Source organism: Magnolia sinica, chromosome 11 (assembly GCF_029962835.1).
Source record: "Magnolia sinica isolate HGM2019 chromosome 11, MsV1, whole genome shotgun sequence".
In the NCBI taxonomy this organism is placed as follows: Eukaryota; Viridiplantae; Streptophyta; class Magnoliopsida; order Magnoliales; family Magnoliaceae; genus Magnolia; species Magnolia sinica.
In genome coordinates this window covers 28,698,470-28,770,558 of record NC_080583.1, presented here as the reverse complement: position 1 = coordinate 28,770,558, position 72,089 = coordinate 28,698,470, and the positions used below count along the sequence as shown (strand labels likewise).

Genomic DNA, 72,089 nt, shown 5'->3' with positions numbered 1-72,089 from the left:
AAAGGCATGGATTTGATGCTCAAGAATCACCAAGGCATGGGACAGATCTTAGGGGACCGAGATAGAAGAATTCACATGCCAAAGATCCGAGAAAATCAACTAATTAAAGTAAAAGGGGCCTGAAAATCATCCTAAATGCAAGATCACAGGGTTTCCACCAGCTGTTTGGCTCGAAACTTTATATCTGGCCTAAGGACCCTAAATTAACCATATATGTAAAATTTTAGCCATTGAATCTTTGTGCAAGTGTCCCAACTGACAGATTAGCAACAAAATCATTGATTTGAGGCCCACTTGATATCTGGATATGCTTCGATTTTGGTCTCAACCCCTTAAATTAGATGAGAAAGAGGATGGACATAATGAATTTATAGAAAACATCATGATGGGTCCCACTGTGGGTTGAGTGTGCACATACGCACGTGAGTGCGCAGCGGACCGAAACTAGGGGTCGTTTGACCTAACCCATCTCTTGTTTACACACAATGACCGGACGTGCGTCCGCTGTGGTGTTTAGTGGGCCACCTCCATCGTCCCGATGGATGATTTGAACCATCCATTCAAACCAGGAGGTGGGGTCGACTGTAGCCATGAAGTCTAAATGCCACCATGTACGCACACACATGAAGATCACCGTCAAACACAGGATGACTGGTAGCGTGATTTGATACAGTTGACCGCACTAAAACTAGATCAAAATCACCCATTTAAAATCAAAATCTCACCAGGAATCCAATGGATGGGGTGGATTTCTCCAAAAACATCACTGTGGGGCCCATCGAGCATCTCAGTGCAAACTGTGTAAGGGCTACGCACGTCCGTGAAAACCAGGAATTTTGAGACCTTGTGGGCCACGATCATCAATTTTTTCGATGATCTGAACCGTCCAGAAGAGAGAGAGGGTGGCCACAACCCTTCCCATGGTATTTGAATGAACGGCATGGATGAACCTTCCCGAAAACTCACACCAAACGCAAGACTTTTTGCGTTTCGCGGCTGTTTGTTGCGTAAATTCCACAGGCTCCATGCACTGCCTCTTCTGCCGACTCCAGCACCGACTCCTTGCTGCCTATAAAAGAAAAAGAGAAGAGAGAGAGAAAATCAATCCAAGATGTGGAGGAAAACATGAGCAAAAGAGAGAGAGAAGGTGTGGTCGGCCGATGATAAGAGTTTCTTCCCTTTCCTATTTTGTTTTTATGATTTTCCAAGAGATTGTTTGCCTAATCAAATCTATGATTGACTAAACCTCTTAGCTAGGGCTAAGAGGTGAAGCTTGTAGCATGATGGGATGCTTTCTACAATTTTGATTCATGTTTAAGTTAAATTGATTTTGATTCTAGTTTGATTATAGGGAATGCCTTTGGTTTTTAATGGTTTGTTGTGACTTAAATTACAATAGATCTGCAATAGCTTTGTGCATGTTCTTTTCATTATTGAGATTGTGATTTTAGGAAATCTTGTTGTACACCATTGTCCCCTGGGCATGGTTGGATGATGGAATTCTCCCTAACCCTCACAATTCTCTCAGATTGGATGTGGGTTGGTTAAATTCTGTTGTTTGCTTTGTCTTATGGGCATGGTTTTATGATGGAATCAATTCTAGTTCTCATAATTTTCTTCTATTGAGAACTAGATCAAAGGAAGTTCAAATGTGAATTTTAATGAATTATCTTCCAACTGGATGAAGATAGGACTCTAAATCCAGTTGTGTTCTTAAATCAAGCATAGATCTCCCTAATCTCTACAAGTGGATCCTTGAAAACCCTTGTTTCCTACCTTTAAATTTTACAAGTTTTAGTTTAAATAATTCATCATTATTCTCTTAAATTCTCATGATTTAAATACATCTTCTTTTACTTCTAGTTCTGGTTACTTTCAAAATACGTACAAGGTTCAGTCCCTGTGGATTCGACCTCAGTCTCATCGAATTTATTACTACATCGTGACCCTATACTTGGGATGGTGAACAAGTTTTTGGCACCATTGCCGGGGAAAGACGGTTGTGTTTTTCTGAGATTAACTAGTTTTATAATTAGGTTAAGATTAGGGTTTTCTAATTTTAGGTTTAGATTTTTGTAACGCCCTGAAATTCGGGGGTCGAGCATAACTCAGCTCCCGAGTATTAAAACATCACTTATGCAACATATTTAATGATGGATGTATGTTGTCTGTAAGAGTACATAAAACATGGAATAGATTAAGCCAAATTGCAAACATAATTCAGGGATAAGTGAAAGACGCAAGCGGAAGACTTAAAGAAACATATGTGTACATGTGCAAGTCCCTGAAATACGTATACATGCCAGGTCATACTTACAAGTGTTGTTCTCAAAATACAAGAATCAAAATGAAATTATCTATTCCAAAAGAAAATCCAGAATTCCCGCATATCAGGACATGACTCACATGAACTCGCCTGAGAACTGTATAAAAGAAAACGCGGCCTCATCATCCTCGAACTCCTGCTCTGCCTCAGGGGTCGCGTCATGATCTGCATCTAAGACAGAGTCTAGTTGGTGTGTACAATACCGCCCCAGAACGTGGGAGTGAGTGATCAACTCAGTAGAACAATACCGTAATAGTTAACATGATATTAAATCAATCAAGTAGTAATGATAAGGCAATATAATTAAACAAGTCTAAAGTACTCTTGTTAATGCAAGGATGTATGTATAAATGATGCATGCCCTCGCCTGCACTCCCTCAGCGTCTTCATCTTACGTTACGAATGACAACCTCCTGCAGTGCCAACGACTTCCACGCACTTGCAATGCGGTGCATAAACATGATTACCAAGTTGTTATTAGTCCTTTTCATACAGCAAGATTGGGAAGCTAAGGTACCTTCCTCATATCAATTTCCACACAGTGATCGATTCTAGGGTCGTCAATCCTAGGCCATCTCATACGATCATATGGTTCTAGGTCGCTGCAAAGGGCTTGTCACCAATTAATGCACGCCTATCATACCTTTGTTACTACTCTAAGGCTCGTCGCCTTAATGCAGTATCAAGGTATGCTCGAGGTCACTACAAAGGGCTCGTCGCCTTAATGCAGTATCAAGGTATGCTCGAGGTCACTACAAAGGGCTCGTCACCAATCAATGTAGGCCGATAGCACGAATATAATGTCCCATACCACCATAATCGGCTCACGAGTCTGGTGTGCTCACTGGTCACTACGGGGAGACTCGTCACCCCAGCGTAGGCCGACAGCTCGACCACGGTGTCCCATACCACCATGTCCGGCTCATGAGTCTTAGCGGATCAAGGTACAACGGTTAACGGGATTTCATCAGTAAGTTTGGTACCCTAGATTCAAACAATAGCGTCCATACATGGTGAACATATATCAGACAATCGGGTTACTTGACGAACTCGACTAGCACGAGCGCACGTTGGGTTGAACGACATAGAGTGCGCAAACACTCCATGTGGCCAAACCACTGTCGACAACTCTAATACGACTCGGGTTCGTCAAATCACGTCCTTCGTGGCGAAAGCAACCTCAGCCACGAACTCAAGGCCGATTACTGATTTCCTGGACTACTTCATAGTCCCAAACACATTCCATTATAATAGATATGCATATACAATTTAGAACAGTAATGGAACAACAATTTAAATCATGTAGTATGTGAGCATTTGAAGAATATCAACTTAACATGGATTTAAACATAAGTAATACTTGAAGTTAAACAACAAAGAATGTGACTTGCATGTAGGAAATCATACACACCAATAGGAGAGTTGAGAATCACTTCTCAACGCCTGCAAATAGGATAATATATTACACTTTAGACCATTCAGACATTTTTACAAACACTTCGACTACATAGTTCAACATACATGACGTATGTTGGAATACACGCATTTGGACAATTCCTTTTGCCAAGGAGTTGACACATACAATTAGCACAAGTACACGACAAATAATCATGACAAACACATGTTCATATTTTACACGTATACGATACTTCCTACATATACATAGAATACACAAATCTCAATATAACACATACATATCAGGAACGCAAAATAAACATAGCATTTGGCATGTGAAATTGTACCCACAACAAGAATAAACCATTAACTGACATTGAAAGCCTTGAAAACCATAACCTATACAAATATAGTCCGCACCTTAAACCAGAAAAAGCACACTGAACTGATTAAGACGATATGTCTTCGTCAACGGCGACTAGATAACCTAAGGCAAGAATAGAAATGAGCTACATCAACACATAGACTATTCTAAGCTCTAAACAGATTAGGGTTAGATTAACTTACCCAAGGATGAACTTAGAATCGCCGAAATAACGATTCAAAAGTGATGGTTTAAGGATGTAGAGTAACAGGAAAGAATCTTAAGATGATTCACCAACTTCTCTCTCACTTTCTCTCTCTTCTCCTCTCTCTTTCTTAGCTAGGGTTAGGAAATTCGTATGGAAAAGAGAGTGAGGGTTTTAAGGTCTTTATATAGGCCTAAAATAGATGAAAATAGCCCCAGGGCCAAGGTATACTTAGGTTATAACCAAATCAGGCCTCTCTCGATCCAACGGAGCACTTTCGATGGTCCTTTCTCCACGTGCGGTCGGACTTAAGCTCACTGACCATGGATCTAGGCCAGGATGAGTTTTCGTACCGATCGGATTTACAGATCAGTCGTGGTAGACTACACTCAATTCAACGGTCACCAAAACTCGATCAGGTCCACAAGCACTATGACATGCCTGGGCCATCTTCCCTGATCCGAGGGTGAAATTGCGTTAGAATCCAACGGTCAGATTGCTTAAAATCGTCGTGCAAGCGACACGGCTCATATTTCATAAAATCATATTTAATTTCTCACCGTTCTCACACTCTTCACTCCGAACTCAATCAAATCGACCCAGGACATCATCTGGACTTGATTTTTGAGGTGATGGTCAAGTCCAACATGGTGATCATAACTGTATAAGATCATCGCTATCGGACTTTCGACGCGCAGTCCAGGTCCGATCCAAAGCTTCTAAAAATTCCCAAGAGCAACTGGACTTAGCGTTGAATCCCAGATTTCAGAGTAACATAGCGCTAACGATTCTATAGGTTTTGAATCCTGCAGATCAAATTTAAAGTGATTGATGCTAATTTCACAAGCAATCGAGTTTAACGCTAAATAACCCACAAATAACTTCTAAGGAAAATAGAGGCAATACTCGGGTCTTAGCACAAAATTTTCTGGGTCATTACCATCTACCCCCCTTAAAGAAAAATTTCATCCTCGAAATTCGTACCTTCTCATATTCCTCAAGGATCTGAGGGTAGCTCTTTCTGACCTCAGCTTCAGTCTCCCAAGCAGCCTCTTCTTCACTATGATGCATCCATAGTACTTTTACAAGAGGGATGACCTTCCTATGCAATACCTGCTCCTTCTTGTCTAGGATACGCGTCGGTCGCGGTACATATGTGGCATCTTCGTTCAACTGCACCTGCTCCCAACTGATAATATGTGAAGGATCAGGAACGTACTTCTTCAGCATAGAAACATGAAATACGTTATGCACGCCGCAAGTGGTGTGGGCAAAGCAAGACGGTATGCTATCGCTCCCACTCGATCCAGAATTTGAAATGGACCAATAAATCTCGGCGTGAGCTTTCCCTTCTTACCGAACCGCAGAACTCCCTTCATACGAGAAACCTTAAGAAATACATGGTTTCTAACCTCAAACTCAAGCGGTCGCCGCCTCGTATCAGCGTAACTCTTCCGCCTGCTCTGGGCTGTCAGAAGTTGACGTCGAATAATGTCAACTTTCTCTGAAGTCGCCTGCACCAACTCCGGGCCAATCAAACTACGCTCGCCAACTTCTGCCAAGCAATGCGGTGCTCTGCACGGGCGACCATACAATGCCTCATAGGGAGCTATGCCGATACTCGCCTGAAAATTATCATTATACACAAACTCTGTATAAGGGAGACAATCATCCCAACTGTCCTTGAAATCCAAAACACAAGCTCGCAACATGGCTTTCAGAACCTGATTCACACGTTCCGTCTGCCTATCTGTCTGTGGATGAAACGCGGTGCTGAACTTCAATTTCACACCCATCGCTTCCTGGATATGAGTCCAAAAGATAGATATGAATCGCGTGTCTCTATCAGACACAATCTCCAAGGGAACTCCATGCAAATGTACAATCTCCTTGATGTACAACCTAGCCAACTCGTCTGCAGAGTTTGTGACTCTGATTGGTAAGAAATGAGCCGACTTCGTCAATCGGTCTACGATCACCCAAATAGAGTCATGTCCCTTCCTCGTTCTCGGTAGCCCTGAAATAAAATCCATAGAGATGAAGTCCCACTTCCATTTTGCTATGGGCATGGGCTAAAGTAGCCCAGGAGGTCGGCGATGCTCTGCCTTGACCTGCTGGCACGTGAGACAACGAGATACAAACTTAGCAATGTGAACTTTCATGTTGTCCCACCAATAAGATCTTCTCATATCTTGATACATCTTCGTGCTACCTGGATGCATCGCAAGCTTGGAATTATGGGCTGACTCGAGAACCTCCCGTCTCAAGTCAGGAATGTCTGGGACACATAGCCGGCCACGAAATCGTAGGCTCCCATCTGAACTAACACTCCACTCGGAGTTCTCATCTGTACCAACCCGCTCTCTCATCTTCGCCAAAAGCTCATCATCTACCTGAGCTGCAATGATCCTCTCGTCAATGAGGGGCTGTACACGAATGTGTGCGATAACCTCATACGGCCCTTCCACCGTAAGTTTCTGCTCAAAGTCTCGTACAAACTCCTACATGTCCCACTCTCTATCATTAGCGGAGCTGCAAACTCTATGGCCTTCTTGCGACTCAACGCGTTTGCCACAAGGTTCGCCTTGCCTGGGTGGTATGACACATCGAACTTAAAGTCTTTTAATGTTTCCATCCATCGGCGTTGCCTCATATTCAAGTCACGCTGCGTGAAGATGTACTTAAGGCTCTTGTGGTCGCAAAAGAGCTCGAACTCCTCTCCGTAGAGGTAATGTCTCCAGAGCTTTAATGCAAAAATGATGGCTGCCAACTCCAGGTCGTGTGTAGGGTAATTTTCTTCGTGTTTCCTCAACTGTCTCGAAGCATATGCAATCACCCTGTCCTTCTGCATAAGCACACAACCCAGACCAATGCGAGAGGCGTCAGTATATATCGTATACTTAACCCCTTGCTTTGGTAATACTAGCACAAGGGCGGACGTTAGCTTGTCATTCAGCTCTTGAAAAGCTATCTCCGCCCTCTCATTCTAAGCAAACTTCAAATCTTTCCGTGTCAACTGAGACAACGGTCTGGCTATCTTCGAGAAGTCTCGTATGAAGCGTCGATAATAGCCTGTTAGACCCAGAAAGCTCCTCACCTCAGTAACTGAACCAGGCTGCTTCCAGTCTTGAACTGCAGCTACCTTAGCAAGATCGACAGCTATCCCTTCCTTGGACACCACATGTCCTAGGAACTTGACTTCCTATTTTCAGAAATCGCATTTCTTGAACTGCGTAAAAAGCTGATTCTTCCTGAGAGTATCCAAGACTGCTCTTAAGTGCTCCTCATGCTCTTCCCGACTCGCAGAATATATCAAAATGTCATCGATAAAGACTGACGAATCGGAACAAGAATGGTCGAAATACCCTGTTCATCAGATCCATGAACACGGCCGGTGCGTTCGTAAGACCGAACGACATCACAAGGAACTCATAATGGCCAAAGCTAGTCCTGAAGGCGGTCTTCTGCACGTCCTCATTCTTGACGCGCAACTGATGATACCCTGACTGTAGATCAACCTTCGAGAAGTACCATGCCCCCTTCAACTGATCAAATAAATCATCGATCCTGGGCAAATGATACTTGTTCTTCACAGTCACCTGATTCAATCTGCGATAATCAATACATAATCACAAAGAACCATCCTTCTTCTTAACAAACAGGACAGGTGCTCCCCAAGGAGACACACTAGGCCGAATAAAACCCAAATTCAACAAGCCATCTATCTGCTTCCTCAATTCCTCCATTTCACTCGGAGGTATACGATAGGTGGGCAAAGAAATGGATGCCGCACCAGGCATGAGATCGATAGTAAAATCAATCTCGCGCTGAGGGGGTAATCTAGGAATCGACTCGAACACGTCTTCAAACTCCCGAACTACAGGTGTGCTTTCAAACGCCGATCCAGCAATACTCTCCAACAGAGAAGTATAATAACCAAGACAAAAAAGGTAATTGACCTGAACTGGAAAAGTAACTGTCTCGCCCTCAGGTCCATGGATTGTCACCGACCTAGCTTCACAATCAATCTCTGCTCGCATCTTCGTGAGCCATTCTATACCCATAATGACATCGTAATGGTAAAGAGGTGCGACAAAAAGGTCAACAAGAATCGATCCACTCCCTAGATCAATCAAACAATCCATACAACGCTTGTTCATAACAGAGGAGATCCTTGTAGCAGTAGTGAGCGTCACTCCCTTCATAGTAACAGTGCCCAAACTCAGGCGCCTAACTGCCGCATACGATATAAGAGAGGTAGTGGACCCTGTATCCACCAATAAAGAAATGAGAATACCTTCAATGTGAGCTGTAACCTCGAAGGATCTTGGTACCAAGTCAGCCATAGGCGCTTCAGCTGAGAGCGCTTGAACTCGAGCCTGCTGCTTGCGATTCGGCGGAGGATTCATGGGCCCCTGAGGTGGCCTGAAGCTAGGTATAGAAGGTCTGAAGGATGGATGAGCTGGCGCTGAACGAAGAGGTGGAGGTGATATAACCTCAGGCATCGAACGGCTGATCCTCTGCCGTGGAGTAAATCCACTATCCCGCATACGCGAAAAGTAAGTACGATCCGAATGCCCCATCTTCCCACAGTAAGAACAGCGAAAATCAGCTTGCACCTGCTGAGCGGGCGGTGCTGAACCCCTCGGAGGAGAATCTGCCCGTGGCCTCTTGCCGAGAAATGGTGCACTCTGAAAGTCAGGTCGTGGTCTGGGAACCATATGTGCTCGCATACGGGACGACTTGTCCCCGCCCTGCTCAGCTTACAGGGACATGCTCACCAACTCCGCATAGGAAGATATGCTAGCACAGCACATCTTCGATCGGATATCAGGCCTCAACCACTCAGAAAAACGTCACATCTGCATCGGCTGATCACCCAGAATCAAAGGGGCATAGCGACCCAGCTCAGTAAACCAGTTCTCATACTCCGTCACCGACATCCCTCCCTGACGGAGGTGAAGGAACTCACTTTCCTTCTCGTGTCGGTACGTAACCGGAAAATACTTCTCGTGGAAGCGTGCCTCAAACGCCTGCCACGACCACTCATACCCTTTTGCAATAGTGCGAAGAACACTGTCCCACCATAAACTAGCTTCCTTCTCAAACATGAAGGAGGCAAGCTCGACCTGCTCAACCTTAGAACAGTGCAGCGGTCTCAGCATCTTAGAGATGCGATCAATCCAGTACTCGGCCTCCTCGGGTCTATGAGAACCCACAAATGTGGGAGGTCGTAAGCGCTGGAATCGCTTAAATGTGCCGCTCGCACTAGCGCTCCTAGATAGGTGCATAGGTGAAGTAGGTGGAGTCACCCCCATCGACTAAGTAAAGATGCCAGCCATAGAAGACAAACTGCTGCTGTTGCTGCTGCTGCTACTGCTGAATCTGCTGCTGCTACATCAACAACATCATCTGCTCAAACCTATCAGGAGGCGGAGCAAACGAAGATGCATACGGCATCGACGCAGATGCACTGTTCGGCTCAGGAACCGAAGGCGTGACTGGAGGAGCCATAGGTGGAATCACAGGTGTCGGCCCAACACCAGTATGTGATGGGCTCGACTGTGGATCCGTCTGGCTATCGCCTAGGGGAGAAACCCCGGCAAGCGACTCGACCAAAGAGAGACGGGCCGAAGTCTTCGATCCCTTAGGAGGCATACCCTACATTCAAAAGAGGATGCACCCTGTGAGATCGAACATTCATATAATCCACCCACACAGCATTTACATCGCAACTCAAAGATGACAACATGCATTCCATTTAACAAAATTGTCACAATACAAGAAGTGCAGTATTACATGAATCGCGACAGAGAAAGCATGTGAACTAAAACATCTAAAGCTGCAAACAACAAACAACTTCCAACTACTATGCCAACAACGACTACACACAAAAAGAAACAACAAACAGAGCAAAGGACGACTACAACTCCAACTACTCGTTGAAATCAGGAGATAGAGGCAGGGCACCCTTATCCTGCAAACAACACAGGATAGACTTCAGAGTTCGAGTCACCTTCTTAAACTTATGCTTCACAAGGCCTCGAAGATCCATAATATCCTGGTGTAGAACAGCCTGACCCTCCTCAAGCCGAGCATACGGGCATACCTAGCAGCTTGATCTGCGCTCTGCTCTGGTGCCACAGGAGGAGAACTCTCACTCGTATCCTGGGCCTCTACCTCTTCCTCGTCCTGCTCTTCTTCTTCTTCAATCTCAGCTCCACCCTCACCATAACTCGCTTCCTCATCGCTCTCTGTCTCATCCTCACTTTCTGAGGCTTGTCGCCGACGAGGCCCAACGTCCATCTGATTTAGGGTCGTCTCATTAATGTAGCGAACAGGTACCGGCTTTTCTGCCCCAAGCCTATAGTCAAACTCATGTGCAAGCTTACAAATGAGTCGGCCAAATGGGAGTGATTTGGTCCTCCTATTCGAACGAGCGATAAGGATAATCTGACGCAAGATGTACGTTGGCACACATAGCTTCTCTCCTTGCCCCACTGATATAAAAAATCTACCATCAAGCGCGTACACTCACTGCGGTTACTCCACCTTGGATATACATTGAATGTGCACATGTGGTGAAGCAAGTGGAAGTCGTTCGTCATGTTGGTAGCTAGAAGGCTTCTATTAGGCTGCCATTCGACCAGACGACCACACAGGAGCCGCGTGCGGTGATCCTTTTCGCGCGCACTGCTCAAATTCTTCTCACTGGTATGCACCTCACCAAACGGCACATTCAGGAGTCGGGATATCAAAGCGACATTGACCATGGCCTCCCGATCTCTTTTACAAGGGATCTTGAACTGCAGAGGCTCCAGCGAAGGTTCTCGAATGATGGCATAAAAAGCTCGAATAGTGCTCGCATTGGCGCGATATTCGCCCTCAAACAAGGGACATCAACCGGCCCCTTCCAGGCGCTCCAATAAGAGAAACTCGCTAAATAGCTACGGATCTACATGAGCCTCAAAAAGGACCCTACGACCTTCATAGACTCCATGAGATAGCTCCGCCAACAAGGTTCTTCCAATGGGAGCTTGAGGATCAAGGTCCCGCTTGGTTTGAAACTCACGGGTGGCGGTCATGCTCACGACGGCACCTCTCGGCCTCCGTGCACGGGTTGGGCGGCTAGGCCCGGCTTCATCCACGGGCGCTCTCTTCTTCCTCATCAAAGAGAGAAAGGTAGAGATGAAAAATATAGCCGTAATAAACTCAAATAAGGCCATGAAAAATGAGAGAAAAGGGAGAAATGGGAAAAATGGTGAGGCTTCTACACACTTGAGATCCCAAAGAAGGATTTGAGAGCTCAAATGAGAGGGAAAAGGAGTGAAGACAGCAATGAAGATGAGGTTTTGAGATGGGTTGAATGGGTGTGCACGAAAATGGAAGAAGAAGGAGATTGGGGAGGGATTTTTGTGGAGTTTTGAGAGAGATTTCAAGAAAAAGAAAGCTTGGAGGGTGAGTTTATGAAGGAAATAGGGTTTAGAAGGGTTTAAAATCGAGCAACCATGGAGGTGTGGGCCACACAAGACCCCATATGCGTCGGCCCGAGCTTGCCCGCTGGGCGGCGAGGGCTCGCCGAACCGGCGAGGTCATCGCCGGTCTCTGGACAATCCGGTGATGACTCGCCATTTAGACGAGGTCCTCCTGGCCCGCTAAGTCTAAAATGATGTTGGTCCCCCCTGGGCCCCCCTGGAATTGCCCCGATCGGGCCCTTAGTCCGATTCGATGCATATCGGGCCACTCGGGTTAAAATCTGATACAAACATAGGTTTACAGACATTTTAAGAGCTGAGATGGGAAGATAAATCAACTAAACTCATCAATGGACGGTCTAGAAGAGATTTTGGGTCGCTGTGTGTGATTTGGAGTGCGCATAGACTCGATCTCGTCGATCGTTTTCAGTAAACTTTCGCCGATAGAAGCAATGGAAACACATACACAAATTCTACAATAAACTCGCACCCTCCTACATTAAGGTGGCGACAACGTGCGGTGTGTGACCATAACCCAGGTCTGGTTTAATCCAATTCATGCTCTGATACCAACTTGTAACGCCCTGAAATTCGGGGGTCGAGCATAACTCAGCTCCCGAGTTTCAAAACATCACTTATGCAACATATTTAATGATGGATGTATGTTGTCTGTAAGAGTACATAAAAATGGAATAGATTAAGCCAAACTGTAAATATAATTCAGGGATAAGTGAAAGACGCAAGCGGAAGACTTAAAGAAACATATGTGTACATATGCAAGTCCCTGAAATACGTATACATGCCAGGTCATACTTACAAATGTTGCTCTCAAAAATACAAGAATCAAAATGAAATTATCTATTCCAAAAGAAAACCCAGAATTCCCGCATATCAGGACATGGCTCACATGAACCCGCCTGAGAACTGCATAAAAGAAAATGTGGCCTCATCATCCTCGAACTCTTGCTCTGCCTCAGGGGTCGCGTCATGATCTGCATCTAAGACAGAGTCTGGTTGGTGTGTACAACACCGCCCCAAAATGTGGGAGTGAGTGATCAACTCAGTAGAACAATACCGTAAAAGTTAACATGATATCAAATCAATCAAGCAGTAATGATAAGGCAATATAATTAAACAAGTCTAAAGTACTCTTGTTAATGCAAGGATGTATATATAAATGATGCATGGCCTCGCCTGCACTCCCTCAGCGTCTTCATCTTACGTTACGCATGACAACCTCCCGCAGTGCCAATGACTTCCACGCACATGCAATGCGGTGCATGAACATGATTACCAAGTTGTTATTAGTCCTTTTCATACAGCAGGATTGGGAAGCTAAGGTACCTTCCTCATATCAATTTCCACACAATGATCCATTCTAGGGTCGTCAGTCCTAGGCCATCTCATACGATCATATGGTTCTAGGTCACTACAAAGGGCTTGTTACCAATCAATGCACGCCTATCATACCTTCGTTACTACTCTAAGGCTCGTCGCCTTGATGCAGTATCAAGGTATGCTCGAGGTCGCTACAAAGAGCTCATCACTAATCAATGTAGGCCGACAGCACGAATATAGTGTCTCATACCACCATAATCGGCTCACGAGTCTGGTGTGCTCACTGGTCACTACGGGGAGACTCGTCACCCCAGCGTAGGCCGACAGCTCGACCACGGTGTCCCATACCACCATGTCCGGCTCATGAGTCTTAGCGGATCAAGGTACAACGGTTAACGGGATTTCATCGGTAAGTATGGTACCCTAGATTCAAACAATAGCGTCTATACATGGTGAACATACATCGGACGATCGGGTTACTTGACGAACTCGACTAGCACGAGCGCAAGTTGGGTTGAATGACATAGAGTGCGCAAACACTCCATGTGGCCAAACTACTATCGACAACTGTAATACGACTCGGGTTCGTCAAATCACGTCCTTAGTGGCGAAAGCAACCTCAGCCACGAACTCAAGGCCGATTACCGATTTCCTGTACTACTTTATAGTCCCAAACACATTCCATTATAACAGATATGCATATACAATTTAGAACAGTAATGGAACAATAATTCAAATCATGTAGTATGTGAACATTTGAAGAATATCAACTTAACATGGATTTAAACATAAGTAATACTTGAAGTTAAACAACAAAGAATGTGACTTGCATGTAGGAAATCATACACACCAATAGGAGAGTTGAGAATCACTTCTCAACGCCCGTAAATAGGATAATATATTACACTTTAGACCATTCAGACATTTCTACAAACACTTCGACTACATAGTTCAACATACATGACGTATGTTGGAATACACGCATTGGGACAATTCCTTTTGCCAAGGAGTTGACACACATACAATTAGCATAAGTACACGAAAAATAATCATGACAAACACATGTTCATATTTTATACGTATACGATACTTCCTACATATACATAGAATACACAAATCTCAATATAACACATACATATCAGGAACGCAAAATAAACATAGCATTTGGCATGTGAAATTGCACCCACAACAAGAATAAACCATTAACTGACATTGAAAGCCTTGAAAACCATAACCTATATGAATATAGTCCGCACCTTAAACCAGAAAAAGCACACTGAACTGATTCAGACGATATGTCTTCGTTAATGGCGACTAGATAACCTAAGGCAAGAATAGAAATGAGCTACATCAACACATAGACTATTCTAAGCTCTAAACAGATTAGGGTTAGATTAACTTACCCAAGGATGAACTTAGAATCGCCGGAATAACGATTCAAAAGTGATGGTTTAAGGATGTAGAGTAACAGGAAAGAATCTTAAGATGATTCACCAACTTCTCTCTCACTTTCTCTCTCTTCTCCTCTCTCTTTCTTAGCTAGGGTTAGGAAATTCGTATGGAAAAGAGAGTGAGGGTTTTAAGGTCTTTATATAGGCCTAAAATAGATGAAAATAGCCCCAGCGCCAAGGTATACTTAGGTTATAACCAAATCAGGCCTCTCTCGATCCAACGGAGCACTTCCGGTGGTCCTTTCTCCATGTGCGGTTGGACTTAAGCTCACTAACCATGGATCTAGGTCAAGCTGAGTTTTTGTACCGATCAGATTTACAGATCAGCCGTGGTGGACCACACTCAATTCAACGGTCACCAAAACTCGATCAGGTCCACAAGCACTATGACATGCCTGGGCCATCTTCCCTAATCCGAGGGTGAAATTGGGTCAGAATCCAACTGTCAGATTGCTTAAAATCATCGTGCAAGCAACACGGCTCAGATTTCATAAAATCATATTTAATTTCTCACCGTTCTCACACTCTTCACTCCGGACTCAATAAAATCGACCTAGGACATCATCTGGACTTGATTTTTGAGGTGATGGTTAAGTCCAACATAGTGACCATAACTGTATAAGATCATCGCTATCGGACTTTCGACGCGCGGTCCAGGTCCGATCCAAAGCTTCTAAAAATTCCCAAGAGCAACTGGACTTAGCGTTGAATCCCAGATTTCAGAGTAACATAGCGCTAACGAGTCTACAGGTTTTGAGTCCTGCAGATCAGATTTAAAGTGATTGATGCTAATTTCACAAGCAATCGAGTTTAACGCTAAATAACCCACAAATAACTTCTAAGGAAAATAGAGGGAATACTCAGGTCTTAGCACAAAATTTTCCGGGTCATTACAATTTTTCTGTTTGATTTTTAAAAACTAACCTAACTTTCCTGTTTTGTAGGACCTTGATATAGATTTTCTAAATTGGTAATCTCTTTTTAATTTTTTTACTTTTTCTATTTTTAGGATTAGGGTTTTATTTTTAAAAACTTTCTAATTCTAAGATTTCTTTGATTTTTAGAAATTAACATACTTTCTAATTCTAGGTTTAGAACTTTCCTAATCAGTTTTTGAAAACTTTCTATTTTTGGTTTTTAGAAGTTTTTCCTTTTTAGAAACAAGTTTACTTTCTATTTTAGAAACTTTCTAATTTTAGAATTTCTATTTTTAAAAATTGACTTGTTTTGTTTTGTTTTGCAAGACCTTAACTTAGGAACTTCTAATTTGGTAACTTCTTTCCAACTCTTCATTCTTTCTAATTCTAGATTTCTATTCATTTCTTTCTTTTAGGTTTAGGTTAGAATTTGAGATTGATGGCTGCGGGTGTTTCATGCCCAAGTGAGTACGTGACAACACTCGACATCTCTTGACTGAAGGAGGATTGGTTGAGGGGTTAATTATCCATCATAAGACTAGACACCGCTCGAGATCCCTAGAGTTAATTGGGGTTATGGCCATAAATCAACTGGCCAATCAACCAGAGGGACAATGTCACGACCCGAACTAGGAAACCGGGCTCACAAAATTCCCGATCGCCGAATCCGGCGCCGACAGCCTCCGTAAAACCCCATTCTCGGATCCCGGCACCCATTCACCAGGTTCCGATCCTGGGATACTACAAGGAGGGTTTCAAATCATCAGTCTGATTCATAATGAGCATAACAAAAGCATAACCCACAAACAATAAGCACAAGAACACCACCACAAAATCCACTATGATCAAAAACTTTTTAGTACAATGCGACAAAAAGGGAAAAAAATACAATGTAGTGCAAAAGATAGAAACTCCAAAGCTCGTCTGCACGGTCCAACTACAGCAAGACTATGGCTGCGACTGCATCCTGGCGTCTCCTGCACGCATCAATCGTGCATAAGCTTATATAAAGCTTAGAGGGTGGTGTAAGTGTGTGCACAATATAAACGTGCTCAAAATGCAAAGTCAAAGTAATGCGGAATCATGGTGATGAGCACATGAATGCAATCAGCCGTACTAAGGCTATGCGGTGCAAGATATGAATGCTATCAGCCATAACACAACCATGTGATGTGAGATGCAACTCAAGCATGCCAAACCTCATCATATATCAGTACAGTTCTCATTCTGGATAATCACCGGGGTTCAATACACTCCAAATGGCACTGTCGCTCTCCTAGCCGCACAATCCAAGCGAGCGTAAGAAACCTCACTATCTGCCTGGCCAATATTCTGCCAATACCTATCCGGTACATCGATAGCGGACCCATTCGCGAGCCGGTCAAACTCAGCCTAGTATTGCCCCCTACCCTCGGGCGAGTAAGGCCACACTCCTTTCCAACTGACCAAGACACAGTGGGAGACGCGGCCTCCTGGTATTCGGCCCTCATGCGCTCATATATCCACTCGGTCTCGACGTTGGAATCATCCTCTAGTACCATCGGGTTTAGGAATTTTCACCCAGGGACATCTATGGTGCCCGTATGCTAGAACCAAATATTTTCGGTATCCAATCTCGCCATCCACGATGTGTCTGTGGAGGCTATGACCCTGATGTGGCTAGGGCATCCAGTAACTACAATCACACAAATGCAAGTGCATGAATCACACTATCAAACATGCAAGCAGTCCTGCGTGTACCATGCACTTATATGAGGCAACTCCGCCTATCAAGGAGCCCATAAACAGTCTGCTCGAAGGCATATGCTATGATCGGTCACTCCTCACATCAGGCATGCGTATGATGCGAATGATCATGAATCATGGACCTGTACTATACTAAACATGTATAAAGAGATGAGCTCAGATCAAAACGAAGATGGGCCTAGACGGCCTACACATTATAGGTATGGGCCTATTAATGGGCCTTAAGGAGAGTTATAATGCGGACATTTAACCAACATTATCCATTCAATGTGGACGTCAAACCAGCATTGCTCTCAAGGCGTGGCCCGTTACGAAATCAATACATATACCATGGTGGAATTACACTACATTGGGCCTTATGTATGCCCTATTGGGCCTTAACCCGTGGGCCTCCAATACATCAAATAGGCCTCATAATATGGGCCTAATATAAATCAAGGTGGGCCTCAACAAAGACCACCAATACATGAAGATGGGCCTCCACAATGGGCCTTAAATTATCTCCAAAACAGTTGGACAGTTGGATGAAACACATACATCATGATGGAGCCCACACTAATAGAGGGCGTGGTTTACAACACATACATAGGTGGGTTCTAAGTAGGACTCACCATAATGCTTATTCTCCACCCAGCCTAGGGCCCAATATAATGTTTATTTTCCACCCAACTTAGGGCCCAACAAATGTTTATTTTCCACCCAACTGTTCATAAAACCACGTGGACCAAGGTAGGGCCCACTGTAATATTTATTTGCTACCCAACCATTCAAAGGGTCACGTGGACCTGGGCTAGGGCCCACTGGACTAGGGCCCACTGCAATGTTTACTCTCCACCCAAGCTGTTTACATGGCCAGGGAGTCCACGGTGATGTTTATTTACGTCCAACCTTTTTAAAAGGTCATGTGGACGGTGGATGTGGGGCCCACCGAAGTGTGGTTCACGAATCCAGCCCATCCATTATGTGGGTCCCATCTGGCTAACGGTCCAGCTCAAGTTTCAGCAACATCCAAAACTCACGTAGGCCCCGCCAAATGATTTTATATGTTTTGGCATGTCTTCACATGATTTTAAATGATGTGGCCCACCGGAGTTCCATATACAGCTGAATTTTGGGGTGGACGGCTGAACTGTGGGGACCCTTCAAATGCACGGTTTGGATGGGAGAAACACATCAAGGTGGGCCCACAACTGGAGCCGTGAGCCCAGCCAGCCTGCCCGTCCGTTAGGACGCCCAGCGCCCAGCGCAGGCGCTGCCTGCGCCTATCGTCAGTGGCAGCAGTTGCTGCTGCTGATGTTTGTTGTTTTTTTTTTTTTTGAAAATTGTTTTTCTGTGGTTTTTCCCAGGTGGGGCCTGCTTCAGTAAGATCCACACCAGCCATGAGTCCCTGTGGCTCGATACAAACCCATAGAGTCCAATATTGTGCTGTTTCAAATTTACAGGAGTATCAAGGAGTAAATCAAAGGTAGGAAACTTGTTTCCTATGGTATGGCCCGCCAAGGAAGGGGATCAACTTCATTTTTCGGCTCAACGCCTAAAATGAGATGGGGAACAAAATGGACGGCTTGGATTTCATTTATACATCAAGGTGGGGCCTGCATGAGTGGCTCACCACGGACGGCATGCATAAACACATTGCTGTGGTGGGTCCCACGTAGATGTGGCCCACCAACATATATGCATATAATATATATATATTATATTATATATATTATATAAAATATAACATATATACATATATTTATATATATATATATATATATATATAAATACATTGGGTCCATCCAAATAATGGATGGTGTGGATCATCACCTGCAATAGAGTCGGCCACACCGTCTGATGTAGATGGACGGGGTAGATGTAGCACATACTGGTGGGATCCACACCATTACAAAGAAAGAGAGAAAGAGAGAGATAAAGAGAGATATACGGTGAGATAGAGGAATCCCGCCACTATGGGCCCTCTTGATTAAATCACATACATCCAAATGGGTCCCACCAACAAGTGGGCCCTAAAATTTAAAATAATGACAAATCACCCACCTTATCTTCCTTCTTCTTGGTCCCTTAGACTCCAATGCTCCTTAGCTTCAACTTTGATGGAGGTTGATGGACTTTTGATGGTGGGGATAAGAGATGAGAGGGTGTAGATGGAGGATGGAAGGTGGGCCTCACTTGAAGTTGAGAGAGTGTGTTGGATGTGTGAAATTTCTCATGGGATTTGGATATTTGTTAGAGAATGAGAGAGAGAGATAGAAATAATGGGTGTAAGGATGGATGGAGTGGTGTTGTAAGGATGGGAGATAGATGGGTATGGATGAGTGTTGAAATTTTGTAAAAGAAGTATGGCCTTAGTTGAAAATGAGGTAAAAGAGGAATGGTGAGGTGGAAAGATGGTGGACTTTTGGAAAAAGAGGGAATGGGTGTAGTACTTGATGTATGGGATGCATTAATGGTTGATTGATGGAACTAATTGTGTAGAGATTCCCTCGAAATCCGCAACGCGCGGTGTTTCTTCAGAATAAACGCAGATCGGCATCTTCTTGCCTGGGTATCGGTTCGGTGCGCAAGTCATGGCGTTGGAACCGCGGCGACGACGCGGTCGCTATGATACAACTTTCGGATCAAGCCGACGTCGGTGCGCGGGACCTGGCTTAGGATCGTGCGCAAACACCGAATACGGTGCGAAGGTTGCCGGAATTTGACCGGAAGGACCGCGGAAGCTAACGGAACAGTACGAATTAGGACACGGGTCTTACAGCTCTCCCCTCCAAATAAAAATTTCGTCCTCGAAATTTAAACAATCATCACAAAACATAAATTATAATAGGAGAGGAAGCAAGGCATCGCTATATAAATATCAGAGACAACATATAATATACAACATACAATCAATTATCAAAGAGATGAGGATAGCGCTCTCGAATCTCAGCCTCGCGCTCCCAAGATGCCTCATCTACAGAATGGTGACCCCACTGAACCTTCACAAAGGGGATGACCTTGGTCCGGAGGACCTGCTCCTTCCGATCAAGGATACGTACTGGCTGCTCGATGTAAGAAGCGTCCTCACGAACCTCTAACAGCTGCCAATCGATAACAGGAACTATGTCTGACCCACACTTCCTCAACATAGAGACGTGAAAAATGTTGTGGACGCCAGACAAATGAGATGGTAAGGCAAGTCGATAGGCCACAGCGCCAATGCGCTCAGTGATCTCGAAAGGTCCCATGAATCTCGGGGCAAGCTTACCCTTTGCTCCAAATTTAACTATGCCATTCATGGGCGAGACCTTGAGATACACATGGTCCCCTACATCAAACTCCAAGGGACGACACAGGCGATCAGCAACACTCTTCTGCCGGCTCTGAGCTGTGCGCATCCTCTGCCTAATGATATCAATAACCTCTGATGTCTCCTGCACAAGCTCGGGACCTAGGAGACGCCGCTCTCCAACCTCGGTCCAACAACTCGGAGATCTGCACGGTCTGCCATATAATGCCTCAAAAGGAGCCATGCCAATGGTCGCCTGATAGCTGTTGTTGTATGCGAACTCAGCCAATCGCAGATGCTCATCCCAGCTACCACCGAAGTCAATCACGCAGGCCCGAAGCATATCCTCAAGGATCTGGTTGACCCTTTTGGTCTGACCATCGGTCTGCGGATGATACGCGGTACTGAGCTGCAAATCAGTGCCCATAGCTCTCTGAAAGCTCCTCCAGAACTAAGACGTGAACCTCGGGTCTCGGTCAGAAACGATCGAGACTGGTACGCCATGTAGTCTCACAATCTCCTCAAGGAATAACCTCGCAAGCCAGTCCAAAGGCCAAGTCGCACGAATCGCAAGAAAATGTGCCGACTTCGTCAGACGATTGACGACAACCCAGATGGCGTCATGACCGCGCTGAGTCCTCGACAAATCCATAATAAAATCTGTGGATACGTGCTTCCACTTCCACATCGGGACGCTCAACGGCTGCAATAAACCAGGGGGTCTCTGATGATCAGCCTTGACTTGCTGGCATGTGTCACACTCGGCCACAAAACTGGCGATCTGGTGCTTCATCCCCGCCCAAAAATATTGTCGCCTCATATCACGGTACATCTTCGTCGAGCCAGGGTAGATAGAAAATAGCGATCGATGTGCCTCGGTCATAAGATCTCTACGCAACTCAGGAATATCCGGGACACACAATCGGCCTCTGAAGCGAAGTCCACCATCAGCACCAATCTGCCAATCTGTCTGACTCTCAGATGCTGCCTCTGTTTGGTAATCCTGTAACGACTCATCTGTCTGCTGAGCCTCGATCACCCTTGCGACAAGAGAGGGTTGAATCGACAGGCTCGATAACTGAACAATAGAAGACTGCAGACCAAAATCAAAGTCGTACTCTGCTATATCCTCGAGCAACTTCCACTTCTGAATCATCATATGTGCCACCAGGCCTCGTGGCTGACAGCTAAGGGCATCCGCCACCACATTCGCCTTGCCTGGGTGGTACTGGAGGTCAAAATCATAGTCCTTGAAGAATTCATCTGGCGTCTCTGTCTCATGTTCAGCTCAGACTGAGAAAATAGATACTTCAAGCTCTTATGGTCAGAGAAGAGCTCGAACCTAACCCCATAGAGATAGTGTCTCCACACCTTCAGTGCGAAGACGACTGCTTCCAGCTCTAAGTCATGCGTGGGGTAGTTCAGCTCATGAACCTTGAGCTGACGAGACGCAAATGCTACAGGTCTGCCGTGCTGCATCAGGACAACACCCAATCCAATACGCGAAGCATCAGTAAATACCACGAATCCATCACTCCCAGAGGGAAGAGTGAGGACAGGAGCGGATGTCAGGAGGTCCTTCAGCTCCATAAATGCTCGCTCACAGGCATCACTCCAAATAAACTCTGCGCCCTTCCGAGTCAACCTGGTCAACGGGGCTGCAATATGGGAGAAGCCCTCAATGAAACGCCGATAATATCCCGCTAAACCAAGGAAACTACGGATCTCGGACGCAGTCGTGGGCTGACCCCACTGACGCACTGCCTCAACCTTCTAGGGGTCCACTGCGACACCCTCCCTCGTCACCACGTGACCGAGGAATCTCACCTTCTCCTGCCAGAACTCACACTTCTCCAGCTTCGCATATAGCTGGTGGGCATGAAGGGTCTGCAAGGCGATCTCGAGATGCAGCATATGGTCCTCACGGGTCCTCGAATATATCAGAATGTCATCGATGAAGACCACAACAAACTGATCGAGATATGGACGAAAGACCTCGTTCATCAACTGCATGAAGACCGCAGGTGCATTGGTCAGTCCAAAGGACATGACTTGAAACTCAAAATGACCATAACGCGTCCTGAAAGCTGTCTTCGGGATGTCCTCCTCTCGGACACGAATTTGATGATAACCAGAACGCAGGTCAATCTTTGAAAAGAACTGTGCACCCTGCAGCTGATCAAATAAATCGTCTATCCTTGGGAGCGGGTACTTGTTCTTAATCGTGACCCGGTTGAGCTCGCGGTAATCCACGCAGAGCCTCAACGAGCCATCCTTCTTCCTGACGAAGAGTACTGGCGCTCCCCAAGGTAAACTACTCGGACGAATAAATGTCAACTCACGCAACTCGTCCAACTGACACTGCAGCTCACGCAACTCCATCGGTGCCATACGGTACGGGGCCTTTGAGATAGGCGCGGTACCAGGCACAAGGTCTATCTGGAACTCAATATGACGGCGGGGAGGCAATCCTGGAATCTCCTGAAACACGTCGGGGAAGTCACAGACAACCGGCCACTGATCAATACAAATGGCAACAGGCTCCTCGACTGCGCAGGACATCAAGCAAGATAACGACTCTCCCCTGGGCTCGGCGATGAACTGGAACTGCGGCAAGCCTGGTATGCAGAATGTGACTGTCCACGCAGAACAGTCCAAGATAGCGTGGTACTCGGCAAGCCAATCCATGCCCAAGATAACGTCAAAATCTATCATCGGCAGCACAAACAAGTCAGCGGGCAAAAAGATATCATCAACAAGAACCGGACAAGATGGACAGAAACGGCCCAATACTGTGGTCCTCCCTAAGGGCGTCGATACGGTCAATCCCTCACTAGTAGACTCTGTCGGTAATCCAGTCGATCGGCAGAAATCCTCAGACATGAATGAGTGAGAAGTGCCAGAATCAAACAATACTCGGGCGATGCATGAAGAGACGGGAAGTATACCCTCGACGACTCCTCCAGATGACTGCGGGTCCTGCTGAGCCGCGTAGAACCTAGCCTGAGCTGGCTGGGGAGGTGCCTGTCCCCTCTGAGGTCCCTGGTGCTGCTGCTGCCTCTGCGGCGGCCTATACTGCTGCCTCTGCTGCTGCTAGGGTCTCGGCGGCTGAGGTGGCTGTGGTCGCTGTTGATGGGGTCGCTCTGTACTGGAGGCTGCTGCTGAGGTCGCTGCTGTGCTGGAGGTTGCTGTGGTGCTCTCGACGGATGTAGGTGAGGCTGCTGTGATCCTCTCGACTGCTGCAGATGAGGGCGAGGGCACTCAGACAGGCGGTGCCCTGTCCCACCACATCCAAAACAAGTCCCTGTAAATGGCTGCTGGGGTGGCGCTGGAGGTGCTGCTGGGGCTGCTGGTGCTCTAGCAGGTGGGTGGCTCCTATACCTCTGTGGTCGTCGCTGCTGCTGGGAGCTACCGGAGGGGGTCTGCTCTTCTGTCCCCTCCTCTGATCTCTGTCGGCCTGCGTGTCAGCCCACTCAGTCTCGTAGATCTGAGCCCTCCGCACTACTGCCTGAAAGGTCGGAAGCTCGTGCCCAATCACACGGCCTCGAAGACCGTAACGTAAGCCGCTCTCGAAACGGCGGGCCTTCCGCCCCTCATCATCAACCATATATGGCGCAAACCTCGATAGCGCCACGAAACGAGCCGCGTACTGAGCCACGGTCATGTCTCCCTGCACCAGAGTCTCGAACTCTAGTGCTCTCTGACGTCGAATATGGTCAGGAAAATACTGCTCCTCGAATCGATCTATAAAATCATCCCATGTCCAGACGTAGTCAGGTCCTGCGACGCGGGTAACCGAGGTCCACCAGTGCTCGGCCTCGCCCTGAAAAAGAAACACTGCCAACCGAACTCGCTGCTCGGTCGTACATGACATGGTATCAAAAATCTTCTCCACATCGGAGCGCCACCTCTCAGCTGCTGTTGGATCTGGCTCACCCTGGAATCGTGGAGGATCAAACTGTCGGAACTCTCGAAGTAGGGCACTCGCGCGCTCCTGCTCTGCCTGGGCCGGTGAAACAACCGGGTGTCTGCTCTGCCCCTGAAGTGCGGCCGTCACAGCCTGCAGCATCTGCTGTAACTGAGAAGCACTCACGGATACGGTCGGATCCGCACCGGTCTCTGGTGGAGGAGCAGCATCCTCAGGATGGGCGGTATGAATCTCTGGTAGAGGAGCGACATCCTCAGGCTAGGCAGTAGGAATCTCTGGTGGTGGAGCAGGGATCGTAGGTGGTAGTGCGGGAGCCGCAGGTGGTGGAGCCGGAGTCTCAGGTGGTGGTGCGGGAGTCGATCGGGTCACTCTCCTGCGCGCCATGTCCTACAGGAAAGAGCGAAGGCGCCTATCAACTTTGAAAACTCTCGAAGGCACGCTCGTTAAGGGTCGGTAATAAAAGATCGCTAGGCTATCCGAACTTAGGACTTAATCATTCATAGCAGACATGTAATGTTGTTCTTAGTTATTCCCGAGTTATGCTCAGATACCAACTTCTGTCATGCCCCAAACTCAGAAATCGGGCTCATAAAATTTTCAATCTCCGAATCCGGCGCCGACAGCCTCCGTAAAACCCCATTCTCGGATCCCGGAACCCATTCACCAGGTTCCGATCCTGGGATACTACAAGGAGGGTTTCAAATCATCAGTCTGATTCATAATGAGCATAACAACAGCATAACCCACAAACAATAAGCACAAGAACACCACCACAAAATCCACTATGATCAAAAACTTTTTAGTACAATGCGACAAAAAGGGAACAAAATATAATGTAGTGCAAAAGATAGAAACTCCAAAGCTCGTCTGCACGGTCCAACTACGGCAAGACTATGGCTGCGACTGCGTCCTGGCGTCTCTTGCACACATCAATCGTGCATAAGCTTATAGAAAGCTTAGAGGGTGGTGTAAGTGTGTACGCAATATAAACGTGCTCAAAATGCAAGGTCAAAGTAATGCGGAATCATGGTGATGAGCACATGAATGCAATCAGCCGTACTAAGGCTATGCGGTGCAAGATATGAATGCTATCGGCCATAACACAGCCATGTGATGTGAGATGCAACTCAAGCATGCCAAACCTCATCATATATCAGTACAGTTCTCATTCTGGATAATCACCGAGGTTCAATATACTCCAAATGGCACTGTCGCTCTCCTAGCCGCACAGTCCAAGCGAGCGTAAGAAACCTCACTATCCGCCTGGCCAATAGTCTGCCAATACCTATCCGGCACGTCGATAGCGGACCCATTCGCGAGCTGGTCAAACTCAGCCTAGTATTGACCCCTACCCTCGGGCGAGTAAGGCCACACTCCTTTTCAACCGACCACGACACAGTGGGAGACGCGGCCTCCTGGTATTCGGCCCTCATGTGCTCATATATCCACTCGGTCTCGACGTTGGAGTCATCCTCTAGTACCATCGGGTTTAGGGATTTTCACCCAGGGACATCTATGGTACCCGTATGCTAGAACCAAATATTTTCGGTATCCAATCTCGCCATCCACGATGTGTCTGTGGAGGCTATGACCCTGATGTGGCTAGGGCATCCAGTAACTACAATCACACAAATGCAAGTGCATGAATCACACTATCAATCATGCAAGCAGTCCTGCGTGTACCATGCACTTATATGAGGCAACTCCGCCTATCAAGGAGCTCATAAACAGTCTGCTCGAAGGCATATGCTATGATCGGTCACTCCTCACATCAGGCATGCGTATGATGCGAATGATCATGAATCATGGACCTGTACTATACTAAACATGTATAAAGAGATGAGCTCAGATCAAAACGAAGATGGGCCTAGACGGCCTACACATTACAAGTATGGGCCTATTAATGGGCCTTAAGGAGAGTTATAATGCGGACATTTAACCAACATTATCCATTCAATGTGGACGTCAAACCAGCATTGCTCTCAAGGCGTGGCCCGTTATGAAATCAATACATATACCATGGTGGAATTACACTACATTGGGCCTTATGTATGCCCTATTGGGCCTTGACCCGTGGGCCTCCAATACATCAAATAGGCCTCATAATATGGGCCTAACATAAATCAAGGTGGGCCTCAACAAAGACCACCAATACATGAAGATGGGCCTCCACAATGGGCCTTAAATTATCTCCAAAACAGTTGGACAGTTGAATGAAACACATACATCATGATGGAGCCCACACTAATAGAGGGCGTGGTTTACAACACATACATAGGTGGGTTCTAAGTAGGACTCACCATAATGCTTATTCTCCACCCAGCCTAGGGCCCAATATAATGTTTATTTTCCACCCAACTTAGGGCCCAACAAATGTTTATTTTCCACCCAACTGTTCATAAAACCACGTGGACCAAGGTAGGGCCCACTGTAATATTTATTTGCTACCCAACCATTCAAAGGGTCACGTGGACCTGGGCTAGGGCCCACTGGACTAGGGCCCACTGCAATGTTTACTCTCCACCCAAGCTGTTTACACGGCCAGGGAGTCCACGGTGATGTTTATTTACGTCCAACCTTTTTAAAAGGTCATGTGGACGGTGGATGTGGGGCCCACAGAAGTGTGGTTCACGAATCCAGCCCATCCATTATGTGGGTCCCATCTGGCTAACGGTCCAGCTCAAGTTTCAGCAACATCCAAAACTCACGTAGGCCCCGCCAAATGATTTTATATGTTTTGGCATGTCTTCACATGATTTTAAATGATGTGGCCCACCGGAGTTCCATATATTTTGGGGTGGACGGCTGAACTGTGGGGACCCTTCAAATGCACGGTTTGGATGGGAGAAACACATCAAGGTGGGCCCACAACTGGAGCCGTGAGCCCAGCCAGCCTGCCCGTCCGTCAGGACGCCCAGCGCCCAGCGCAGGCGCTGCCTGCGCCTATCGTCAGTGGCAGCAGTTGCTGCTGCTGATGTTTGTTGTTTTTTTTTTTTTTTTTTGAAAATTGTTTTTCTGTGGGGCCCGCTTCAGTAAGATCCACACCAGCCATGAGTCCCTGTGGCTCGATACAAACCCATAGAGTCCAATATTGGGCTGTTTCAAATTTACAGGAGTATCAAGGAGTAAATCAAAGGTAGGAAACTTGTTTCCTATGGTATGGCCCGCCAAGGAAGGGGATCAACTTCATTTTTCGGCTCAACGCCTAAAATGAGATGGGGAACAAAATGGACGGCTTGGATTTCATATATACATCAAGGTGGGGCCTGCATGAGTGGCCCACCACTCCCTCCTCTAGGCTAACTCGTTAGTGCAGCCCATGCCAGTTTACACTTAACTGTTTGCCAACGTCCAGCGTCTAGGGACGCTGGACGGCATGCATAAACACATTGCTGTGGTGGGTCCCACGTAGATGTGGCCCACCAACATATATGCATATAATATATATATTATATTATATATATAATACATATTATATTATATATATATTATATAAAATATAACATATATACATATATTTATATATATATATAAATACATTGGGTCCATCCAAATAATGGATGGTGTGGATCATCATCTGCAATAGAGTGGGCCACACCGTCTAATGTAGATGGACGGGGTAGATGTAGCACATATTGGTGGGATCCACACCATTACAAAGAAAGAGAGAAAGAGAGAGATAAAGAGAGATATACGGTGAGATAGAGGAACCCCGCCACTATGGGCCCTCTTGATTAAATCACATACATCCAAATGGGTCCCACCAACAAGTAGGCCCTAAAATTTAAAATAATGACAAATCACCCACCTTATCTTCCTTCTTCTTGGTCCCTTAGACTCCAATGCTCCTTAGCTTCAACTTTGATGGAGGTTGATGGACTTTTGATGGTGGGGATAAGAGATGAGAGGGTGTAGATGGAGGATGGAAGGTGGGCCTCACTTGAAGTTGAGAGAGTGTGTTGGATGTGTGAAATTTCTCATGGGATTTGGATATTTGCTAGAGAATGAGAGAGAGAGATAGAAATAATGGGTGTAAGGATGGATGGAGTGGTGTTGTAAGGATGGGAGATAGATGGGTATGGATGAGTGTTGAAATTTTGTAAAAGAAGTATGGCCTTAGTTGAAAATGAGGTAAAAGAGGAATGGTGAGGTGGAAAGATGGTGGACTTTTGGAAAAAGAGGGAATGGGTGTAGTACTTGATGTATGGGATGCATTAATGGTTGATTGATGGGACTAATTGTGTAGAGATTCCCTCGAAATCCGCAACGTGCGGTGTTTCTTCGGAATAAACGCAGATTGGCATCTTCTTGCCTGGGTATCGGTTCGGTGCGCAAGTCACGGCGTTGGAACCGCGGTGACGACACGGTCGCTATGATACAACTTTCGGATCAAGCCGATGTCGGTGCGCCGGACCTAGCTTAGGATCATGCGCAAACACTGAATACGGTGCGAAGGTTGCCGAAATTTGACCGGAAGGACCGCGGAAGCTAACGGAACAGTACGGATTAGGACACGGGTCTTACAGACAACCTCAACCTCGGGTTGGGAAAGTCCAAGATGAGAATGAGGTGCATCAAGCAACCCCGCCTCATACTTTATGAGATTATTTACAACAAGCAGGGATAAGCACTTCCTCATGCATGGTTTTTTTAGAAAATACGAGACACATAGATATTAAGCTAGGGGTGATCCAACTCCTTCCAAAATTCCATGGATTTGAATCTGAAAGTTCATATTTGCACTTGAAAGAGTTTGATAAGATCATAGCCACTTTATATTTTCCAAACGTGTCTAAGGACAAAGTCAGGCTGAAACTCTTCCTCTTTTCTTTAAAAGAGAAAGCTAAGACGTGGTTGCATTCACTACGTCCCAGATCTATTGGCACATGGAATGACATGATATAGGAGTTCATAAAGAAATTTTTTTCACATCATAAAACGAATACTCTTAGAAAGTCAATCATGAACGTCGCCCAAAAGGAGGATGAAACATTCTACCAATGTTGGGAAAGGTTTAAGGATCTTGTCAGTTCATGCCCACAACATGGTTTTGAAATGTAGCGCATTTGTTGTGGGTCAAATATTGCATATCAGACCCAACTATTGCATGGATTTACAAGCATGATACCGTTTAATGGCCCGATTTAATCGTGTTTGTGATGTAGAGTGTATTTACAAGCATGGACTGAAAAAGGGTGCTTAAAGTATGGATTTAATGCTCTGATGACACTAGAGCATGGGACGGACCCCAGGAGACCAAGATCGGCATATTTGCACACCAGGGATCCAAGAAAATCGAGAAACTAATGCTCAAGTAGCCTGAAATTGGTACAGAATACAAGATCACAGGGTTCCCACCATCCGTTCAGCTCGAAACTTCATATATGGCTTGAAGACCTTAAATAAGCCGTACACGTCAAATTTCAGTAGTTGGATACCTGTGAAAGTGGTCCAACGGTCAGATCAACCTATGAATTACTGATCTGAGGCCCACTTGATGTTCAAAGATGCTTCAAACTCAGGTTTTATCCATTAGATGATATGAGAAAAGATGTGAACGGAACGGATTTCTCACGACCATCATGATGATGGCCCATGAGCATCACAAGTGTACAGAGTGTATGTGCACTCAACGTGCACAGGATAGAGAAACCCAGTCAAAGTCGGTTTTGACCGACTTCTTGCGCAAAATGGCAACTGCCGTTACAGCGAAGACCCGCACCAACGTCGGTTGATGTTGTGGGCCCCGTCCATTGTCCATATGGACAATCCAAACCATTCACCAGATTCGTACAGTCCTGCTCACCAAGTCATAGGTGAAGATTTTGAGGAAACAAGGAGGATGGGATCGCAAACATCTAAAAAGAAGACGGACGGTGGAATGAAATCATCCATGTGCCACCCAGAAGCTGATCCAAAATAGGTCATGTCCGACCAATTTTCGAGAGGAAGCTAATGAACGGTCTAGATCTCCCCACCGACACTGTTCATGGGCCCCACTGACGCCGGAAGGATCCGTTTTGGATTCCTTACGCGTTACGCACGTCCGGAGAAACCCGGACGATCCGGGCTGTTTCAGGATCTTAGAAGGGAGCAGTCCGTCCATCTGGACCGTCCAAGGTGTTCAGGGAGGGGGTATTACCCTTGCCTAGGTGGCATAAATACAGAGGATAGTAAGGGTCGCAACCAGCCATCTAAACGGAAGATGGACGGTGGACTGAACTGGTTTGTGGGCCACACCGAAATCAAACTGAAACTGTCCCTTCCCGAATGGTTCTTCATCCTGAATCCAATGGACGACTTGGATTTCTCAAACAACAAAGAAGTAGGTCCCACCGTCGGCACAGCGTAAGGCTTGCGCATGCTTTATTCACAGCGCATCCGAGACCCGGACACCGCAAGCCATTTTGCAAACGTGGCTAGGATCGGTCCGACGATCCTGGCCATTCAAAATTCTTCCTTGGGCCAACCGACCAGAGATATGAAGGCTAGATGGATCAGATTTTACACGGGGAGCTCCTGTTGCCAGAACTTCAATTTCAAACGCAGATTGGCTGTGTTCTGCTGTGTTTTTTCTGCCAAAGGAGTGCGTAAACTCCAGCAAGGTCGACTCTAGCCAGGCCTCTCCTGCTCTGCTCCGACTACAGTTCTATAAAGAGAGAGAGAGAGAGAAAGTGTAAATGATCATGAATCGGGATCCAAATCGTGGACGGCTGCACAAGAGAAAGAGATAGTCAGAGTTTTTATTATTTAGTTTTTAGTACTTATGTTTATGTTTAAAAGAGTTAGCCGGATGATGTCGGGCTAAACCTCTTAGCTAGGGCTGAGAGGTGAAGCTTGTAGTCTAATGGGAAAGATGTTGCTTGTGCCTTTTGTTTAGATTAAAGGGGTTTTTTATTTAAATTCTATTATGAGAATATTTTTAGTTTTTAATGGCCTGTTGTGACTGAAATTACAATGGATTTGCAATGGCTTTGAGTATTCTTTTTTCCTTTCTTTTGATTATGATGTCAGGAAGCCCTGTTGTTCGCCATCGTCTCCTGGGCATGGTTAGATGTCGGTACCCTTCCTAACCTTCATAATCATCTGATTGGTTGGTAATTAGTTTAATTCTTTTGTTGACTTTGTCTCCTGGGCATGGTTTGGTGATAGAATCCATTCTAATTCATATACCTTTCATCTCTTTAAAATTATATCAGAGGAAGTTCAATTTAATTTTCATAATTCTTGATGCAGGCATAAGATCTCCTTGATCTCTACAAGTGGATCCTCTGAATCCCTAGTTCCCTACCTCTGAATTCTACATATTTTAGTTTACTATTTCACCATTATTTCCCAAATTCATTCGATTTAGATTGCATCTTAGTCTAGTTCTAAGTTCTATTTAGTTTCAGATTACGTACAAGTATCAGTCCCTTAGGATTCGACCTCGGTCTTGCTAAGTTTATTACTACATCACAACCCTATACTTGGGGAGTGAATAACATTACACACTTTTTCTATGATGGTCTGACATCTTCCATGCACCAATTGGTTGAGACAATGTGCATTGGGGAATTCAAGAATAAAAATGTCGATGATGTGTGGGATTACTTGGATAAACTTGCTGAAAACACATAATCATGGGACACTTACCCAAAATCAAGCACCACTTCTAGGCCCACTCAATCAAAGGAGAGGGGTGGATTATACCTTCTAAAAGAGGATGATGATATCAATGCTAAAGTGTCTAATCTCATAAGAAAATTCAAAGCCATGGAACTAAAGAAGGATAGCGTTAAGGAAATTGTTTGCGATATTTGTGCTTGCAACGTTCACACAACTGAAAATTGTCCAACTATACTTGCCTTTCAAGAGGTGTTGAATGAGCAATCTAATGCCGTGAACAATTACCAAAGACCTTTCAATGGACCTACCTCTAATACATACAATCCTAGTTGAAGAAATCATCCAAACTTCAGTTGGAGGAATGGACAAACTGCACTCCTCAAGGTTTCTTTAATCAAATTCCAAATCAAGTGAAACCTCAAGAAGAAGTGGTTCAAAATTCCACACAAACCCAAGAGCTAACTCAAGCAATATGAGAACTTATGAAATATATGCAAAAGATGGATTCATGTGTTACGGTTATAGAAAGGGGGATGCTTCTTGCTCAACCTTTCCTCAATCCTAAACTGCAATATGAGATAAGTGATCCAAGCTCTTCAGATCAAATGGAGCAAGTTAAATCTATCACCACTCGTAGGAGTGGGAAGACCATTGACAAAACTATTCCGGTTAGGGTTGAAAAGCCTAAGGACTCGAAAGAGGATAACAATGATAGATCTAGCCATGCCCCACAAGCACTAGAACCAGAACTTCAAGGCAAGCTGGTTGCCCCATTCCCCCAATGGTTACTTGCACCAAAGCCTCTCTCTAACTCGCAGGACATTCTAGAGGTGTTGAAACAAGTGAAAGTCAATATTCCTCTACTGGATGCGGTTAAACAAATACCTTCATATGCTAAATTTTTGAAAGACTTGTGTACGACCAAAATACGGTAAAGTATTCAAAAGAAAATCTTCTTAACTGAGAAAGTGAGTGTTATCCTAAAGCAAGATGTACCACAAAAATTCAAAGATCCCGGTAGCCCAACCATACCTTGTGTAATCGGGAACTATCGAATTGAGCAAGCAATTCTTGATTTAGGAGCGAGTGTAAATCTGATTCATTACTCGGTCAACAAATAGTTAGGTTTGGGTGAATTGAAACCCACCCTAACCACATTACAACTCATTGATTGCTCTGTTCGTGTACCAAGAGGGATAATTAAGGATGTGTTAGTTTAGGTTGATAGATTCTACTACCCTATAGATTTTATCGTCCTGGATACTGAACCCATCAGTAACATGAGCACTCAGATTCCCGTCATTCTTGGTCACCCATTCCTTACCACTTTAAATGCAATCATTAATTGCAGGAATGGAGTCATGAGTATGTCTTTCGGGAATATGACATTGGAGTTGAATATCTTATTCAATACAAGCAGAAGGTTAGAGGATGATGACGATTTCCATGACATTAACATGATTGACTCTTTCATGGAAGATAGAACAACTTTGTCCTTCTCCTTTGATCATCTAGAGATGTAACTGGCCCACTCTCGTGATTTTGATGATGACATGATTAGGGAGATGGGTGTCATGCTTGATACTGCACCGATACTCGAAGTTAACTAGTGGAGGCCACAATTTGAAGATTACCCCAAACTGATGTAGTGCCTCTACCGTCTAGCCTCAAGGCACCGAAGCTTGACCTAAAACCATTGCCCTCTGATTTGAAATATATTTATTTAGGTCAAGATGAGACATACCCGGTGGTGATTTCATCCCACCTTGAGCAAGAACAAGAGAGTATGCTCATATCTACTCTCACTGAGCATAAGAGAGCCCTTGGATGGGCAATTATGGACCTCAAGGGAATTGACCCTTAAATACTCATCGCATTTATCTTGAGGACAATGTGAAGACCTCATGACAATCACAATGTAGACTAAATCTAAACATGAAAGAAGTAATTAAGGTCGTGGTTCTTAAACTATTGGATGTCGATATCATACACCCTATATCCGATAGTCAATGGGTGAGTCTAACTCACATGGTTCCTAAGAAGTCCGGAATCACCATCGTAGCCAATGCCGACAATGAACTCGTACCAAGTAGAGTCACTACTGGTTGGAGAATGTGCATTGACTAAAGGAAGTTGAGTACCATCATGAGGAAGGACCACTTTCCTTTGTCCTTCATTGATCAAATTTTGAAAAGGTTAGTAGGTCATTCCTATTATTATTTTCTTGACAGATATTCGGGCTATAACCAAATAGAGATAGCCATTAAAGATCAGGAAAAGACCACGTTTACATGTCCCTACGACACCTTTGCTTACCGAAGGATGTCATTCGGACTATGTAACGCCCTTACCACTTTTCAACGATGCATGATGAGTATTTTTTCTGATATAGTGGGGCAATATCTAGAGGTCTTCATGGACGATTTCTCTGTCTTCGGTCCATCTTTCAGCGATTGCTTAAAGAATCTTAAATGTGTGCTAAGAAGATGTGAAGAAAAGAATTTGGTACTCAATTGCGAGAAGTGCCATTTCATGGTTCGTAAGGGAATTGTCCTTGGACATATCATCTTGTCCAAAGGAATCAAGGTAGATAAGCCAAAAATTGATCTTATCTCTAACCTACCTCCACCCAAGAACATACGATACGTGCGATCCTTTTTAGGACACGCCAGTTTTTACAGAAGAATCATAAAGGACTTTAGTCTCCTCTTTCATCCTTTATGTCATCTACTTCAAAAGGATGCACCATACGAGTGGACTGAGCAATGCCAGGAAGCTTTTAATAAGCTTAAGGGCATGTTGACTACTGTACCTATCATGTAGCCACCCGATTGGAGCCTTCCTTTTAAACTTATGTGCGATGCGTCTAACTATGCTTTTGGGGCAGTCCTAGGCCAGAGAAAAGACAAGAAGCCCTACGTTATTCATTATGCACGTAAAACTCTAAATCATGCCCAAGTGAACTACTCTACTACAGAAAAGGAACTCTTAATTGTAGTGTTTGCTTTAGACAGACAAATTTATGTCCTACTTGATCGGATCCAAGATCGTCGTTAACACAAATCATGCGTTGCTTAAGTATCTTCTTTCTAAGAATGATGCTAAGCCCCGTTTGATAAGATGGATCCTCCTACTCTAAGAATTTGACTTGAAAATAAAGGATAAAAAGGGATAAGAAGTTCGACATGAAAGCATCCTGCATCTGTTCTCAAGTGCGTATTGATCCTGGAGCCAAACTAGAGTACCATCGGAATGCCTTACTTGTCAGAGAAGATCCGATCAATTGTAGGGAATATTGTGGTATTGTGGAGAAATTTCCCATGTTGGTGATGAAATGCATCAAATGTTCTTTTAGCGATCCATCCCCGTTAAACTTTTGAAAGTCTGGATGCTTGAAGTTAACTGGAAAAGGAACATCTTCTACTTCCCTTGGATACGGCGTTCTATATCTGAATCGACTGACATTCTCACGCTCCCTTTCTATTCTAACGGCTTCCTCAACAACTTGTCGTACTTCCTCTTGAGTTATGGTTCTCAATGTCGGAGTAGATCCAAGTGATCCTACCCCCGGTGGCTGAAAACCTTCAGGTTGATGTTCCTGTCCATTCATCATGCCCATCATTAGAGGAGCTGCTATCTGGGCCACGTTGTACGTGAGAGTTGCCAAAGCCTCCTTAAGATTTCTACATTCTTCCATTAATGTTCTCTGTACTTGTGCCATTTCATTCATACGGTCCTCCGTGGTCGGCATAGTTCCCTGATATGTTCCAACCATATGTACTGTATCTCCCCCAGTTCCTGATGAAGCTGTAGTCAGAGTAGGATGAGAATATGTTGATATGATGGGGCTTATGAAGAGTGGAGTCCCATTCGATTTTCCTATACTTCCACTGCAACTGATTGATCAAGGTGACACAGAAGCAGGTGATCCTATGAGTAGCCCTTTCCTTTTTGCTCTTTTGTCCATCAAACTCTTGGAGCAATCAAAGCCGGGAAGTCACGTGATGCTAATTGCGGAACTGTTTGCCCAGGATATATTGTAGGAGGGGCTAATTCGGGATTATTTTTGGTAGCATTCTGTGTTATTAGTCCCATGGCTCTTGGAAAAGGTAGACCTGTTCTAAAGTTTCTTGCATTTCGAGCTCTCGTCCTTCGAGATGTCCCGACAGTCCAGTTCTCATCACCTTCTAGTGCTCGAGGTGAAGTAGACACGACTCCAACCGTTGTTCAGGTTAAGTCATTTTTGCTTATGGGAGACTGGGTTTCACATCTTGAAAGCTAATCCGGTGTGTATTCCACTATGAATCCAATTGCAGTGAAATCAAAGTTCACCTTCCTCATCGAGTTTGTCATTTGATCGTAACCTTTAAAAAATAAAACACGAAATTATAATTATTATTTGAATAACAATGTAATCTATCTGAGAGATGAAGGAGAGGATGTTCCCACTGCGAGTCGCCATTTTGGCTTCAGAATGACGCCAAACTACAACGAAAGTCCTGTAACTTTCTCAATGTTAACATTAAATAAGATAAAAAAAATCCCCAGTGGAGTCACCATTTTGTTTCAAACAAGAAACAAATGTATTTAATTTGGGAGATTATCTTATTCAAATATAACAGAGAGAGAGAGAGAGAGCATATCAAGAATAATCATTGTATTATTAATATTGAATTCATTTACATCCTCGAATATCCCTTAATTATGAGATAGATTGTTTGAAATACAATAAATTGAAAGAGTTTGAATAGTGAATTTGAATATCAAATCTGGCAGCACTTCGACTTCTGATTTGGTCATCTCTTTAAGAGGAATATTGTGTGGATTGGATCATCTGATTTCTCTGTTTGAAGCTTGTACAAAAGGAGAACCAGAGCTTGGTCATTTTGACAGCATTTCAACTTCCATCATTATTGACTGCAGGGCGGTCTAGTTGCGCGGACCCATGCAACTAATATAGTTTGCGCGGGTCCACACAAACCCTAGGCTTCTCTTCAGTATACCTTTAGTCTTCTTTGCAACTCCGCACTCCTTCCAAAATCTTCAATCACAAATGAAAGGGGGAGGGGGTATTTATAGACCTCTACACGTGGAATTCTTGATCTTTGTGCCATGGGACCCACCTTTCATCCATCTAACCCATTATGGACAACAAGTCCTGAAATTAGTTGCGCGGTCCCACGCAATTCATATTGTTTGCGCGGACCCGCGTAAACCCCTTAAAGATACTCTTTCTCTCCATCTTTTCTTTCCTTCTTTCTTTTTAATATTTATTCTCTCAATCTTCAATTCTTCCTTCTCTTTTTTATGCCTCAACAGCCATGAGATGAAGCAGAGACATAACAAGTTTTGTTGGATTTGAGAGAGGAAGAGCGAGAGAGAATTCAGGTTTTTGTTGGATTTGAGAGAGGGAGAGTGGGAGAGAATTCGAATGGGTTTTTCTGGTCTTAAGCAAATACTCGGGTGAAACGGGCTCTAACGTTGTTTGCCCTCTCCACTTTACATCATTTCACTTACCTCGATAGGCGTGATGGGACCCACTTTGATGCACCAATGCTATCGCGCTAGGTAGGAACACAAGCTTAGGAGCCAATCTGCGTCCTTAACAACATGGATAGGGACGCGAATTTCCCATGAAACCCTTTCGCAGGAAGTTCCTACGCTAGAAACCTAGGTGGGGCCCACTGTGATGTTTGTGAGAAATATGACCTGTCCATTTTTTTTTGAGCTTATTTTAATACTTGAGACAAAAAATGAGAAGAATTCAAGAATCAAGTGGGCTGCACTAAAGGAAAAGGTGGGTAGGGAAACTCCTACTGTTGTATCCTCCCTGGGTTTGACAGTGATGTTAACATGCCATTCATACCATTCGAAAGTCATTCCTATTGAGATGAACTAAAAACACAAATATTAGCCTAATTCAAAATTTCTATGGCCCCATGAATATTTCAACTGTGGACATTCAATCCTCATGCCTTCGGCCCACTTGAGTATTCAATCCGGCTCATTTTTGGTCCAATGTCCTAAAATGATCTGAAAAAATGGATGGACGGGGTGGATTTCTCACAAACATCAGGTGGACCCCGGCTAGGTTTTTAGCACAAGAACTTCATGCAAAAGCATTTCATAGGAAATCTGCATCCCATGGATGGATGGTAACAACAAAAAAGAGGTCACATTCTCAAAGGTCAATCATCATTACCATGGTTTACACAGGCGAAACGGAACGTATGAAAATTCCCTGAATTTAACTTAAAAAATTAATAGATCCCACCTTAACTGGAATCACCTAAGTGCTTCCCTCTATTTCAGTCATAGGGCTAAAAAATTAGGCCAATTGGTGATTTAGGTGCGACATAAGAAGGAAACACTGAGAGGAGATAACAGCCACCTCTGATTTTTTCAGGATTCACTATGATGATTATATGAAATCTACTCCAACCATTAAATATTAAGCTAAAATTTAGATATTTGAGTGAAAAAATTTAAACCAATTTGTGATTTAGTTGAGCCACACAAAGGGAAGTACTTTGGAGGGTGACCATTATCCCGCATATTATTTCCCTTCGTATTGCTTACCTAAATCATAGATAAAGCTAGATTTTTGGGCTCCTACTTGGCCCGTGGGCCGTGGACCCATTGCAGCCTCTAATCTATACTTTTAGTGAAATATATATATATATATGTATATATATATATATATATATTTCACTAAAAGTATAGATATATATATATATATATATATATATATATATATATATATATATATATATATATATATATATATATAAAGATATTTAATAACAAGTCTTGAACTCAAGACCTTCCAACCCATTTTTCTTGTCAATTTGAGTTTGATCAAGAGATTCCAAAGACATTGGTTTCTATCTCATGACTGTTGAAGGTCAAATATTACATATTATCCCCCATTTATATCTTGGTTTTATGAACATGATAATGCTTAATGTTCTATTTTACTCATGTTTGTGTTGCAAGGTGAATTTAAGAGCTTGGATTGAAAAGGATGCTAATGCTCAAGAATCACCAAAGCAAGAGATGGATCTTAAGAGACCAAGATTGAAGAATTCACATGCCAAAGATCTAAAACCAAGTGAGGAATGAAGAGAATTAAATATTTGAAGTGAAGAAAAGAACTGAACAAGTATATTCTAAAACTCTGGGTCATTTTGTGAAATTGTGTAGAGTGAAGTCTATTTTGGAAAACTGTGCAGAGTGAAGTCTATTTTAACAAACTGTGTAAATTTGAGGCGATTTTTCGAGTTTTCCAACTAGATGCGAAAGTTGGAGTTCCACAATTATAAATAGGACTCCCTAGGATGTTCCTAGGCATCTTCTGGGGTTTAAGGAGTGGAGCAAAAGGGTGGAGAAGCCGTTGCCAAGAGTTTTTTTTCTTCTTCCTTAGTTATTTTCATCTTTTTCTTAAGGGACTTTGGTCCAATTATATCTATGATTGGCTAAACCTCTTAGCTAGGGCTAAGAGGTGAAGCATATAGCATGATGGGATGTTTCTATTACTTTGATTCACGTTTATGTTGAACTCCATGAATTCTAATTTGATATATAAGGAATACTTTCAGTTTTTAATGGTTTATTGTGACTCAAATTATAGTTGATTTGTAATAACTTTGAGTATCTTCTTTTCCTGATTTGAGATTGTGAAATTAGTAAGTCCTGTTGTTCACCATCGTCCCTTGAGCATGGTAGGGTGATGGAATCCTTCCTAATCTTCACAATTCTCCTGCTTTGAGATAATGAGATTGGTAAATCCTTTGTTTGCTATTGTGTCATGGGCATAGTTTGATGATGGAATCCCTATCAATTATCATAGTTCTCTTTCATTGAGAATTAGGTCAATGGAAGTTCAAATTTGATTTTATTGATATATTTTCCAATTGGATAGGATAGGACTCCAATTCTAATTGTGTTACTTGAATTAAGCAAGAGGGCTCCTTAATCAGTACAAGTGGATCTATGGCATCCTAGTTCCTACCTTTAAATTCTAGTGTTAATTACTCTATTCACAATTACTCTCTCAAATACTTCAGAATTAGTTTCACATCTTCTTCTAGTTCTACTTCTAGTTAATTTCAGAAACGTACAAGTTTTAGTCCCTGTGGATTCGACCTCGTCTTATTGAGATTATTACTACATTGCGACCCTACACTTGGGGTTGTGAACAAAGATTCCGATAAATACATGCCCAAATGAATAAACTATAAGATTTTTTGTTATCGCCCAACGCCCCAAAAACATCACCAATGAAATGAGCCAGTCTATGCCTGTACATCTGAGACCTTGATGGTACCTGTATCAATAACATCGTCTACTTAGTATTTTTAAACACCGTCTCGAGTGGGAGTAAGTGATTAACTCAGTGCTACTATTATCATAAGTTAAATATGTTATTAACACAATTAGGCATAGGCAATGATAACATTATATAAAAAAATAATTACTAAGTTACTTCTCATATTTGTCATAACCATATTGACCTCGAGATTATGTGGGAATGGATATGTATTGATCAACAATGCCTCCTCGCCCTTCTCAAGAAACTTCAGCACCTCGCCAGTTAATATTATCATGTATTATGTTCCTGAATACAACACATTTGTTAGTTGAATGGGAACGAGTCCCATGCCATTTACGGTATTCAATTTTTTGCAAGTTGTCTGCCAAAGCTATTTTGTGATTCATGGGAATCTTGATAAACTATCTAGCCAACAGAATTTTGAATATCTCAGCAGCTTGTGTAATATCAAAAGTGTAAACTTTTTGGGCCTTTTGTGTAGTCGACGCAGTCGATTCTGCCTTGACAAACACTAAATATATGAGTGGTTTTTTAGTTACTATTTCGATAATCGTGACCTCATAATTTAGGTCATGGTAATATGTCACGATTAACGAGTTAATCTGCCTAGCACCCTCTTGTAGAAGTTCCTCATACCTAGAAACCTTCCTAGTCAGGTCGTATAGGTCAATGAACTCTGACCTAATGAACTTCCAATGAAGCTTGTATTCGAGCCCATCTTGCATAAGCTGCACAAAATCAGCTTCGTTCATAACAATCTTACATCGGTTTTTTACCCTTTTAAACCAGGCAATATAGCTGTCATAGGTTTCTCCTGGTAGCTGTCGACAATGGGTGAGATCAGCCATTGTTATTTCCCTATATTTAGAGAAAAACTGAGCATGAAAAATTTCTTCCATTTCTTGCCAAGTGTGAATTGAATTTGGTAATAAGTTGGAATATCACATGAATGAATTGAATTTGGTAATAAGTTGGAATATCACGTGAATGAATTGAATTTGGTAATAAGTTGGAATATCACGTTAAAGCCGCTGCTATTAGCGAATGACAGAATAATTGCAGCTTGTGATAGTCATCGTTCGCTAACTCCCCACATTACATGTTGAATAGGCCAATTGCTGGATGGTCGATTGCCCGGGATCACCTGAAAACAAGGCAAAGTCTGGCCGATAATTTTATGGTAATGTGTGTTGCTGATCGATCCACCCAAGATAAGGCTTATGATAGTGTAGACACCCCACCCTAGGCTAATAAGCTAATTGAGTTTGAAATTATGGATGGACAACCGAACCCCAATCCTAAACCCTAACCCTATAAGCCTAAACCCTAGGAACCCCAGTCTTAAACCATTAACTCCGCCCATTCAACCTAGTCAGCCTAACCCTGAACTTTAGGAACCCAAAACACTAGAGTCTTGAGTCAACTCGGCAAGTCAACTCACCAAGTCAAGTCACTGAGTCAACTGACCCGATCAGCCTACCCAACTCCATAATCCAGTCAACTCACCTAATTAAGCCTAAAACCAAGCCTGAACCCAAGCCCAAAACCAAACCCAATTGGAGAAATGGTTGAAACCTCAAAGTATCAACCCTCACAACAGAGACTCCACGTGCTTGGAGGATATTGCTTGTGGGGACCGGCGACAACCAGGCTATCGTCGGCCACGTGGTACTCTCCCTCTTTAGGGCAACATCCCTCAAGCATGTGGAACTCTCCTTTTTTAAGCCCTAAGTGTGTGGTTGAGATGCATGACCCTGATGCCCATCTTCTTATCCAAAATTACCCTTTTACCACCTCACCAACCCATGAGATGATGCCATGTGGCAATCTCCAATCCTAGTCATTCAACCACTTTTTGCCCCTAAGATCACCAAGAATTACCAGAAAACTGGGTTGGGAGACCATAAATAGCACCCTCCCCTTCTCATTTTAAGCATCCCCTCTCATCAGAGAGCACACCCTTCAGGAAGCATCCCTCCACCAAGGAGAGTGAGAGAGAGATAGAGAGAGAGAGAGAGCCTAGCCTTAGTCTAGCCTAGCCAGAGTCTAAGCTTCCCGAGCTACCTAAGTTCAAATCTGAGCCACTCAATCTAGCCTTGCGACACTACCGTTCATCCAGTCATTTGAGCTTTTATCAGTTTCATCAAATCCAAGAATTAGCATCATGCAACATTCATTCCCCTCTCAACCCACTGTTCCTCATACACATTGGCATCATAGTGTATTTTCATCATTTTCTTGTATCTGACCAACAGGCGTAGCTCTGAGACCTGCTGATACAATTGCAGCAGGTCCACCAGAAACCTTAGTCGGTTGGTCATCGTTTTATCATCTGCATCAATACAACATTAAGCATCTCATATACATGTACCTTGCATCCTGCACTTGATTGTTTTGAATGTATGCTCCGCGGCTTGCTGATACAGTCGGATCCTGCCCATTAGAAATTCGGATCGGTCGATCATCATTGTCATTGCATCGCATTACATTTTTTACACGTGATAACTAACCTTATTCTTCATAAATTAGTCAAATCTTGTGAAGTAAAGGTCATATATTCATACGGGTAGAGTGGGTGCCTAACACCTTCCCTCTCTATAGCTGTGATCCCTTAGAATCTTTATAACGTAAACTTATGAGTCCTCTTAGGGTTAAGGATCTTCAGATTCTCAATATTAAGCATTTCTATAGGGTCTAACCGACTGTAGAATCATAATAACCAGTTAGTGGTGACTCTAGTGAAATATTAAACCTTTAACCCCATTACAAAAATCCCTTGAGCGAGGCTACCAGTAGAAAGAAGAGAGTAGATCTCCTATACCCTCAGTAAATCTACCCTCCACCGTCCACAAGAGACTGGAATAGTGTTGTGACTGAATACTTGGCTTATAACTTTCTAGACCATTTGCATGATTTAATTGCGATCCACCCGTTGAAGTTCAACTACTGATGGTGGATTGGGATCTAATTGGTTTGGTCCTTCATGGAACAACAGATTCCTAGGAAATTGTTGGGGATTATATGCTCCTGATATGTCATAATTCCGAATTTCAAGAACAAAATTCCTAGCCTTTTGCTTTGGTTGTCTGAATTCAGTGGGGGTGGAGCTTTCTGTATCTCCTGAATTGGAATTAGTGGTGGATTCCTCTATGGAGGAGGCATAGGTGGCGGTTGAACCTTGTTGCCAATAGAACTTCCTTCAACATTATACTATGTTGTCGTAGGTGCTCTTTTGACCATCATAGACATTAATCGATGCATAGGCTTGGTCTGGATGGTCATGTATCTGTTAATGTTCTCGATTTGAATATGGAATTGCTCGACTTGGGATCTTCCGTATTCCTGAACAAGTTGGATACTTAGCTGTACATCCCAGAGTGCAATCGTTATCTCTGCAGGATAAACGGTCTGAGAGGTCAATGCCCCTTTCTTGTTCTTGGTACTAAGTATCGGGCTACTATTCGGATTTAATGCTTCGAGCACCACTTGAACCGGCACGTCCTTGGATGGAGTCGGTGTAATCGGTGTAGAGGGTTCGACCCTAGTAATTCAATTGCTTATTTTATTCATAATTCTAATTGGTAACGTTACACTGGTAAGTTAAAGACAAGGCCCCACTGGGTGTGTGAAAACTTGTTGCTCATCATTTTTGGTAATTTGGTCATGCGATAACTGCAAGCATGCCAGAATTTAATTTGTGACTCAATTCAAACTGATCAACTATGACCCCAAGCACCAAGATAGGCAAATACACAATATACGATCGAGATTTAATGAGATTAGCCACCTATCAGCCACTCCATTCGCTCAGTATGTAAATAGGATCATGCGATGTTCAGAGCATAGGGTTCGTCTTCTTATAATGGGTTATGCATTTGCCTTTCGTGCGAAAGGACTTTCCAGTATAGATAAAAGAGAAACAAGAAAGGAATTCTTATAGTCGATCACGGAGGATGGCTGTGAAGAACATTCCCAGATAAGGAATTGAATCCAACGTCTGAGCAGAGACCTAAATTATAGCTAAGATTGTCAGTTACTTGATTAACACTACGGATTACACTATAGAATGTAAACAACATGCGAAAAGTAAATGATTACACTAAGAAATGTAATTGATTTGGCAAAAAGAGTAGAGTGATTACACAAAGGAGTGTAAAGTGACAAATAATTGAACAATATGTTTGGGTTTGATTGGGTTGGTATGAGACGATTTTTTTTTTTTACTGAATTCCTCTTCGATTTATAGCCTTACCCCGGTCATCTAGATCATTCCCACATTTTGACTGTTACTATAACCATTCAATATTACATAGCCTTCTTTGCTCCTGACCCTGCCATTTGTCTTGTAACGGCTTCTACATGATTGCTCTTATATTGGCCACTTAAACAATATCGTGACGTCGCTTAATGTGCTCTAGCTGTACTATTGTATGATCCTCTTCATATATGCTCACAGATCTCAAAATACACCACACAAATCCATTCAGATCACTTGTAACTCCCTCTGACTAGCTTTAGCAAAAATTGGCGACAATGCGATGAACACGTGCAACTCCCAAAATTGATGGTATAGGTCGATCAATCCATATGTTATTATAAATGTGGATCTGTACAAATAAAAAGTTTCACCATTAACACCCTAAGGGTGCATTTTGTGCCAACCAAAAATGAGTTTTAATGTGTTTTCTTCCCACAATAGTTAGTAGCAGTTGCCAGGGTGAACAAACGATTAATATTCAAGTGAAGATAGTGGATAATGGCCTTGAAATTTCATAGGATATAGGAGATGTAGGGCGTAGATTCCCCACGTTATCCTAAGGGCTCCTGTTTTCTTATATGGAAGGCACACATGTGCATGATACATGGCACATATCATGTGGGGCCCACTGGAAAGATGTGTTGGGCTCTCCTCTAAACGTGGAAGGTACCTTTCCAAACTGCCAGATTAGTGTGGCCCACCGGTTTGATTAGTTAGATCCCAACCATCAAACTCATGATCATTTGTCTGTTGAAATGGGATCATTTTATTGCTTTTAATCACCTTTTACCGTCCATTAGGTTTGGCCACAATTCATCTACAGTGGGTCTCAGTATTAAGTCCATTTCAACATACGGCCCATTTGGGAGCTGGTATCTGGAATATATTGGAATCCAATTCATAGATCAAGGTGACTTCAAATATGAAGCTGTGCTTGATAGCTTATATATAATGCACTCAAATTCAAAGATAAAAATGTATTGAAATTATGTAAAATATTTATAAAAATTTAAATTTGATTACAAAATCAACTTCAATATCCTATGGACATGTTTGATTTACTGTATTTTACTTAAATTTAAGGTAAAAATATAATTGTCGTTTTCACGAGTGTTGGAAGGAAGGTGGAATTCCACTTTCAAAATCGGGCATAATTCAAATTCAAAAGGCAAAACTCCGTCAGCCTCACCATTGATGTATGTGTTATATTCATGTCATCCATTTATTTATTTTAATATCATTTTTAAGGCATGGGCTTAAAATTAAGGCAAATCCAAAGCTCAAGTAGACTATACCCACTACGCCAAAACAGCGAAAAAAGGACGGTCAAAAACCGTCTCAAAAGACCATAAAGGACTGTCTTGGACCATCGTAAGGGCAGTCATATTTTGGGGCATCGTATTACTTAAAGGACAGCCATAAACTGTCTCTAAAAAAGGACGGTCATGGGCCATCTCTAAAGAAGGACAGTCATGGACCGTCTATAAAGGTAGACATTTTAGGTCTATTATGAAGCTTAAAAGGACGGTCGTGGACCGTCCTTAAAACGGACGGTCCATGATCGTCAGTAAAAATGACGGTTATAGGCAGTCTCTGATGAACCATAAAACGATGGTCATGGACCATCCTTACAAAGGATGGTTAAAAAGGACGGTCTTAAAAATGACTCTTTTGGACCGTCCTTTTTAAGGACTGTTATAAGCTCTCTATTGAACCTGAAAAGGACGGTTATGAGCCGTCTCATATTTGAATATTTAGGAAAATATGAACGGCCTAAAAGCTGTCAGAAAATTTGTTGTATTAAAAATTAAAGAAAAAGAAAAAAATTTAGCAACAATTTTCTTTTTATGTCTTTCATCTAATAAAAAAATATTCAACCAATAAATAATCATAATTCATAATCATAAAGAATTGCAGAAAGTTCATTCGAGTTTAGGTTTGGATTTTTAAGTTTAGGTTTAGGTTAAGGAGTTGAGATTAGGATTAGGTGTAGGTTTAGCTTTAAGGATTTGAGAATACATTTAGGTTTTAGGTTTAGGTTTAGGTTTTAGGTTATAGTTTAGGTTTAGGTTTAGGTTTTAGGTTATATTTTAGGTTTAGGTTAGGTTATAGGTTAAGGTTTAGGGAATTAAATTTTAGGTTATAGGTTATAGGCTATCATATATCATGTGGATGGATAGGGCAGCAGTAAAACTTACATGACCATCCAATATGGACTGTTGCTCTATCCATTTTTTGTAGGACGATCTGCTAACGTTGATTTATTTGGTATGTGGCTTATCGACATTACAGGCCACCAGGAAACAACACGCATTAAAATCAAATTTTACAAATTTCCTGTTGACAAGCAACAGAAAACTAAACATCGGTTAACTGGCAGAAGGAAAGAGAGAGAGAGAGAGAGAGAGAGAGAGAGAGAGAGAGAGCATACTTGCTACATGTCTTGCAACTGACTTGACCACCAGATTTAGGAGTCTGCTGCTTTGACTTGTTGTTAGCAGGTGTCTTTCCAGCCTATTTTGAAGGGTAAGGAGTTGTTGTATGCCCACCACTCTTCTTTCCACCAGCACCACCTGAATTCATTTGTTTAGTTGTTAACATGTACATCCAAATTTCAAACTAAAACAAATCATCATCATCATCGGCCAAAACTTTTTCTCATGAATCCTGACAAACTGAAATAAATAATAAATAAGAGAATAATTCAGAAAACTGTAACAAACATCTATTCCACCAATACAAAGGGGAAAAAAAAGGCCCTGGACCCCTAGTGGTAGGAATTTGACATTTGACCCCCCCAAAAAAAGGCCACTATGTATAGGATTGATGCTTATAAGGGTTTAGCAAGGCCAATGTCTTTCCCAAATGCATAACATGAATACTAAAAAAGGATTCTTTCCTAGATGCATAACATGAATACTATAAAAAGAATTCTTTCCCAAATGCATAATATGAATACTAAAAAAGGATTAAAAGAACACCAGTCTTTTGACCAACAAGTGTAACAAGCTTGGCCTTCTTTTCTGGAGCTGGTGTCTTAGTTGCAGATTCTATAGGTCTCTTCTTAGCCTTCTCAGCCTTCACAGAGGAAATTAGTAAGAGTGGCATTAATCAGCTATAAGCAGAAGTAAACATATTTCATGACCTCCACAAAATTGCTTAGTAATTCAACTAGGGAAGATGCATTGAAAAATTCCTTCTTAGGAGTAGCTCCAACTTCATCATCGGAGATTTCCTCATCATCATCATCAGTTCACAAAAATAAATAAATAAAGACTTTCAAATTAGCATTAAACTGATAATTTGAAACTGCCTTCAACTAAAAGGAAAAGGAAGAAAATTTAATTAACACAACGAGGGGTGAGAAATTTTATTTTCCTAGCCAAAAATGATAATACTCCTTGAGAGAATAAAAAGTACCTCATCATCATCAGATTCATCTTCTGATGATTCATCTTCATGATCATCTTCATCTTCTTCCTTACCCTTACTAGGTTCCGCTATTTGAACCTTGGGCTTAGCAGTCGAGGATTCAAGTTTAGTGGTAGCCTTAACCTTCTCAGTAGCAAGCATGGCCTGCTCATCCTTGACCACAGGCTTTCCTAAGAAGTCAATGAGAAAGACCTGATACGTTAAATATGAAAAGAACAATTGCAAATATTCATGAATTTCCATGTGAAATCAGAAATACCATACCATTTTCCCTTACGAGAACGGGAATCTCCTCTTCAGAATCAGAATCTGAATCTGGAAAATTCAAAATCATAAAAATTTACATGTTGAATGGAGCATGTCCCAACAAGATGTTTGCCATCCAGACAATCACAAGTGCTAGCCTGGAACATGTAGAAATTTGAGTCATGTAGGTGACCATGTAAATCATTGGGCCAATAACTCAGGCTGCTTAACTATCAGGTAGGCCACACAAAAAAGCTCATTATTTTTGCACTTTGATTGGAGACCAATCTAATATTTGAACAGCCTGAATATTTTGCCAGATAATCTACACAGTGGTCCATCTAATTCATGGCTCAGACGTCCTACAAAACCAACCAGATTGGAACATGTATGGCCATGCGGAGGTGTGGGGCAAGAAAACATCTCAAAAAAAGACAACTAAAAGATAGTAACAGGGAATTTACAAGGCATACAGATTTCGAGACTTACTTACTAGTGAACTCATCAGATGTGACAATCAGACAAACACACGGTCAAGGAAATAAAAGATAAAAAAGAATATCCGTCAAAGTAACACGTATTTCTTTCAGCCGCCAACAACATGCAAGCAAAAGGCTGCAAAGGATATTCTTCTGGAATTGTGCTCTTGTAACCACAAAAGTAGACACTCCCATGCTTCCAGCTGTGAGATAGTTTGAATTCTCTCTCAAAAATTAAATCAAAAGAAATATGAGCACTCTTTTCTGCAGAAAGAGTTCCAAGGACCAGCTTCTTATCACCGACACTCACAAAGATTGGGATGGAGTCATTGCCTTTGTCCTTTTTCACCTCACCAAGTGCCGCCTGCATGGAGCAATGAGAGCATTTAATTACCCATATAACAACAACAATGGGGAGACAGAAAGAGATGAGATATGTATATCTATAAAATGAAACAGTTGCCCTAGACTAGAAAATGACCTGTGAGAGATGTATATATTTATTCTCTCCAGGCTGGCACTTAACAGGTTCACCTGCTTTAACTTCAACACCTGGACATGATAAAAAGTCAATGAGAAAATATGAAGAATGAAATATTAAAAAACAATCACAAATAACAATGAGATCTGCATTCAGTAAACAAAAAAGTGAATATCTTGCATGTGCTCAGTGCCAATGCAACTACCTTCTGAGATCCATCTGCATCTTTACAATGTCATGTGGGCCATGCATGTAAGAACAAAAAAAAAAAAAACTCATTGTTTTTGCATTGTATTTACTGCAACACCAGATAGTATGGAGACATTGAAGGTTCCCAGTGGCGACAGAATGCAAGCACAATTATGCATTTGCACAGTAAACCTCTCACACATCTAACAACTTGATTAAAATGCATCCCCAGTACAAAACATGAGGCCAGCATGACTCCTTACTGACCTCAGTCCAGAGATATTATTGGATCAAATCATGAAAGGCATATCAAATCATGCTAGTAGCAATAAAGCTATGTTACACAGCCCATGCACAAATCATTCATGATGATATGGACTTGTACTAGGGAGGTAAAAAGCAGCAATCATGTGACAGCTCCAGCAAAAGATGCCTAAAAAACAGCCATGAAGTAGTTAAGCTTTAGCAGCCAGATGGAGAAACACTACCCCACTGAGTAGCATTACAACAATCAGTCTCCACAATAAAAGGACCAATGTATGACACAACACTTTATATCATCTAACATAGCATCTGCAGAAACTTCATTGCATTCCTTGGTATCCAAGCCTTTGTATAGAAAACCACACCATGAAACCATCAGGGTACCAAACAGATGAAGAACCAGTGGCCAAACCTAAATAGTAAAATAAGCAACCTTAGAAATACCATTTGCAAATTGTAAATGTTATATTGTAAATCAGTTAAGGTTTAGGTTATAGGTTAAGGTTTAGGTTTAGGTTATAGGTTTTGAGATTTGAGAATAGGTTTAGGTTAAGGTTATAAGTTTAGGTTTAGAAAATCGGGTTCGGGTTTAGTTTTGGGTTTTCAAGTTTAGGTTTAGGTTTAGGTTAGGGAGGTGAGATTAGGATTAGGTGTAGGTTTAGGTTTAGGGATTTAAGAATACGTTAAGGTTTAGGTTTAGAAAACCGGGTTCGGATTTGAGATCAGGTTTACGTTTGGGTTTTAGGTTTAGGTTTAGGTTATAGGTTATAAGTGTAGGTTTAGGTTTAGGTTTTAGGTTTAGGTTATAAGTTTAGGTTTAGGTTAAGGTTTAGGTTTAGGTTATAGGTTTTGGGATTTGAGAATAGGTTTAGGTTATAAGAATAGGTTTAGGTTATAAGTATAGGTTTAGGTTTTATGTTTAGGTTAAGGTTATAGGTTTAGGTTTAGGTTTAGGTTAGGTTATAGGTTAAGGTTTAGGGAATTGAGTTTAGGTTATAGGTTTAGGTTAAGGTTTAGGTTAGAGGTTAAGGTTTAGGTTATAGGTTTTGGGATTTGAGAATAGGTTTAGGTTAAGGTTATAAGTTTAGGTTTAGGTTGTAGGTTTAGGTTAAGGTTTAGGGATTTGAGTTTAGGTTTAAGTTATAGGTTTAGCTTTAGCTTTAGGTTTTAGGTTTAGGTATAGGCTTAGGTTATAGGTTATAGGTTATATGTTTAGGTTAAGGTTTAGGAATTTGGGTTCGGGTTCAGGTTTGGATTCGGGTTTAGGTTATAGGTTTCAGGATTTGAGAATAGTTTTAGGTTATAAGTATAGGTTTAGGTTGGGTTATAGGTTAAGGTTTACGGATTTGAGTTAAGGTTATATGTTTAGGTTTAGGTTTTAGGTTTAGGTTAAGGTTTAGGGATTTGAGTTTAGGTTATAGGTTTAGGATTAGGTTATAGGTTTAGGTTTAGGTTTAAGTTATAGGCTTAGGTTATATGATATAGGTTATATGTTTAGGTTAAGGTTTAGGAATTCAGGTTCGGGTTTGGATTCGGGTTTAGGTTATAGGTTTTGGGATTTGAGAATAGTTTTAGGTTATAAGTATAGGTTTAGGTTGGGTTATAGGTTAAGGTTTAAGGATTTGAGAATAGTTTTAGGTTATAAGTAAGGTTTTAGGTTTAGGTATAGGCTTAAGTTATAGGTTATAGGTTATATGTTTAGGTTAAGGTTTAGGAATTCGGGTTCGGGTTCGGGTTCGGGTTTAAGTTATAGGTTTTGGTTTTGGTTTAGGTTATAGGTTTTGGTTTAGGTTATAGGTTATAGGTTAAGGTTTAGGTTTAGGTTATAGGTTTTGGGATTTGAGAATGGGTTCGGGTTTAGGTTATAGGTTTTGGTTTAGGTTATAGGTTATAAGTTATTTATAGGTTTAGGTTTAGGTTACAGGTTTTGGAATTTGAGAATAAGTTTAGGTTTAGGTTTGGTTTAGGTTATAGATTTAGGTTTAGGATATAAATGTAGGTTATAGGCTTAGGGAAAGGTTAGGTTTATGTTATAGGTTTTGGGATTTGAGAATAGTTTTAGGTTATAAGTATAGGTTTGGGTTAGGTTATAGGTTAAGGTTTTAGGTCATAGGTTTTGGTTTAGGTTAAGGTTATAGGTTAAGGTTAAGGTTTAGGTTTAGGTTTAGGTTAAGGTTTAGGTTTAGGTTATAAGCTATAGGTTTAGGGAATTGAGAATAGGTTTGGGTTTAGGTTTAGGAAATCGGGTTCAGGTTCGGGATCGGGTTTGGGTTTGGGTTTTCAAGTTTAGGTTTAGGTTTAGGTTAGGGAGTTGAGATTAGGATTAGGTGTAGGTTTAGGTTTACAGATTTGAGAATACATTTAGGTTTTAGGTTAGTTTTAGGTTATAGGTTATAGGTTTAGGTTTAGGTTTAGGTTTAGGTTTAGGGCTAGGTTTAGGTTTAGGTTTCGGTTTAGTTTATAAGCTATAGGTTTAGGGAATTGAGAATAGGTTAAGGTTTAGGTTTAGGTTATAGGTTTAGGTTAAGGTTTAGGCTTAGGTTATAAGCTATAGGTTTAGGGAATTGAGAATAGGTTAAGGTTTAGGTTTAGGAAATCGGGTTCGGGTTCGGGATCGGGTTTAGGTTTGGGATTTCAAGTTTAGGTTTAGGTTTAGGTTAGGGAGTTGATATTAGGATTAGGTGTAGGTTTAGGTTTGGGGATTTGAGAATACATTTAGGTTATAGGTTTAGGTTTAGGTTATAGGTTATAGGTTTAGGTTTAGGTTTAGGTTAAGGTTTAGGTTTCGGTTTAGGTTATAAGCTATAGGTTTAGGGAATTGAGAATGGGTTAAGGTTTAGGTTTAGGAAATCAGGTTCGGGTTCGGGATCGGGTTTAAGTTTAGGTTAGGGAGTTGAGATTAGGATTAGGTGTAGGTTTAGGTTTAGGAATTTGAGAATACATTTAGGTTATAGGTTTAGGTTTAGGTTAAAGTTTAGGTTTAGGTTATAAGCTATAGGTTTAGGGAATTGAGAATAGGTTAAGGTTTAGATTTAGGAAATCGAGTTCGAGTTCAGGATCGGGTTTAGGTTTGGGTTTTCAAGTTTAGGTTTAGGTTTAGGTTAGGAAGTTGAGATTAGGATTAGGTGTAGGTTTAAGTTTAGGGATTTGAGAATACATTTAGGCTTTAGGTTTAGGTTTAGCATATAGGTTATAGGTTTAGGTTTAGGTTAAGGTTTAGGGAATTGAGAATAGGTTAAGGTTTAGGGAATTGAGAATAGGTTAAGGTTAAGGTTATAGGTTTAGGTTTAGGTTAGGTTATAGCTTTAGGTTTAGGTTTAGGTTTAGGTTTAAGAATTCGGGTTCAGGTTCGGGTTCGGGTTATATGTTTGGGTTAAGGTGTAGGTTTAAGTTAAGTGAATTAAGTTTCGGTTATAGGTTTAGGTTTAGGTTTAGGAGTTGAAATTAGGATTAGGTGTAAGTTTAGCTTTAAGGATTTGAGAATAAATTTATGTATATCTACAATGAGACCTAGAATAAGCTGGATAGACATGCACAAGTAAGTTTTGCTTGTTTTAATGTTCCTCTAGAAGTATGTGAATTGGAATAGATAACCCCTCTCCCTGCCCACCCTGGGGATTAAGCTCCATTTTTATGTATACTTCTACGAAGTTTCTCTTTATAGAAGCTTACAAAAAAAGGAAGGAGCTTTTCTCCAGAGATGCCACATAGTAACAAGTAGTCTCATACATTCTTCCCATTCTCCTATGTATCACCAATGCTACATCTACATGTCAGGAGTTATTCTTTATCTCTGATATATTTTCATAACAAATAAATACTGAGTAGTGACAGTGAATGCATGTGTTTAAAAAGAAAAAAGAAAAAAAAAAAAAAAAAAACAAGAAAATCAAAGATCGTAAGGGGTTATTTGGCTCCTTGGAAAAGTACCCACCTCAAAATAGAATCTAAGTAGGTGTAAATTCCTGTGATTGGGATTGGTAAAGCCTAGAAATGATTTCTAGTTAGAAATTCCAGCATTTTGCATTTATTTTTTTTAAATTCCTAGCCACAAGTTCAATTGGAAATTCCAAGCAACTAGATTCCTTCCCAACTATCACTTCTTTGAAATTTTTTTTTTTATATAAATAGGTACCTGCACCATAGAATTCCTTTCAATTCTTTCCCAGTATCCAAAAAAATTTTATGGATTCAACAACATCACATTTCCCATGCCCAAATGTGACAAAATGAATCTTTCCTACAAAATGAAGTCTTTATGCCCTTTGAAGAAAAAAGTTTTGCATCGATACAAAAATGCCACTGAATAGTATATACAATATCAAATTTCAAGATTTATATTTTCAGTAAGCAAGTGATATTGAGAAGAAATCTTTACCTAAGAATGCATATAGCTCATTCCTTGAGTGAAAGAACCCTGTTGAGCAATCTAGCAAATTCATTTACCACCGAAACAATCAGAAGACATTATGACAAGCTCATGCAAATAACACTTAAATCTACTATAACCATGTGATGTGAACATCACAAAAAATAAATAATAATAATAATAATAGGCACTGCAACCACATCCTTTTTGCCAAATCCATCGCCAGCCTTGGTAGGTCCTTTAGTATCACCCTATCTAAAGTTCCACTTAAAGATATATATATATATATATATATATATATATATATATATATATATATATATATATATATATATATATATATATATATATATATATATATATATATATAACCTAAAGCATATACCCAAACCTGCGTATAACCAAAAAAGAAGAAATAAATTTTGGTTACCTCTAGCTGCAATGGCAAATCCATCCCTAAGAATCAATATAAAAGAAAACAAAAGGGTGTTAGTTTAAACTCCTAAAACCTCAAAATGCATGTAAATTTTACCAATTAAAAAAAAAATGAAGACCAATATTATTACTCTTCTCCATTAAAAAATAACATCAGACTTCTTCCCATTGCACACAGGACCATTGGCTATATATTACTTGCAATCGATCATCAATAGGGCAATCAACAAAAAGAAAAAAATAATAATATAGAGACTAAATGTAAAAGAGTATGGACAAACAACCATTTGTTGTGTCACCAAGAGCATGGACATGGAAGCCATGAAGCCCAGGTTTAAGACCATAGAGGCTTCCGGTCACTGTAGTTGGGACATGTCCTTCCTAAGTGAAGTACACAGTGCCACTAACTCCCTCCTTGCTATTAAGAATAGCAACAACCTTCACCATTGTTATATGTTATCTCAAAAATCTTAATCCTTGATATACTTTCCCTAACTGCATATTCTCCATCTAATGACCAAACAAATTCCAATGTTGAACCAAAGGATCTATTTCTCCAGGCCAAAGCTGTATATATAATGTATTCTCCATCCCCACAAACCACAACAAACCTCCCATTTGGGTTGTGTTATAAGCTCTGGATAAGAAATATATACTCAGAACAACAACACAGTCACCCAATCAATATATATTGTCCAGAAACCTTAGACGTACTGCAATTCAAAAAGTATCAACAAGCATTTAGATCAGTTACAAAACCAGAAAGCAAAGATAAGTTGGCATGTAGCCTTTCTGGTAGCTAGAGTATATCTGTTCTACCAACTAGGAGTTCCCTTTCTCAAGAGAAAAATCACTCAAGAGAAAAATAAAGTTCACTTTCTCATCAACAACATTCGTAAGTTACAGTTGACATAGACCCAAAACACATCTCCATCTTCTATGGTTCTAACGCAATTTTTCCAAACCATCTAATCTAATCTCAACTCTTTTTTTATTAAGGATATCTAATCTCAACTCTTGAAAGGACTGTTAAAACAATCTCTCTCTCTTTTCTTGCAAAAAACTAAGAATAAACTGCTTTTCACAGTTAAAAGGACTCCTAACTGATACCTTGGGTTTCCAATAATTTCAAATATCAAGACTAGTTAAACTTGTGACTTAAGTTTCACCATTGTTATATGTCCCTCCTAAGTGAAGTACACAGTACCACTGTTTCACCACTAATGGGGGAAGCACCATTAGAGGTGAAACAGGGCTGAGTCTAGCAGGTCAGTGGACTGATTTTTGAGACCTAAGAGGTTATTCTTTGGACATGGCATCCTTACCTATATTGATGATGATGGGGTCCATGATGAAGAGGAGATGTTTATAACCTAGGTCTGGTTGAAGCATTTCTTTAAACATGTAGGGGGCCATGTTCTGAAAGTATACGTGACACAATCGAGAATATTGGTTGAAGCATTTCTTCAAACATGTAGGAGGCTGTGGACAGCGGTGTACATGGCTGTCGCTGCCATGGCTACTGCCCAATTTCTGGCCATCAAAAGGGGAAAACAGAGAGAAAGAGAAAGTACCTTCGAGTGCCTCGAAGAGAACGAGCTATGGTCCTTGATGCTCACCGTTGAGAAAAAGAGAATACCCTCGATCCGTTGGAATGATCTTCGGATCAGATGCTGGACATCCAAACTAAAAAAAAAAAAAAGATGCAGGACAACAATTTTCTTGGCCGTTAACCACTGACCATTGATTAGGGTCCTTGATTGCCCATCGTTAATGACCACATCCCCAGGTTGTCGGCCCTACTGATCTGTAGCTCTAGATCTGATCTAAGAACCCGATAATGAGAAGAAAGGAAGAGAAATAAAAGAGAGAATGAGATTTAGAGGTAAGATGGGAGATTGAATATCCGAATCCAAGATGGGAGAAGCGCACGAGAAGAGAGATGAAAAAGGGAGATGAAAAAGCCATGGCGCGCGCACGTCAAAAGAGGAAATCCCTCTTCTAAAATGAGATGTTAGTTTCAAATCCGTAGATTGTGAGTTTTCCATACTTTAATTCATTAACTGCATTAATAACCATACGTTTAAGGGACTATTTACTGGACGATTAAGACAGTTTTATATAAGAAAAATATAAATATTAACCATTGATTACTAGATCCATTATTTAGATGGTCTGGATTACTCTATATCATTATCACTATTATCATGAATGAGTCACCACTATTTTACATCAAACACAAAACTCACATATTGTCTCTGCAAAATAAATAACGTCACTTGTGCTTTGGATCTGGTAGGGCTCTATGGGCCCCACCATGATATATATGTTTCAATCCTCGCCGTACATCCATTTTTAAATATAATTTTAGGGTTGAGTGGACCACACCACGGGAAAACAGTATAGATTGAACGTCCACCATTAAAATCAAGACTTTTACGATGGAAGTTGTGGTTAGGCTATGGATTTTATCCATTGGAAATAGGGAAAAGGTTCTGTACGGTCGAGCTCATGGGAGCTTCCCACGAGGTCGAGCTGTGTGGGCCCCACTGTGATGCACGTCGACCATCAACACCGTGCATTTAATGGGCCCTCTTTAAATTATGGGATATCCCAAAAATCAGCCATATACGGAACTTAGGTGGGCCATACCATCTAAAATCATGTGAAGAAATGCCTAAAACATATAAAATCACTTGGTGGGGCCCACCTAAAATTTTGATGCATATGAAACTTGGTCTGACTCCTCGTCTAAGTGGGACACACATAATGGATGGGCTGGATTTGTGAACCACATCTCAGTGGTCCCAACAAATGATTATGAATATTTTAATGGAGGTAACCCCTCTCAACTTTTGTAGATGGTGTGGCCCAAAAAAGTCACAGACTGACTTGATTTTTAAGCCCCAGGCCCACCATGGAATGGTGCATCTGACTGATTGGGTAGATGTTCGACACCCATCACGGTGGGGCCCACACAGTTCGACCTTATGAGTAGTTCTCATAAGCTCGACCACATGGAACCTTTTCCCATATATATATATATATATAATAAATTATAAAATTAGTATATATCCATTATTGAAATCTTCTTAAGGCCCACTGTACTATTTATTTGACATCCAATATGTTGATTAGGTCATACAGGGCCAGATGAAGGGGAAAAACAAAAATCAGTTTGATCCAAAACTTTTATGGCCTCAAAATGTTTTTTAATGGTTGACGCTCATTCAACACTGTTTCCTAGAATGTGGTCCACTTAAGATTTGGATATATCTCATTTTTGGTCTCATATTGTAAAATTATCTGTAAAAATATATGGACGGCATGGATGAAACACATACATCATGGTGGGGGCCACAGAGCACCAACCCACCAACCATTGGTTGGTGTTAGGGGAGTAGTCAATCCGTTCCCAAGCCTACTCAGTAAATCCTGTGGGACCCAGCATGATTTATTTATTTTATCCATTCCATCCATCCATTTTAACATATGATTTTATTACATAAGATAAAAAATGAAGCCTATAAAAATCTAAAGTGGACCACATCATAGGAAATAGTATAAATTGAATGTCTACCATTGAAAATTTTTGGGAGGCCACTGAAGTTTTGGATCAAGTTGATATTTTAGTTTTCCCTTCATCTATGTATTTGTGATCTATTGAATAGGTTGGATGACAAATAAAAATCACTGTATGCCATAGGAAGATTTCAACGGTGGAAATCATTATTCCCACTGTTTCCCGTGGTATGGTCCACTTGAGCTTTGGATATGCTTTAATTTTGGGCTCAACCACTAAAATGATCTGGAAAATTGGATTGACAGTATGGAAATACCCCTTCTTGTTCTAAACCCATAATGTCAAACTTCCCAGTAAGATTTGTTGCTGAAAACAAGACAACTCTATCATCTTCACTCATTGCTTCCTTTCCCAACTCGACTAGATTGATATCAGAATGTCTGCCAGGAAAGAAGGAACCAGTCCAATCATAGAATAGCATTAAAAAAAAAAAAAAAAAACAGATACCATGTATGGGTGGATGCCAATTACTAACAAAATGCACGCAATAGGTACATGTTTAGAAAAAAGAAGCCAATTTCATAGAAAGAACAAAATAAAACACATTATGGGACATGAAATACTAATTGTTGGCATTATATTTCACAACATCTAATAAGCACTTCATATATTACTTGAAGTTTAGTACCTAATGATAAAGAACATTTCTTTCCATGAATTCATTATCTCTCTTTTAATTTTTTAACTTTCTATTACAATAATAACTACCTGAAATCATGGTGTTTTCTCAAGATAGAAGTCTAATCCATCTCAACTTGTGCACCTATTAGGACAAGTAATTCAAACAACATCCTGCAACACATTTAAATGCCTAATCAGTCTCACTCCAGTCTTATATATTGAATGCCTAATGTATAGTCTCTTGAATTGGTGCAAACCATGCCTGAATTGAGTGTAATGAATCTACATCTCTTCTACTATTGAGTGTAATGAATCTACTCGAAGAACCCCATCCAGGAGCTCTGGTCGGTCGATAGAAATCAAGCTTGTGCTCTATTTTCTTTCCAACTACAGTCATCTGAAGACTTCTCAATAGGGGAAGAAGTCCAAACAAGAGATCTTGTTGGTTGATTCAGCTCATCTTGTCCTTTGTCTTCATTTCAACCACCAATATTTGAAGATCTCTCCATATGGGTACCCTTTGGGTTCTGACTACCCCAGACAGAATTAGATTGACCATGCATCTTGTCCTTATCCCAAACATGTGGTTTGGTAGATGAATCATTCGGTTGGTTCCAACAATTTACATCTTGGGATTTAGCATCTTAAACCCTCTCATTTCTTGCATCATTTGATTTCCAACCTTCCCAGGGAGTAGATTGATCAGATTGAACGGGCTGCTTCATTGCTTACTTCTTTTTCATCAACATCTGCACCTAGACCATCTGCACCTAGACATTCATTGCTTACTTCTTTTTCACTAGAAATAATGCTTACCATATGGAGGAAATCATACACATCTGTTATGACATCTAGATTTGTTGTCACCTAGCAAAAAGAAGAAATAAGGTGATTCATATTTATACTTATGAAACAAAGTCTAATAGTTTACATAGCTAGGTTATTAAACTAATAAATTCTAAGAAAATAGCAAGTGCCAAGACCTATGGCATAAAAAAATAATCGTTGTATGGATTAACAATCAAACAACAATGGTAAAGGGAAGAAAACTAACTTCTTTCTTGCTCCACATAATTTGGAAAGGTGTTCCTGGGCCAACGGCGACATGTTTACCCCAAGACCATGATGCAACTATACTAGATAGTGAATCCGTGTGACACCTTTCAGCTGCTCTCTCAAAACATTTAATTAGCCTCTGCATCCATAAAAATTATTAAGATTGGTTAAACCCTTACCAATAAAAATTCAGTATGGCACAACGGTAATTCTTCCCTTGAACGTCATGGAATTTAATATCACTAGACATTGGCAAGACTCAACATTAATCCATCTTTATTTTAAACATTGGGCTTTAAATCAGGACTTGTTAGGTTGATTCTCGAGTCATATGCCACATGTACAAGGCCAGGCTAGGCTCGAACCTAGGCTCATGCCAGACCAAATTAAATTTTAGTATATAAAAGAAGATTAATTCAAATGCATGGCAAAATAGTGATATTTGGGCTTAACCAAGGGCAAGACTGGCTTTTTTAGTTGACTAATTAAGGATCTATTAGTGTAAGCAGCTCCAAGTCATGCATAAAATGAGGTGGAGTTTGGGAAATAGAATAAAAGCAAGAGGTTTCTTTTTTTTTTTTGGAATACATTCTAGATTCCTTCCCATCATATTTAGAGATAACGGCTGATACATGCACATTCATTTACTACTTTTTTTTAGTCAAATATTATGTGTGTCCCACTTGGATGAGGGATCAGACCAATTTTCAACCGCATCCATGTCTGTATTAACTTATAAATAGATTGGATCTCAAATAAACATCACGACGGGCCCTAAGAAGGTTTCAATAGTGGGTGTCACTATCCCACTCTTTTCTATTGTGGGTCCACTTGAACTTTGGATATGCCCCATCAATCAGATGCATCATTCCATGGTAGGCCACGAGCTTAAAAATAAAGTCAATCCATGACTTGGGTGGGCCACACCACACACTATAGTTAAGAGAGTTACCCTCCCATTAAAATATTCATAATCATTTATTGGGCCCACCTAGATGTGGTTCATAGATCCAGCCCATTCATTATGTGTGTCCCACTTGGATGAGGAGTCAGATTAAGTTTCATACACATCCAAAACTCATGTGGGCCCCACCAAATGCTTTTATATGTTTTAGGGATGTCTTCACATAGTTTTAGATGCCATGGCCCACCCTAAGTCTCGTATATGACTGATTTTTGGACTTAAAGGGGACACATCAAATGCATGGTGTTAATGTTCTACACACATCATGGTGGGGCCCACACAGATTAACCTCATGGGAAGTTCCCATGAGGTGACCATTTCACTATTTAGGTAACTTCTTCATGGGTGTTACTCTAACCGTGTAGGGCCCACCTTAATATATTTTATGTATATCGACACTGTCCATATATTTTTCCATCATATTTTAGGATGTGATTTCAAATCACAAGAACTCAATAATCTCAGGTGGGCCATACTAATCAAAATAATGATGAATAACCATTAAAAACCTTTTGAAGGCCACAACAGTTTTGGATCAATTTGATCTTTGTACTTTACCTTCATCTAGATCTATTTTACATTATCAACAAGTTGGATTGCAAATAAACATTACTAAAATCTTACGATGGGCTCTTTATAATTTTTAATGGCGAGGTACTATATTATCATTCTTTCTAATGGTGTGGCCCACTTAAGATCTAAATCTACACAATTTTTTATACCCGGCCCAAAAATGGGTTGGAGAAACGTATGGGCGGCAAGGATATACAACACATCATCAAAATCTCACTTTTGTTATCTAACTTTTCAATTTTTCTTGTAAAATACAAAATCTAGTTTTCTTTTTTAAAATATATATTTTTTTACATCATCAAACTCTAGTTTTGTTAATTTTTTCACAATTTTGTTTAGTTTCTTAAATTTTCTTTTTCAAAATATCATTTTTTTAATCTCACTTTTGTTATATAATTTTCAAATTTTGTTGTCAAAATACAAAATTTAGTTTTCTTTTTTAAAATATATTTTTTTTTACATTTTATCAATTCTTTCACAATTTTCTTTAATTTTTTAAATTTTCTTTTTCAAAATGTCATATTTTTATCGAAATTTTTTTTTCAAAATTATCAACATTATTTGAAGTTCTTATTTATTTTTTTCAAAATTTAGATTTTTATAAAATTACAGTTTTTTTTTCAAAATTTAAATTTTTCTTAAACATTGTTAATTATTTTTCTAAGCTTCTCAACTATTTTTTTTACTGAAATTCATAAATTTTTTGAGCTTTTTCATTTTTGACCTGAGCATCTAATAGAGATGGTCTTTAACAGTCTCTAATAGAGACAGTCTTTGACAGGGCTATAAGACGGTTTAGGACCGTCTCTAATAGAGACAATCCTTAACAGTTTTTAATAGAGACGGTCTTTGACAGGGCTGTAAGACGGCTAAGGACCGTCTCTAATAGAGACGGTCTTTGACAGTCTCAGATTGCAAGTAAAAGATGGCCAATGACAGTCTCTAATGTAGACGGCCAATGACCGTCTCAGATGACCGCATATAAGACAGTCAAGGACCATCTCTAATGCGGACGGCCAATGACCGTCTCGGATGACCCATATAAGATGGTCAACGACCGTCTTAAATGATTTGTGGATGTTCAAATTTTTAAGACAATATTAAGGATGGTCAGGGGCCGTCTAAAATTTTAGAGATGGTTTACAGCTATCTCTAAAGTGTCTTTAAACCAAGCAATTTTAGAGACGGTCCAGAACCGTCTCTAAATCCGTCCTTTTTTTCCATTTTTCACGTAGTGACCACAAAAATAATAGAGGTTGAACAATAACCATTAGAAATTTCTTAAGTGCCACAATTTTTAAAATTTGATATTTGTTATTTTTCTTTTTATCTATGTCTGTGTGACCTTGTGAACAAATTGGATCTCAAATATGCTGTATTTGATGTCTTAAATCTAATCAGATTATGCGCAATTTTTTTTGCAAAACTGTGAAAGTGCGGGGTTTGTTTCCGATTTCATTTATGATTCTTTCTAAAACTATATATATGTGGGTGTAAACATGATTGGGAGTTATTCTAAAGGATTCTAAGGCTTTCTAAAGGGTTCTAGGGTTTCTAAAAGGGTGGAGCAAGGGAGAGATTTGAGGATTACTCAAGTCTGATAAGTCCTTTCTCTTTGTAATTTCTTCTTTTATAGTGAAGATTTGTCGTTTTGTGTTGTCGTTTTTTTCTGAAAGGGTTTTCCAATGTTAAATCTTTGTGTTCTCTTGTGTTTGCTTGGTGCTCTTGGATTGCTATCCTAGATCCACTCTGTATGATTCAGCAGCACAATCCCTAACAAGTGATATCAGAACAACCATTGGGGTACAGATCTGGTTTTGCAGGATTAACATCAATGAGAAACGCCAAATTTGATATTGAGAAGTACTCAGGAAAAAATAATTTTGAGTAATGGAAGATCAAGATGATTAGTCTATTAATCAAGCAAGGCGAAGTTAATGCTCTTGAGGAGTGAAACTCGACTATGAATGATGAAGACTAGAATACTCTTGACATGAATGCTTTAGCTTCCCTCCATTTATGTCTCATGGATGAGGTTCTCTATAATGTTTTGAGGGAGAAAACTGTGGCTAGTTTATGGACAAAGTTAGAGGATATTTACATGAAAAAATCCTCTGAAAATCACCTATACTTGAAGCTATAGTGGTATACCTTCAAGAAGGTAGAGGGTGGAGATCTTGAGGCCCACATCAGCAACTTTAATAAATTGATTTGTAAACTGCTGGATATGGAGAAAGTGATTAAAGATGAGGAACAAGCGTTTATGTTATTGAATTCTCTTCCAGCATCATATGAGTCATGCAGGGATACAATGTGCACCGCAAATAAAACCCTAAGTGTCGACACCGTTATTTTAGCCCTTCAAGGGAATGCCATGAGAAATCTAAACGGCAACATGGGGACATCTTCCGATGCACTGTTTATAAGGGGAAGAAATACTGAGCGAGGTACAGGATGTTCAAGACCTATATCCAAATCCAAGGGTAATGGCAAAGGAAAACTAAAGTGCTTGAACTGTGGGATGAATGAACATATGAAGAAGGATTGCAGAAATCATAAAGCAAAGAAAGAAAACTCAGATACTTCTTCCAGGGAAGCCAATGTTGTCACATCTGATGAAGAAACAAGTGGAGGTGATGTTTTGTATGTGTCTATGGTTGGATACTTGCATGATAATTTTAGAAATGAGTGGATCCTTAACACAGGAGTTGGTTCGTCAATTACAAGGAATGCGATGCTGGACAGGTCTTTATGGGCAATGACAATGCCTGTAATGTTGTGGCTATTGGTAATGTGAGCATTAAGATGTTTGATGGGATGGAGCGTACCTTGACCGATGTCAGGCACGTTCCTGATATGAAGAAAAGTTTAATTTTTCTTGGTGCACTCGAGGATATAGGGTGCAAGTTCACTGGTATTGATGGTGTCATTAAAGTTTCAAAAGGGACACTCGTGGTTATGAGAGCACAAAGACATAGAGACCTTTACAGGTTGATCGGGAACACTTCAATAGGTGGAGCGGCAACAGTTGTTGTAGATTTTACGTCTGTACGTATATGGCATGCTCGTTTGGGCCACATAAGTGAGTGGGGCATGAAGGTACTATCTAATCGTTGTTTAATTTCAACTTTTAAGAATTCTGATTTAAATATATGTGAACATTGTATATATAGTAAACAATTTATATTATCTTTTAAATCTGGAAAACATGTATATAAGGGAGTGCTTGATTATGTGCACTCTGACGTATAGGGGCCATCACCAAAGGTTTCCATTGGAGGGTCGTCATGATTTGTTTTATTCATTGACGACTACTCCAGGAAAGTTTAAGTTTACTTCATGAAACGTAAATCCGAAGTTTTCACCATATTCAAACAATGGAAGATAATGACGGAAAAATAACCAAGCCATATGTCCTAGAGGGGGGGGGGGGGGGGGGTGAATAGGACTATACCAAATTAAAACTTAACAGTGGATTTAAATAAATTAAATACAGATAGCAATAGACAATCCCACAATGTTGAATTTAAAGACAACCTCAAAAGAACAAGTATTGAGAGGTTGATACAGATGTTGTTCTAAGGACAACCTTACACCATAAAAACCAAGAGTTTATGGCAGGACAACCTTACCAGAACGGTTTGTGTATCAAAAACTCAAACTTGATACAGAGGAATAAATAAATAAATAGCGAGGAAAGAAATCTATGCTATTACAACATTATCCACATTTGCATAAAAGAAATTACAACATTCTCCACAATGCAAAAAGGAAATTACAACCATCCACAAAAAGAAATAAATAATCAAACCACAAGACCAGAAATTATAGTGGTTCGCTTGTGTGCACACCAACTGTTTAGAAAAACAGTCACACAACTACTTCACTCCTAATGTCCTCACACAGTGGATATTAGCATTCACTATAAAAATAGGTTTTTCCAGGTTCACCTAAAACCTTCACAAATGTGTCTTTCAAGTGGGCTTACACAATTCAAAAAACCCCACACTTTGAGTTTCTGGATCACCTCAGACAAACCAAAATAGAGATTTTTCTGGTACAATCTCAAAAATCAAAACAGAAATTTACAATAATGTAAAATACCTGGATATTCTCTTTTTGATGCCGCCCGAAAGAACCAAATCAGAGCAGAATTTTAACGTAGAAGTTCAATGTCTAAACTCACTTATGAAATGGGTCTAGGTTCTAAATTGATTTTAAATTAAATGAAGTTGGGCTAGCTCTATTTGATTTTGATTCTAAGAAAAGGGTAATCCTCAATCCCTTCTTCAAATATGAATGGAATATAGAAATACAAATTCAAATATAACAAAGCTAAATTAAGAGAATATTAAATGAGCACAATATAGCTTAGAAATAATACTAACTTATCTCTCAGAGTGGCGTATTGATTTATCTTGAATTGAATGAAAAACTCTGAAATTCATGCTCTATTTATAAGTGAAGAAATCACGTTCACGACTGGTCCTGAGGACACTACGACTGGTCGTAGGACCAACAAATTTTTGAAATTTAGGCGTGATAAGATAAAGTCATTCCACGACTGGTCATAAGCCCTGCGCGACCGGTTGATGGACCTTCACGACTGGTCGTGTAGAACCTGAAATAGTTGTTGGACTTTGAGTCGTAGTTGCAAGACTGGTCGAGAACGAGTCAAGCACTGTTCACACGACCGGTCGAGCAGTCTTCAGGACTAGTTGAGGCTTAACAAAAAATTTTGAAAATTTGAAACAAACTTAGGACTGGTCGAGGAATTTCTTGGACTGGTCGAGCCAGTGTTAGGACTAGTCAAACAGAGTCCAAGACTAGTCGAGAAACAGACTATTCACTTATAAAATGATATAATTGAATTATGTATTCAAAATGACCTACCCTATGGTCAATCTAGGGTCATTCATACCTTAAACATGATGTATGAACAATGAAACTTCTTTTTCTTCAGTTGATAGTCGTTCTTTGAAGTTCACGAAGCTTGAGATCTTATCATGGAATGAAGCTTGAACTTGTAACCTTTCAAAGAATATTCAAGCTTGAATTTTTGAAGAATATTCAAACTTGAATTTGTAGCCTTAAGAAGCTTGAACTTGAAATATCTTGAATCTTGAGCTTGAGGTACAAAGTAAAAAGACTTTGTCTTGACTTGGAGCTTGAATTGTGAATCTTGAACATTGAACAATCACTTGATGACCATGTAATCTTGCATTTCTTGAAGTAAAGACATTTGTTCTTGAGTGATGCAAAGTCTTTAGTATGTAGAAGAGCTAAATAAGACACAGATTCCAAGAGAGGTTTTGGCACTACAAAATTTGACAATTACAGGAGCTAGAGACCATAGCACTTACAATCTCCCCCTTTGTCAAATTTGTGACAAAACACACTCCACAATAACATAAACATTATATGCATAAAGAATCATGCACCGGTTATAAAAAGAAACCAGTTACAACCTAGTTAAAGAATCGTGCACTAGTCATAAAAACAAAGCATTAAATTGCTTCAATGCTTCAATTCCTTCAACTCCCCTTCTCAAAATAGAATCATTCACAAACAACTCATCCACAATCTGCATATCATAGATCAGCAGCATGACAACCTTCTCCCCCCTTTTGTCACAATATGACAAAGGAAGAAACTAATACATGGAAGTGGAAAAATATAAAGAAGGAAGAATAAGAAGAGTATTGAGGAATAAATGATCAAGATAGACAACATATTAACTCAATAGGCAAGTCAAATTCAAACATAAGTAACCAAGTTCAACCATGTACTATAAAGTTAAGTCAAGTATAACCTCACAAGACAAAACAAACCAAGTAGCATTAAAGTTATTACAAACCAAGATTAGAAAATACTAATCAGATCCTGAAGAGGGAGCAGGAATAGATGGATCAATCTGATGTAAACCCTTATTAATGCGCCTCATATATTTACGCATATAAGCAAATTACGAATCCTAGATTACATGAATCTAAGTCACCTGTTCCTCAAGAGAATGCAACCTCTCAGCAAAATCAGAAGGCTGATAATCAAGGTCACCCTCAAAATCTGATTCAAGCTCATCAAAGATATCGTCCATGTTTATGTCATCAGGAGGTAAATCGCCTTCTTCTTCATTTACTGCTTCAGCTCCACCACCACCCACATTGACCTAGCCTGTGGCCAACCTCGAATTCATCTTGTTTATATTTGAGTTGTTGAAAATAAGGTGTTGAATAGGAGCCTCTCCAACAGGCATAGCCACTAACATATGGGTGGCCAACACAGTCATAAGATATGCAAAAGGGATATCACTGTGTCAAGGATGGAGACGGAATTGTATGATGGAATGACAGATTAAAGAAGGAAGACAAACATTTGTACCAGAGATAATGGAATGCAGAATCCGAACCATGATCGAGGTGAGTTCGGTTTTGTTACCAGAATGTGGATAAAGATTTGAAATAAATATCCAATGAAGGATCCTGTATCTAGGTAACAAGTACTTTGAAGCAAGCGCATTCCCATTTTGACTCCATTGCGCATCTATATTGCACAATGCTCTAGTAAGCATACGTTTTTTTTTATTCAAATGGTTTAGCTACTAGAGTGCTAATTGGAATACCTTCATCATTGACAAGTATGGCCATTAGGCCAGGAATCAGATGTCGGCCTACCTCAAATGGACCTTCTCTAGTTGCTATAATAAAAGTTAAATTTTCAGTTGAAAAATCAGAAATACATGCATACATAGCTTGCGCAATAGACCGTATGCCGGCCCATCCCAATGTAGAATGTTAGCTCATCCTATAGATTAGAGAAGAGGAAGGATTTCAAAAGGAGCAAGATGTTCAACATGAACAAGTTGTTCAATTATTACATTGCGTAACCTTAAATCCCGCACATTGGGAGGATCATCTTCAGGTGACTGAAGGTGGCGCCTTATGATAGGTGTCGATCTAGATGTTGAAGGACCACGACAACTTTTCTTTTTGCCTCTACCTTCCATTTGCAACTAGAAAAAGAAGGAATCAAAAGGTTGCAAGAGAAGTAGAGTGGGTTTTCTCAAAATCAGATTTTGGAGAAGAAAGCCCTAAAAAATTCAATGAAACAAGAAATAAATCACTCCAAAGATGAAAAAGAAGTGAAATGAACTTGAATCTATAAGAAAAATGGAAATAAAGCACTAACCTTGAAAAATAATGGAGATGGGTTCGACCGGTCATGCTTAGACCCGCTGGAGAAGAAGCCCAAATAGGAAAAAAAAAAAGGGGATTTTTTCCCAAATAAAGGCCAAACCCGCGATACCATGACTGGTCGAGTACATGCTCGACCGGTCATGCCACGACTGGTCGAACATGTACTCGACTGGTCGTGCACAGCCAAAAATGTGCATTTTTCATTAAATTTTGAAATGTAAACATACAAACTAAAAAGTATATACATTATAATATAGAAATACATGAATAATTAATTCAAATTGCATATACCAAGATCAATTTTTAATTTAGAAAACTTACTTTTATTGAGCAGTTTTGTGAATATGTCAGTAAGTTGAGTCTCGGTCGGAATGTATTCCAAAGAAATTGTCTTTTCTTCCACTAATTCACGAATGTAATGATATCTAATGTCAATGTGTCTGGTTCGTGAATGCTGGATTGGATTTTTAGATATATTAATTGCACTGAATTATCACAATATAAAATCATAGAATCTTGTGCAATTTCGTAATCGCTTAACATTCTTTTCATCCATACAAGTTGAATGCATGCATTACCAGCTGCAATGTATTCAGCTTCAGCAGTTGACAGCGATACTGAACTTTGTTTCTTACTTTGCCAAGAAACTAAACAGTTCCCAACATAGAAATAACGACCACTGGTTGATATCCTATCATCAACGTTATCAGCCCAATCAGTATCAGTGTAACCAGTTAATTGAACACTAGTATCATGTGGATACCAAAGACTCAGATTAGCTGTACTTGCGACATATCGCATAATCAGCTTAACAGTAGTTAAATGTGACTCTTTAGGGTTAGATTGATATCTAGCGCAAATTCCTATGCTAAATGCAATATCAGGTCGGCTCGCAGTTAAATACAAGAAACTACCTATCATAATGTGATATAATTTAGGATCCACTTTCTTACCTGTAGAGTCCTTTGAGAGTTTTAGAGTCGTACTCATAGGAGTATCAAAAATTTTTTCATTCTCAAATCTGAACTTTTTAACTAAGTTCAGAGCATATTTGGTATAAGAAATAAAGAAACCATCAGGTTGTTATTTAACTTGCAACCTTAAGAAATAATTCAATTCCCTAACCATGCTCATTTCGAACTTATATTTTATAAGATCTGCAAACTCAACAGTCATGTTAGCACTGGTAGATCCAACATAAATCTGTATTATTAAAATGTGATCATTATGTTTCTTTACAAACAAAGTCTTATCAACACTTCCCATTATAAAGTTATAACTTAGTAAAAACTTAGTCAATTTTTCATACCATGCCCTAGGAGCTTGTTTTAAATCGTAGAGAGTCTTTTTTGGGTGATAGATATGATCAGTATTCTTAGGGTCTTCAAAACCCATTGGTTGTTCAACATACACTTCTTCATGCAAATCGCCATTTAAAAAAGCATTCTTTACATTCATTTGATAAATTTTGAACTTTCTAAAGCAAGCAATGGATATAAATAGTCTAATTGATTCAACACGAGCTATTGGGGCAAAGGTTTCATCATAATCGATGCCTTCAATTTGAGTGTATCCTTGTACAACCAGTCTAGCCTTGTTTCGAATTATATTACCAAGTTCACAAACTTATTTTTAAAAATCTACTTAGTTCCGATAATATGTTTATCTTTAGGTCTAGGAACTAAGTACCAAACATCATTTTTAAGAAATTGATTAAGCTCTTCTTGCATCGCAACTATCCAGTTTTCGTCAGTAAGAGCTTCCTTTACGTTAGTCGGTTCTATCTGAGATGTAAAGCACACGTAGTTACACACATCTTCTAGTTGTCTACGAGTGCATATACCAGTGAGAGGGTTTCCAAGAATTTGATTAGTTGGATGATCTTTAAAAGTTCTCAGTTCAGAGTTATTTTGACCTGATGAAGTATCTGGTTTATCAATTAGAAGGACTTCATCATTTTCTGAATTTGAGACAGGTGTATTTAAGTAATCGCCAATGACTACATCAATGGACTCTTGAATTACACCGGTCCTCTTATTAAGAACTCGATACGCTCAACTATTCAGAGCATACTCTAAAAATATCCCTTCATCACTTTTGGTGTCGAACTTATCCAGATTTTCTCGGTCACGTAAAATGTAGCACTTGCTGCCAAAAACTCGAAAGTATTTGACAGTAGGCTTCTTATCAAACCACATTTCATATTCTATTTTACCGTTTGATTTTCTAGTATAAACACGGTTAATTATATAAAATATAGTATTTGTGGCTTCGGCCTAAAGATTTTTAAGGAGCTTCATACTGTTTAACATAACATTTGTCATTTCTTGAAGCACTCTATTTTTTTCTTTCTACTATACCATTTTGTTGTAGTGTTTTGGGTGTAGAGAATTCACGTGATATTCCCTGATCACTGCAAAACTTCTCAAAACCGCTATTCTCAAATTCGAATCCATGATCACTAAAGATCTTACAAACTTGTGTCTCTTTTTCAGTTTGGATACATTTAAGTACCCTTTTAACTTTATCGAGAGTTTCTGATTTGTCTCTTAAGAAGACTATCCAAGTATATCTGGTAAAGTCATCAACGATTACTAGAATATACTTTTTGCCACCTTGACTCTCCATTCTAATTAGTCCAATAAGATCCATATGGAGGAGTTTGAGCGATTTAGATGTGGCATTGGAGTCCACTTTTTTGTGAGAACTCCTAGTTTGCTGGCCAATCTGGCATTCACCACATATTTTATCTATTTTTTGTATTTTGGGTAAACCTCTTACTAACTCTCTTTTGCTCAATCTATACAAGTTACGGTAGTGTACATGTCCAAGGGATTTATACCATAACTCAGTCTCATCGGTATGGACCATGTAACACGATAAATTAGATGAGCTATAGTCACTTACAATATAGTAGTTTTCAGAAGTTCTGTGACCAATTAATATTATAGAACCGTTTTTATTTAAAATTTCACACCCTAGGTTAGAAAATTTTATGCTATGATTTTTATCACATATTTGAAAAATGCTTAATAAGTTGTGTTTTAAACCTTCTACATATAAAACATTTTCAAATAAAGGGAGATTAGAAAGTTGAACCGTGCCTTAGCCAATAATCGTGTAGTTGCTACCATCACCAAATGTGACTGAACCGTCAGTCATGTCTTTAAGATTGATGAACAGACCTTTGTCACCAGTCATGTACTTAGAGCATCCACTGTTTAGATACCACTTTGAATGGCTTGAAGCTTTGAAAGCCATATGGGCAACCAAGCAAGTAACCTTAGGAACCTATTTCATTTCCGTTTTGGGTTTAGGAGTATAGTTGGTCTTCTTGTGTTTGTGGTTGATATAAGACTGATCCATTGAGTTAGATTTTAAGAGCTCCTTAAGTAAATCAACAATTTTCTCAGCTAAAGGATTACGATTCTGATTCTTATAGTTGATATGGTTGCTTTTAGGTTTTAAGGATTGAAAAGTTTTAGCATTTTTAGAATAATTTTGATTTAAACTTTTCCCTTTTAAGTTTGAAGACTCTCCTTTCACAAACTTAGGAGGAGTATTCTTATATCTGGGAGGAATATTTT

The 72,089-nt window shown here is 40.8% G+C and overlaps 2 long non-coding RNA genes and 1 other non-coding gene across 3 annotated transcripts; all 3 read right to left on the bottom strand.

Annotated features, from left to right (window-relative positions):
• Positions 1-29,360: 29,360 nt before the first annotated feature.
• On the bottom strand, positions 29,361-29,467 carry LOC131219818 (small nucleolar RNA R71). Its single transcript, XR_009158461.1, has one exon. It is a non-coding gene; the product is annotated as a small nucleolar RNA R71 (small nucleolar RNA).
• Positions 29,468-47,867: 18,400 nt separating this feature from the next.
• LOC131218324 (uncharacterized) lies at positions 47,868-48,807 on the bottom strand. Its single transcript, XR_009157640.1, has 3 exons — positions 48,786-48,807; positions 48,311-48,361; positions 47,868-48,216 (listed from the first exon to the last, which is right to left on the bottom strand). It is a non-coding gene; the product is annotated as an uncharacterized LOC131218324 (long non-coding RNA).
• A 5,825-nt stretch (positions 48,808-54,632) lies between these two features.
• Positions 54,633-56,446, bottom strand: LOC131218323 (uncharacterized). The gene is made up of 3 exons (XR_009157639.1): positions 56,084-56,446; positions 54,794-55,146; positions 54,633-54,696 (listed from the first exon to the last, which is right to left on the bottom strand). It is a non-coding gene; the product is annotated as an uncharacterized LOC131218323 (long non-coding RNA).
• Between the last annotated feature and the right edge of the window lie 15,643 nt (positions 56,447-72,089).